Consider the following 72,089-nt stretch of genomic DNA (forward strand, 5'->3'; position numbering starts at 1 on the left):
AAAGATATTTCCCTGCCAATTTTAGCATTAAAATCTCCTAGAACAATTCTGAGGTCATGACCACGGCAGCGGACAAATACTCACTCTAGGCGCACTGAAATTGCACAGATGAATTAAATGTAAGTCCTGTTTGGGTACGATAAAGGTTCTTACCTTATCACCGTTGTAGAAAGCAATAACCGCTACTATTGCTAAGTCCAGCAACACTGTTGTTATACAAATAGGGTTCCTGGACTAGAGTAACGTCGAATTCAGAACGGGGAAAGCAAAAGTTCGGCAGTCGCATTGCAGTGATGCGGATTGATCTGTGCCACGAAAAGTTTGGCCGGCCGGACCTCTACATCAGCCATTTTAATTTGTGTTGCCGGGGTGTTTTGGAGCCTTTGGGTCATTATCTCGGGAAGTATGGTGGCTTTTAAGAATTTTATAGGAATTTGAGAGAAATATTTCTCATCAGAAAGCTGTGAACCAAACTCGCTAAGATGAGAAATCTTGGTAAAATCTAATTTAAATACATAACCTTTCACGGTACACACAGGAAGGGAAGGCAAAAGCTTTACGAGTAATTGAGAACCCAAGTGAAACAGGTCACCATTCTATTATAGCCACGTAAGTAACACTGTGCGACAACAAGCAAAAAATGACAAGGAAAACTGAGTAGATTATGGAAGTATAGTTAAAAATATGAGACACGTGTATCGGCGTTTTTAAAGAGTACATCGAAAAGTAACCAAAGTAGGCGAGGCAAGTTCCGCTTATTTCTAGTTTTTTTTTTTTTCGAAATATTCTAGTTCAAATATTATGGAATCCTTGCATTTAAGGTATATAGTGTCTTTGGCAACTTTACAGAGAAGGATGTGGGCAATATTTTTTTTGTTAAAAATTTTAACCCTCCTGCGGTTCATCAAAGGGGTCTTTTTTGTCCTTTTTTCGAAAATCTTTCAAAAACTCTATTAAAATGTGATCATATCAAACCCAAATGTACTACAAAACTGTTCGTCATAAAATTTTACTATAGGTCTCAGAATACACCAAATCTTTAAATCTTATCTAACCGCCAGAAATCTCTAAAAATTGAAAACACGTTTTAGGGTTAAAGTCGAACTTCATCTGAATTTATTCAAAATTGTACCACAAAACATAATTTTAGAGAGATGGCTGTCAAAGACAAAAATATTCTTCGTCAAATTTCACTAGGGGTCACTAAAGAAAGGAAATGTCTCTTTACATTATATATCATAAAAATAGCAGTATCAAATTTGCTGAAAAAAACATGAAAATATTTCCCATTTTTTAATGAAATTTTTTTGTCTTTTTTTTCGAGTTAAAAATACGCAATTTTTGCAGCTTCGATCTGGATTTTCTATATTTTGTAGATTATTTGGATTTGATATGATCACATGTTAAAGGAGTTTTTGAAAGATTTTCGAAAAGGACCAAAAAGACGACTTTGATGAGCCGCAGGAGGGTTAAAATTTATGACAAAAATACTGCCTCCTGCTATCCTCCTCTGTAAAGTTGCCAAAGATACTAAAATGCAAGGATTCCATAATATCTTTACTAGAATATTTCAAAAACTAGAAATGGGCGGAATTTGCCCCGCCTACTTTGGTTACTTTTCGATGTAAACTATAAAAACGCCGATACACGTGTCTCATATTTTTAACCATACTTTCATAACCTAATCAGTTTTTCCCATCATTTTGAAAAAAATTGAATGTTGTTGCACAGAGTACCGAGAGAATTTCCTCCTTGTCCCTACTGTGGTGTTCGTGGGAAATACGTTGTTTTTTAGTAATTTAACAACTTACTAATAGCCGCAATGGAAAGCCCCATATGCTGCGGCTTGTGGCTTAAACCATTAAAAAGCCATTATTTTTTATCCAACACGTTTTCATAAATCCACATAAATTTATCTTCACCTACAATTGTAAATTAATGTTTATTTTTTAAAATCAAAACTCAAATTTTTAGTTTAATTATATAAAATAAAGACATTAAACTTCACATTTGTACTACAACCATCAGCTATAGATCAGTACGAGTATTTCCTGCTGCATTTCTGAAAAGTGGAACATCATGGGACAATTTTTAATATTTACATATTTTATAACAAAATAATGTGGTAAGTTCTTTTTTAAATTTTGTTATTAATTTTCAAAATTAATAAAGAGACCTTTGGGAAATGTTAACGGCACGTAACTTTAATGTTGAATTTCATAGACAAGCTGTGCCTGTTGCCACCTATCCAATAAAATTTTTGAATTGCAGTCTGACAAAATTGGATACCAATCGTTATTCTTGGAATGTATCTTTTATCCCGGAGAGTCAATAAATAAAAAAAAAAAAGCTAATGCAGACGTTCAGGTTCAAAGTACCTATAAATATCCCAAGCAGTGTTTGAATTTGCTACTACAGTCGAAATCGCTTATAACGTCGTCGTTTATAACGTCATATCGCTTATAACGACGAAATCCGAAAGTCCAGAATTTCTGTCCTTTATATTCCACACAAATAAATATCGCTTATAACGTCATCGATTATAACGTCATATCGGTTGTAACGTCGATTTTTTGTGAAATATTTGAATTTTGCTATCGGTTATAACGTCGAACCATACAAAGAAAAAAAATTTTTCTAAATATTTTGTTGTGTGTTTTATTTTCAAACTCAAACAACAAGAAAATACTAAACATATGCACAACATATTCGAAGATGGAATTGGACAGCTGAATTACGACTCACATGTAGGCGGTCTCAACTCAATTAAGTTTGAATTTTTGCCACCCAATGACACATCTGGTTTACAACCCACGGGCCAAGATGTAATAAAATCATTAAAATCGTATTGCCGGAAACCATCAGTGCCAGAGGCGTGTTTAGCTGTAGAAACTCTTCAAAAATGTATTTTCTCAGAAGATGTTACAAGCAAAGAATGTGTTTTGGAAACCCTTTCAGAACTGAGATCTGTGTTAAATTTAAAACTTATGTTGGAATTCAAAAGCCCAAACTAAAATAACAGACCATTTTATATAGAACCATAAATTAACGTAATATATTTGCTGCAGAATTAATTTAACAGTCCATTTTTAACAGACCATATTATATAGAACCATATCCTATATTAACGTAATATATATGCTACGTCTCAGTAATGCTGGCGACATTTCCTGAGTATTTCAGCCATGAAAAACTTCTCTACAAGTTCTGTCGTAAGACACGCCGTTCGGACTCGGCGATAAAAAGTAGGTCCCATATCATTGAGCCAATATGAATCGGCGTGCACTCATTGATATGAGAGAAGTCTCCCTTGTCCCTTCGGGGATGTTGTGGGAACATATGTATGTATCTGCTGCAGAATTGATTTAATATCTTTATTTTTATTATTTTGTTTTTAAGACATTCGAATTGAATTTTATACTTACTTAATAAAACAACGTATTTATACCCAAAAGTCACCATACATAATATAATTTCACCACTTTTATAAATATCGTTTATAACGACTATCGCATATAGCGTCCGATTTTGGTCGGTCCCTTGACCGACGCTATAAGCGATTTCGACTGTAGTTTTTCACAGCACAACACAAGGTCTATGCTGGTGCTGTGAAAGTGGCGCAGCATAGCACATAGCCATAACATCAAAACCAAAAACGAGCGCTATTGCTATGCTGTGCTGTTTTCAAAAACAAAATCGAAAACTGTTGCTGTGCTATGCTGCGAACATGAAAGTAGCATAGCACATGGTATATGCTGTGCTTCTGAAATCTTCGCAGCAGATAGCATAGCATAGTCATCCAAAACAAAAACGAATGCTATTGCTATGCTGTGCTGTTTTCAAACACAAAAACGAAAGCTGTTGCGAACATAAAAGTAGCATAGCACATAGCAATAGTCATGAATTCAAAAAACGATTGCTGTGCTCTGCTATGCTGTAAGCATTTCTACATAGCATAGCATCATTATTGTTAACCAGCAAACTCCTAACCCCCATTATTATAAACCTTTTTTGTTATGGTTTGGATTTATCGATCAAATTTTTTAGCGTTTCGGTTAAAATAATGTTAAAAGGGATCATTCAATTTCAAGGATAACTTTTTTGGCATTGCCTTTAATGTGAAAATTATATTTTTAATGTCTTTAAATTCGTTTATTTTGCGTTTTAAAATACATCCAATAGTAAACGAAAACTTATAATCATCGCCCTATGAGTTGTTCAGTGGTGTTTGTTGCATTCAGGGTACATATCGCACCTGTTCAACAAAATGGTAGTAACTCAAAATTTTGAAATTGTCACTTTTTAATAAAAAACGATTGATAATGATCAACTCAATCCACTGTAAAAATCTCTCATTGTTTTGTCTACTCCTTCATCAAAAAATACAATTATTCCACTTTTCATGTCCTCAGAGTTAGTAGTAATGTATGAACAGGTTTTTGTCTCTACTGAAAAGTAAGAAATTTTGAGTTGCTTCCTTTTGCACGGTGCTCTTGAAACAATTTTAAATGGAAGGTGCTTACACCTTGGAAGTTTTTGCGGATTCTGAAACTACAATGTTCATAGATGAGACAAGTCAAAAAACAAAAAAATCGCCGGAGCGCTTTTTAAATAAATCGCGATTTAAGTTGACATATTTAGGGATTGTTTAGGTTTTCACGATTTTGCTTAGAAACCTCAAGTCCTATCAAAATGGGACTAAAGAAAATGTTGTAGCTATGAAAATTCTTTACAAGATCGACCTTTATGATATTTTTCAGATATTGAAGTTCAAATTGTGATAATGCATTGACTGTATCGCCCCCTTATAAAACAATGTCATGAATGCAAATTCCCAACTTAAACTTATATATCTAAAAAAATGGTACAACTCAGGAAAAGTTACTTAAGCCCGTTTTGTAGAGATACAGAATTGAATTGAATTTGAATTGTCCCAATTTGAACTTCAATATCTCAAATACGGTAAAACCGACGATAATACCATAAATGCCAATCTTGTAGAGAATTTTCATAGCTACAACATTTTCTTTAGTCCTATTTTGATAGGACTTGCGGTTTCTAAGCAAAATCGTGAAAACCTAAACAGCCCCTAAAAATGTCAACTTAAATCGCGATTTATTTAAAAAGCGCTCCGTCGATTTTTTTTTGTTTTTTGATTTTTCTCATCTATGAACATTGTAGTTTCAGAATCCGCAAAAACTTCCAAGGTGTAAGCACCTTCCATTTAAAATTGTTTCAAGAGCACCGTGTTTGTTGATCAGGTGCGATATATTAAAAAAGGTACAAGTGGCGATAACCTGCATTTAGAAGCTCGAAATTCGCTTCCATAAGCCGTGGACCAATCTTGCGAGAATTTCATTAAAAGTTTCATGAATTTAGGCGTTCTTATTTCGAATTCTCCACTACAGCAATTTTACTCTACTGTGGATCTTGATCTAGAAACTTGATCATAAAGGAAAAGTGTCAACATGTCAAAAATAGTAGACTGTAGCAGGTTCTGGTACAGAGCAATAGTTGCGGTCAAAATAATAGTAGTGTGTTAAAAAAATATCGAAATGTACAATTAGTTATGGTTTCACAGCTCTATAGCAAATTCTGTTATATTTCAAATACATACTTCTTTTCAATCAAACATTTTTCTGGGTTATGTTTGATGCTATGCTGTTGAATTTGTTCATAGCACAGTACAGCAATAGCTTTCGTTTTTGTTTTCATGACTGCGGCTGTTTACTATGCTGTTAAAATGTCTGCAGCACAGCATAGCAATAGCACTATGCTATGCTATGGGCTTCGCAGATTTCAGAAGCACAGCATAGACCATGTGCTATGCTACTTTTATGTTCGTAGCATAGCACAGCAACAGTTTTCGTTTTTGTTTTGGATGACTATGCTATGCTATGTGCTGTGAAGATTTCAGAAGCACAGCATAGACCATGTGCTATGCTACTTTTATGTTCGCAGTATAGCACAGCAACAGTTTTCCATTTTGTTTTTGAAAACAGCACAGCATAGCAATAGCATATTTTTGTTGTTTTCAGTGCTGTGCTGGTAGCAAATTCAAACACTGATCCCAAGGATATAAAAATAAATAAACTTCTTGATTCGAAATGGAATATTTGTGAGGCATTTGAAAGCATGACTGGCTTAGCTGTGTCGGTGTGATGGCCAGCCAACCAACTGGTATAAAAGGAGGCTGCAAACAGACAATCTGGACAGTCGTCTGTTGATGGCAGTTGTGTCATGCGGGGGATTTCCGTACCAGTGACCAAAGTGGAAGTAGTGTAGCATTAGTCGGTTGAGTTGAGTGGGGGATTGCCGTACCCTCAGCGAAGCAGAAATTAGTTTGTGTTGTTCGTTTATAGTCAGGAGGGGGATTGCCCTCAGCATTTATGCTAACGAGGGTATATACACTTTCATACGGGCAAAATGTGTCTCATCGAAATAATGGTTTTAGACCCCAAGTATGTTTGGACGAAACGTGTTTCAGACAATTTGGAGTCGATTGAGCAATATCCGTCCGTCTGTCTGGCTGGCTGGAGCGCACGATAACTATCGAACGGATCAATCGATTCGATCCAAAATTTGGCTTTCGTAATATTTTACCCAAACTTAGTTTAAGTTCGAAGATGGGTTATATCGGTCCACTCCTTCCGGTACCGATTTGGTCCATACTTTGCAAATCGTGAAATGTCGACCAGACTTAGATGAGTTTCCAATATGGACTCAATCGGTCCACTCCTTCGGGTACCTCCCACACAAAATTTGGGATAAGTTCTGTTTAGGACCTGCTCTCGAATCGCTTTGATTTTTGTTTTAGCAGCTTGTATTAACTGCCCCCTATACGACGGTACAAGTTTCATCAGGGGCAAGCCCACACTTCCTGAGAAAATAGCCCCAAAGTTGCAAAAACAACACCTAAGACACCGCGTGAGGTGGTTGCAGCGCAAGATAACTCTCGAACGGATCCGCCGATTCGGTCCAAAATTTGGCCTTAGTAATTATATGTCCAAAAATAGTTTAAGTTCGAAGATAAGCTATATCGGTCCACTCCTTCAGGTACCTCCCCCACAAAAGTACAAAAATGTTCGGAAAAATTGTTCGTACGGTAACTTTTGAAGGGAGTGGCCGAATTGGTTCATACTTTACACATCCTAATATATCTACCAGATATAGATCAGGTTCAAATATGGACTATATTTGTCCACTCCATCCGGTACCTCCCACACAAAATTTCGGATAAGTTCTCTTTAAGACCTGCAATCGAATCACTTAGATTTTTGTTGAAGCAACAAAAGCATTCGCTGCCTCAATTACGATTTTTTCAGGGGCAAGTCCATACTTCTTGAACAAACAGCCCGAAGGGTGTAAAAACCCCCTATGGCAGTATATATTGTGTCTGGAGATCCACTTCCATAATGGTCAATGTCGATCCATTCCTTTAAGTATATCCTCCGTAAAACTTTTGATCTTTAATCCTAATCAACATTTTAGTCGGTTCATACATCCAAATTTTTTGAAACCCCCTAAATACATACGTTTTTTGGGAAAACAATTTTTTCAATATACACAGGGTGAGGGTATATGGCAAATAACAAAATTCCTTCGCAATTCCATTTGAAGAAAATTAAAAAAAAATTTCGCGAGCACATCTACGATTTTTGGTATAGAGTTAAAGGAAACAAATCTGGTTTCAAATCTGCTCGCGTTCACGAAATTGGCCGATGCGCGCAAAAGTTATAGCGGTTTTTATCCTCTTATAAAAAAAATAATTCTGTTTTTTGTTTATTGTTGACCTTTGATCTTTAATATTTCTTATTGTGATTTTAGTTCGGCTGTAGGTCCTTGTAATAAAACAACGAAATTTTGTTTTATTTTTAATTATTTATTTCCAATATTTCGGCCGTCTTCGACGGTCATCATCAGGGATTTTTGGTGTTATTTTAACAGGTAGCAGGTGTCAGTTCTCCATCACTGTGGAACAGCGACAGTGATGGAGAACTGACACCTGCTACCTGTTAAAATAACACCAAAAATCCCTGATGATGACCGTCGAAGACGGCCGAAATATTGGAAATAAATAATTAAAAATAAAACAAAATTTCGTTGTTTTATTACAAGGACCTACAGCCGAACTAAAATCACAATAAGAAATAAAAAAAATAATTTTAAAATTTCTTATTTTTTGTATTGAGAACATGTAAGCATATATCAGTAACAGCATTTGATATCCATCCGTAGATGCACCAAATTTTCCAAAATGTGTTTTTATTTTCGCGGAAAATCAAAAAAATTAAAAAAATCTGGCAATAAATTCAAATTATACTAACTCAGAGTCCGTATAAACCTCTAAAAACTAAATTAAAAATACGTACAGAAACTAGACAACGCGTAAAAAAATGTGAAACCAAAATTATAAACATTGGCTTTATAAATTGCATATTATAACAACAACAAAAGAGAAACAACGAAGATATCACAATAGTAGCAAATAAAACCCCAATTTTCATTTTTGCCATTTTAATTATATTGATGAATATCACAGCTATGGTTGAAAATTTTCCAAAAGCAAAGCCTGACTATGAAACTAAGAGATCCCGTCTTTACAATAATGCAAACTAGGTCGGCGTAGGTAACCAAAAAACGGAGATATCGCAATAGTCGGTAATGCATCCCATTTTTCTATTTTTTTTGGAAATCACGCTACAGGTCGCAATTCTGATCGGATCGTCACGAAAATTTGAGGGTTAATGGGGATCTCACAGATGAAGAAGCCTATTGATTTTGGTGATGGTCGGATAATATTTAGGGGTCGGAATGGGCAAACACTTATTTGGAGAAAAGTCAACATTTTATTTCAAAGCCAATATCTCTGTTTCTTTAAGAGGTATATCAAAAGCAAAACCTGACAAGGAAAGTAGAAAATATCACCCTTACAGCGATGTAAATAAGGTTGCCGTAGGTGGTCAAATAGCAGAGATATGGCAATAGTCGATAATGCATCCCATTTTCCGATTTTTTTGTAATCACGCTACAGGTCGCAATTTTGATCGGATCGTCACGAAATTTTGGGGGTTAATGGGGGTCCCAAAGAAAAAGAAGCCTATTGATTTTGATGATGGTCGGATAATATTCAGGGGTCGGAATGGGCAAACACTTATTTGGAGAAAGGTCAACGTTTTATTTCAAAGCCAATATCTCTGTTTCTTTAAGAGGTATATCAAAAGCAAAACCTGGCAAGGAAAGTAGAAAATATCACCCTTCCAGCGATGTAAATTAGGTTGTCGTAGGTGGTCAAATAGCAGAGATATCGCAATAGTCGGTAATGCATCCCATTTTCCGATTTGTTTGTAATCACGCTACAGGTCGCAATTTTGATCGGATCGTCACGAATTTTTTGGGAGTTGATGCGGGTCCCACAGAGGAAGAAGCCTATTAATTTTGGTGATAGTTGCATAATATTTAGGGGTCGGAATGGGGAAAAACTCAATTGGAGACAAATTCAAAGTTTTATTCTTTGTGAATATATTGGCTTCTAGTAGGGGTATTCCAACGGCAAAACCTGTCAATGGAAGAAGAAAATATTACCTTTACATTGGTGTAAAGCAGGTTGGCGAAGGTGGTCAAACAAGGGAGATACCACAATAGTCGGTAATGCATCCAATTCTTCTATTTTTTGCAATCAAGGTACAGGTCGTAATTTTGATCGGATGGTCACGAAAGTTTCGTTGCTTATGGGGGTCCCAGAGAGAAAGAGGCATATTATTTTTGGAGGTAGTCGTATTATATTCCCTAAAAGAAATGTTTACCAGTGAAAAGCTTATGCACAGGGGTAGTGGTGTAGGGTATCACATGGTCGGCCCCGTCCCGACTATAGCCTTTGCTCACTTGTTTATAGCATATTGTATTCTGCTTGTTGAGCCCTTTCATTTGATACCCATATTGATGGGATTGATAAAACCTACGTTATCCGCCATTTTGTAGCGGCCGCCATCTTGGATTTCAATTTTTTATAGTATATTGTTGTTGAGCTTGTTGAGCCCTTTCATTTGATACCCATATTGATGGGATTGATAAAACCTACGTTATCCGCCATTTTGTAGCGGCCGCCATCTTGAATTTATAATGATAATGAATAAATATAATTGTATTGTCACCAAAATCCAAAGTGTATACAAAATTTCAGATTAATCGGTTGACAGGAAGAGGGTGTGTCTCCTCCGGTTTTGAACAGCTCGGCTGGCAAGCCATCGGCTCCTGCTGCCTTATTATTCTTCAGCCGGTTTATTGCTGTCTTTACCTCATCCTGGCTGGGCAGTATACATTCAATACCATCTTCTGGGATTGGATCTGTGGTATCTTCGCAGTCATCGCTACTATCAGATACCCACAGTTTGGAAAAATGTTCTTTCCATATCCTGAGTACACTATCTGTATCAGTTACCAAATAACCTTGGTGGTCTCTACAAGAGGATGCGCCTGTACCAAAGCCATCAGTTTGATGTTTTACTCTTTGGTAGAACTTTCGGACTTCATTCTGGCTCCTGAACATTTCGAATTCTTCACACTCCCGCCTTTCCCTGTCTCTCTTTTTCCTGCGGAAAAGACGTTTCTCCTCTCTCCTTTTCTCCCGATATCTGTCTCGTGCGCTATTCGTTGCTACTGATTGTAAATTAGCTCTATATGCCGCATTTTTCTCTTCGGTAGCAGCACGACACTCCTGGTCATACCATGGATTCCTTGGTGGAGGTCTCTGTTATCCAAGTATGGATTTTGCGGCTGTTTGCATGGAGTGGGCAATATTTTGTCATTGTGCTGATATGTTATCGGGTCGAGGAGTGCTTTCATTAAACAATTGGGCCAGTTTAGTGGAATAAGCTGTGGCTATCTGTTGTGTTTGCAGCTTACCGATGTCCGCGAACATTCCAGGTGCAGATTCGCAGATCATGGTCCTTAAAACGTTTGCGGTGTTCGTCAACTTTAGAGAGGTTTGTTTTTCTTTTCTTTCGTTTGGCTGCTTTTTCTTGGGGAGGGTTACTAACCCGACGCCCAGATCCAAGTTTTTAACGTTCTTATGGGAGAACGCGCGGCACATGTTAGCGCACTACTTTTAATGTTAGCTCACTACCTTTAACCTGTAACGTTGAGCTTTGTTTTCTGGATCACGCGACCAGATATTTCTCCGCTTCACAAAGTCTACAATTTCGCTGACATTGTTATGGAAACCATTGCAATTGAATGACAGGAATGATGCATTTTCGGGGGCGCTGAACTATAACATGGTGCGTAGATGTTGCGTTTGTTGTTGTTTGGCAGAAGTCAGAGTCACACTGGGATATGATCTGGTGCAGCAATCAGCAACATAACTCCTTTCGGAGTAGTCTTGGAGGCGTCTTAGGCCAGAGCAGCCTCGGAAGTGGAACCATTCCCTACATCCATCTCACATTTCATCGAAGTTTATATTTGGTGGACGAGGATCTTACAAATTAAACACATTCATGGCCCGGGGTTCTTTTCTACCCTAGTGCGAAAAAAAGAAGAAGAACTCGGAGAAGGCATTCCGGGATATATTGCAGCTGCCATGGTGAAAAAATATACCTGTGACCCCGGTAAATTGAGGCTATACCAAAACATGGACCTATATTGACAGTTTTTGTGGATATGTTTTGTGACCACTGGAAACCTCAAATGTCAAATTCAGGTAGTTCGGGCGCAAAATGTAAAATCTTCAAACTACCGAAAATTGGGAGGTGCCGCTAAGTGGAGGCTATACCAAAACATCGACCTATTTTGGCAGTTAAATGGAGATGTTTCTTGATCACTAGGAACCTCAACTGTCGAATTACAGGCAGTTTGCTCAAAAATATAGTTAAAATCCACAAAATACCGAAAATCGGGTGGTACCGTTATATGGGTGCTATACAAAAATATAGACCTATTTTGACGGTTTTTAGCGGATATATTTTGTGACTATTCCCAAAATACCGAAAATCGGGAGGTATTGTTATATGGGTTCTATCCCAAAACATAGACCTATGTTCACTGTTTTTGGTGAAGATATTTTGTGACCACTGGGAACCTCAAATGTTCAATTGCAGGAAGTTTTCCGTTATATGGGGTCTATACCTCCATACTATGGTGGAAAGTATAAAAATATGAAAGCTCAAACAATCACAGAAGGACATAAGAATGTGTTAGATGAGTTCAATCTGTGGGGAACAATTGTGATGATTGATATAAAAACCGACAAAGTTAGTCTGAGATTGTAATCGTAAAACTGAGATTTACGATAAAGTCGGCTGCAGAGACGACCTAAAGTTTCTCTTCACTCCCTTCACTGAGAGGAGTGACATCTCTTATGTAAACTTTAAGCTGATCTGAAACATCAGTAGTGCTACACTCAGAATGGGATAACTTTCCATTTATCCACACTGTGATTTTCGTCGGAAAAACGTGTTTTTAGACATTTATAACAATTTATCAATAGCCACCATGGACAACCCCATTACACTGTGGCTTGTCATTGAAACTAATGCAACTAATGAATTGGGTTAAACCATTAAAAAGCGATTATTTTATTTTCTCCAACACGTTTCCATAAAAGTATATATAAGTTTTGCCTACCTTTACCTACAAATCTAAATTAATGACCAATTGTTTTTATATCAAAAACCATTTTTAGTTGTAATTATATAAAATAAAGACATTAAATCTCACATTTGTAATACATCCATCAGCTATATATCAGCACTTTCTATTTTTCCGGAAATGTTTAAAATCATAGCAATATTTTCATTTTTAATATCATTTATGGTAAATAATGTGGTAAGTTCTAAATAAAATATATTAATTATTTTCAAATTTAATAAATAGACCATTGCGAAAAGTTAGCAAAACGTAACTTTGACGTTGAATATCATAGACAAGCTGTAGTTGTTGCCAACTATCCGATAAAATTTTTCAATTGCAGTCTGATAAAGTTGGCCACCAGTCGTTATTCTTCGAATTTAGCTTTTATTCTGGAGCGTCAATTGCATACTACTGCTGAGATTGAAGTTCAAATTACCTATAAATATGCCAAGGATACCAAGATACATAAATTTCTTGATTTGAAATTGAATATTTGTGAGGCATTTGAGCGCATGAATGCAGTGCCCATGATACGAAAGTTATACCTGCAGCTAATGTCGTCAAGTAATTTGCCATGCAACTGTCCCATAAAAGGTGTAAGTACTAATTTTATTTTTTTTATTAATAATTATTTTCTTTATTTTTTATTTTCAGAAAATATTGTATAGCATGAGAGATTTTATTTTAACAGAAGACTACCTACCTCCCTATACACCAATACTAAGTTTCAATTATACCGTTGGTTTCTATGAAAGTAAGGCATTATTTGGCCAAATGGTGTCACTGGGTTCCACCGTGCCAAAGAAAACATCATCTGTTCGGAAGGTTAATCGTAAATCAAATACAAACGTATAACTTATGGTGAAGTTAAAAAAAAAAATTAAAAAATAAATAAATATTACCATTGCGCAAACTAAGATCAAGTTCCTAGGGTTCACAACGTTTCAACTTATACAAAATAGCCCTATCATTCGCTTCCAGATTAGAGGGCTGGAAGCCAAGTAACACCTGCAGTGTTTAACATGCTAATATGACTGTGTAGCCAAGTTAATATCATGCAGGTGCACCATATGTTGCACAGGCACCCTATTTGTTGGAACATAGATTGTCAGTTCAGGTCCCAGTCAGTCCGCAAGACCATACGAATGGAAACTGTCAACTTAGCCTTTAAGCGATCAATATGTGGCAAAAAAATCTTCCTCTAAGTCATAGCTATGTTCACGTGCTTGACTTGACTGAGGTGCCCTACGCCAAGTTCATCAGATCGGATGTGGAGAGGACGTTCATGGGCGTATGTGCCTTTCAGCAGTGTCTTGTCTGTAGCCACCTCAAAACACAGGGAAAACCTTAGAAATATCTTAAAATTTTAAAAATAATGTTTTTTGTTTTCAAATATATATTTATTTCAGCCACAGAGAATATAGCCAAAGCGCGTTGGATATTACTTACTTACTTAGCTGGCCCATTAACGAACATTTGTGCCATAGACCGAACTAAGAAAATATCTCCAATTCCCAATGTTTTTCGCTTCGCTTTCTGGAATACCGCGCCTTGTCATCTCTTCATCAACTTGTTTGCGCCATCTATTCTTTGGCCTGCCAATTCTGCGTGCACCGCCATATGGCGTGTATTCATACGTCTTTTTAGCGGGTTTATCATCGCTCATTCTTATGATATGGCCTAGCCAACGCAATCGGTGCATCTCGATACGCTTAACTATATTCATGTCTTTATATAGCTGATATAGCTCGTGGTTCATACGACGTCGATATTCACCGTCAACGCAAATCGGCCCGTAGATCTTACGAAGAATTTTCCTCTCAAACACACCAAGTACTGCCTTATCTGCTTGCGCAAGTACCCAGGCGTCGGAGCCATACATTAGCACGGGAAGTATCAGCGTTTTGTATAGTGTTATTTTTGTTTGACCAGATGTGGCTTTGTTTCTAAATTGCTTACTTAAACCATAGTAGCATCTGTTGGCCAATACAATTCTTCTTCTTATTTCACAACTGACGTTGTTTGTTGTGTTTATGGCAGTGCCGAGGTAGACGAAGTCTTTAACTACCTCAAAATTATAGTTACCAACTTCCACAGTTGGTCCGACCTCTATGGACGCTTTGCGCGTCGACACCATCAATTTGGTCTTTTCGCTGTTTACCGCCAGGCCCACTTTCGCAGATTCTGCTTCGACCTTCCTAAAGGTATCAGTTACTTCCTTTACTGATCGTCCCATGATGTCTATGTCATCAGCATAAGCAAGTAACATGTGGCTATTGGTGCAAATTGTGCCATTTCTTTTGACATTTGGATCTCGTATTACCTTTTCCAGCAAAATGTTGAATAGGCCACACGAAAGGCTGTCTCTTTGTCTGAAACCTCTTTTGGTACTGAACTGTTCGGAGAGGTTCTTTCCAACTTTAACCGAGAACCTAGTATCAGTTAGTGATCTTACAAAGCCGGATGAGCTTTGCGGGGATACCAAATTCAGACATTGCATGGAATACTTTTATCGGAGGGGACTGTCGAATGCTGCTTTGTAATCGACAAAAAGGTGATATGTGTCGATCTGCATCTCTTGGGTCTTCTCCAGGATTTGCCGCAGGGTAAATATCTGGTCAATGGTGGACTTGCCAGGTCTAAAGCCACATTGGTATGGTCCAATTATTTCGTTGACCATTGGCTTTAGTCGTTCGCACAATACCCCTGACACAATCTTATAGGCAATAGGGAGAAGACTTATGCCCCTATAGTTGGAGCTTACAGTCTTATCTCCTTTCTTGTGGACGGGACACAGGATGGTCAGGTTCCAATCGTCGGGTACTCGTTCTTCCTGCCAGATGGTGCTAACTAGCTGATGCCTACACCTTATCAGCGTGTCGCCTCCGGTTTTGAACAGCTCGGCTGGTAAGCCATTGGCTCCTGCTGCCTTATTATTCTTCAGCCGATTTATTGCTGTCTTTACCTCATCATGGCTGGGCGGTATACATTCAATAACATCTTCTGGGATTGGGACTGTGGTATCTTCGTCTTCTTCGCTGTGTATCCAACAGTTTTGAAAAATGTTCTTTCCATATCCTGAGCACGTTATCTGTATCTGTTACCAGATTACCTTGCTGGTCTCTACAGGAGGATGTGCCTGTACCAAAGCCATCTGTTTGATGTTTCACTCTTTGGTAGAATTTTCGGACTTAATTCTGGCTCCTGTACATCGTGATTTTTTCACACTTCCGCTTTTCCATTTCTCTCTTTTTCTTGTGGAAAAGACGTTTCTCTTATCTCCTTTTCTCCCGATATCTTTCTCGTGCGCTACGCGTTGCTACTGATTGTAACGGAGCTCTATATGCCGCATTTTTCTCTTCGGTAGCAGCACGACACTCCTGGTCATACCATGAATTCCTTGGTGGAGGTCTCTGGTATCCAAGTATGGATTTTGCGGATGTTTGCATGGAGTGGGCAATATCTTTCCATTGTGATGGTATGTTATCGGGACAAGGAGTGCTCTCATTAAGCAATTGGGCTAGTTGAGTGGAATATGCTGTGGCTATCTGTTGTATTTGCAGCCTATCGATGTCCAACTTCCGCGTTGTGTCTGTTCGTGCTTTATTTGCAACGTTTAGACGGGTACGTACCTTTGCTGCAACAAGGTAGTGCTCCAAATCAATGTTTGCGCCTCGGAACGATCGTACATCCAACACGCTCGATAAATGTCTTCCATCTATCACAACATGATCAATTTGATTACTGGTTCTTTGATCTGGATAGAGCCAGCTGCCCTTATGAATATCAAGATGAAAAAATCCATTATGTTATCATGGCAGGGTGATCCCGCTGCTGAAGCCTAGCAAGGATGTCCGCAAAGATGGATCATGCACTTCATGGCACCGGCGATTAGTTTTGTTGCCACTCTTTGGCCGTTGTTTAACTTGTGAAGATACGATGTCGTGCTTAAAGCATTCCACCATACCAAAGAACCATAGGTAGGTATTGGGCTGACTATGGTCGTGAAGATTAAATGGATGTAGTCTCAGTCCCCAGATATTGGCAATAGAATTCTTGCTTGAATATAGGGCTATTAGATGTCTCTTGACACATTCTTCGACATTAAATTTTCACGTGGTCCAGAATAATGCCGAGGAACTTGGCATTAATAGGTTGAGTGATTCGACTTCTAAGGCTTCTTTTTTTTGGCAACAGATGACAATGTATCTGGCCGATTTCAGTCAGTTTGTGACCAAAGTAGCTATAATTTGGTAATTGGTATTCCCAGTTGTCAAAAAAAAAAAACTTCTCCATCTAAAATTGTGGACATAGGATCATACATAACAATAATGTCCGATTTCAATTTTTATACCCTCCACCATATGGAGGGTAATAATTAAATTTGTCATTCCGTTTGTAACACATCGAAATGTTCGTCGGAGACCCTATAAAGTATATATATATATATATTAATTCTATGTCGATATGACCATGTCCGTCTGTCCGTCCGTCTGTCTGTTGAAATCAAGATACAGCTCGCAATTTTAAAGATAGAGAGTAAAAATTTAGTACAGAAGTTTTTATTACTTGCAGGATGGTTGGTATTGAAAATGGGATATATCGGTCTACGTTTTGATATAGCCCCCATAGAACGGTACCTCCCGATTTTCGATATTTTTAAGGTTTGAGCTTCATTATCCTACCAAAATGGCTGAAATTTGGTACGTAGCCTTCTTTAGGGGTATAAAACTTTCCCCCAGAATTTTGTCGGTATCGGTCTACACCTTCATATAGTCCCCATAGAACGGTACCTCCCGATTTTCGATATTTTTAAGGTTTGAGCTTCATTATCCTACCAAAATGGCTGAAATTTGGTACGTAGTCTTCTTTAGGGGTATAAAACTTTCTCCCAGAATTTTGTCGGTATCGGTCCACACCTTCATATAGCCCCCATTGAACGGTACCTCCCGATTTTCGGTATTTTGAAGGTTGTGGCCTCAATATTCCACCGAAATGGCTGAAATTTGGTATTTAGACTTCGTTTGGGGTACTCAAACTTCCCCTTTGAATTTGTCGGTATAGGTCAACGCCTTCTTATAGCCCCCATGGAAAAGTACCTCCCGATTTTTCGTATTTTGAAGGTTGTGTCTTCAATATTCCACCAAAATGGCTGAAATTTGGTATTTAGTCATCAATGTGATATAAAACTGTTCGCCAGAAATATGTCTGTACAGGTCCACGCTTTCATATTGCCCCATTTCTGACTAAAATTCGTTGGTATAGGTCCACGTTTCGATATAGCCCCCATAGAACGGTACCTCCGGATTTTCGTAATACTGAAGATTGTGACGTCAATATGCAACCGAAATGGCTGAAATTCGTTATTTCGTCTTCCAAGAGTTATAAAATATTCCAGAAGAGTATTATCAGTATAGGTCCACGTCTTCCTATATCCCCATAGAAGCTTACTTCTTGATTTTCGGTATTTTTTTAGTTTTAGAAACATTCTCTTACCGAAATATAGGAAATTTGGTATTTAGTCTTCTTTGAGCCTAAACACTTTCCGTCAGAAATTTATCGGTATAGATCGACGTTTTGAATTAGCCCCCATAGAATGGTGCCTCACATTGTTTTACCGAAATTGCTGAAATTTAGTATAAAGTCTTCTTCATACACGAAAGGAAACTAATTATTCCATTTTACTTCAATACAACTTGTGGTGGAGGGTATAACAAGTTCGGCCCGGCCAAACTTAACGACGTTCTTACTTGTATTGCTTATAACTTCATCGTGTGCCACCGTGGTGCAATGGTATGCACGCCCGCCTTGCACGCAGAAGGTCGGGGGTTCGATTCCCCGGCCAGGCTACATCAAACATTTTTCAACGGTGGCAAAATACCCCTCAGTAATGTTGGCGACATTTCCAGAGTATTTCAGCCTTGAAAAACTTCTCCAAAAGTGGTGTCTTAAGACACGCCGTTCGGACTCGGCGATAAACAGTAGGTCCCATATCATTGAGCTAAATATGAATCGGGGTGCACTCATTGATATGAGAGAAGTCTCCCTTGTCCCGTATGGGATGTTGTGGAACAATGTGGAATATACAAATTTGGCCCGGGCGAAATTAAAACTTTTTACTAGTTTTAATCAAACTTTTGTTTATTTTAATTATTTTATTTTATTACGATTTTTTTCTATTATTTGTCCTGGACTCGGTTGAACCTTCCACAATAAAACCGCCAAATGGTTTTCCAAATTCATGCAAATTCACCGAGTAATTGAAATAAAGGATTGGTGTATAGAGTGGCAGAATTTCATCGGTTAGCAAAAAGTCCGTCATATTGTACCAAATGTTCTAAAAAGAAGAAAAGCATACAATTATTTTAGGACTTACAAGCAATATATTAATTACTCTGTCTCTCTCTCTCTCTCTCTCTCTTACCCCTTTAATGGGACACGAATAAGGTAGATTACTCGATCGCATTAATTCGATGAATAACTTGTTGAGCATTGGGGTCGTTTTGAAATTATTCAAAGCATCGCATATATTCAATTTTATATTGAAGAACGTTTTTATTTGCATTTGTTGTTTCAATCGATAGGTTATTGTTATTTGAATTTCCGCATTTTCCTGTAAATCTCTTTCCAATATACACCACAAATTCTGTGAAAAACGATTCTGGGTTAATTTGTTTAAACTGCATTGGGCTTGAGCGACTGGTGAGCTGAGATTTGTCATTGTCATCTTGTGAAATTCCACATTGAAGGAACGTTTTGCTGCCTACGAAAGAGAACAAAAGAAATTCGATATTAAAGTATGCCAAAAATTATACCAAGCTGTACTTACCAATAGCGCTGGGGTATGAAGAAAAATTATAAAAATTATTAATTTTCCCTTACACATTGCCGCCATCGCCACCAACTAATGTTATTTATTATGCTGCCACGCCAGATTGAATATTAAATTTTTTTATTCATTAGTTTGGGTTTTTATTAAATATTTTTTAATGAATGCGTTTTAATTATCAAAATTAAAGATGAACTTGAATCAAATGATAGCATGATTTACATTAGGGGTGAGTGAATTCATACATAAATGGAACAGGTAAGAAAGGCGTTAAGTTCGGCCAGTCCGAACTTGTTATACACCACGAGTTGTATTGAAGTAAATGGAACAATTGGTTTCCTTTTGTTTATGAAGAAGACTATATACCAAATTTCAGCAAGTTCGGTAAACAAATGGTTTACCTTCAAAATACCGAAATTCGAGAGGTACCGTTCCACGGGGCTATATAAAAAGGTCGATCTATACCGACAAATGTCTGGCTGAAAGTTTTTAGGCTCAAAGAAGACTAAATAACAAATTTCCGATATTTCGGTAAAACCTTCAATATACCGAAAATCAAGAGGTACGCTTTTATGGGAGATATAGAAACCCACGGACCTATACTAATAATTCTCCTCTGGGATATTTTATAACCCCTTGGAAGACTAAATAACAAATTTCAGTCTTCAGGTGGGATATTGACGTTACAACCTTCAGAGTTACGAAAATCGGGAGGTACCGTTCTATTGGGTCTGTATCGAAACGTGGACCTATACCGACGAATTTCAGTCAGTACCAGATTTCAGTACCAAATTTCAGCCATTTCGGTGGGTTGCTGTATACCGAAAAATTTATTGCAGAATGATCTATACTCCCAACGAAAACTAAATCCTTCAAAATACCGGAAATCGGGTAGTTCCGTTCTATGGGTTCTTTATGAAGGCGTGGACCTATGCCGAAAAATTTCATATGGAACGTTTAATGCCCCAAATGAAGACCAAATACCAAATTTCAGATATTTCAGTGGAATATTGAGGCCACAACCTCCAAAATACCGGTGGTAGGGAGGTACCGCTCTATGGGGGCTACACTAGGACATGGACCTGTACCGACAAGTTTCTGGGGGAAAGTTTTATACGCCCAACAAAGGCTAAACAAATTTCAGCCATTTCTGAGGAATATTGTGGCCACAACCTTCAAAATACTGAAAATCGGGAGGTACCTTTGTATTTCAGATGGACTAAATAACAAATTTCAGCCATTTCTGAGAAATATTGAGGCCACAATCTTCAAAACGCCGAAAATCGGTAAGGTGCGTTCTATGGGGGTTATATGAAGGCGTGGACCTATACCGAAAAATTTCATATGGAACGTTTAATACCCCAAATGTCAGCCATTTCGGTGGAATATTGAGGCCACATCCTCCGAAGACGTGGATCTGCACCGACAAGTTTCTGGGGGGAAAGTTTTATACCCCCCACAAAGACTAAATAACAAATTTCAGCCATTTCTGAGGAAAATTGAGACCACAATCTTCAAACACGGAAAATCGGGAAGGTACGTTCTATGTGGGTTATATGAAGGTGTGGACCTATACCGAAAAATTTCATATGGAACATTTAATACCGCAAATGAAGACCAAATACCAAATTTCAGCCATTTCGGAGGAATATTGAGGCCACAGTCTTCAAAATACCGCAAATAGTGGGGTACCGTTCTATGGGGGCTATGCTAAGACGTGGACCTGTACCGACAAGTTTCTGGGGGAAAGTTGTATGCCCCAACCAAGACTAAATAACAAATGTCTGCCATTTCTGAGGAAAATTGAGACCACAATCGTCAAAACACCGAACATCGGGAAGGTACGTTCTATGGGGGTTATATGAAGGTGTGGACCTATACCGAAAATTTTCATATGGAATATTTAATACAGCAAATGAAGACCAAATACCAAATTTCAGCCATTTCGGAGGAATATTGGGGCCACAGTCTTCAAAATACCGGAAATAGGGAGGTACCGTTTTATGGGGGGCTATGCTAAGACGTGGACCTGTACCGAGAAATTTCTGGCGGAATGTTTTATGCCCCCAACGAAGACTAAGTACGAAAATTCAGCAATTTCTGAGGAATATTGTGGCCACAAACTTCAAAATACCGAAAATCGAGAGGTACCGTCAAATTTCTGGGGGGAAATATTAATACCCCAACGAAGAATTAGTACCAAATTTCAGCCATTTCGGTGTGATAATGAGGCTAAAACCTTCAAAATACCGAAAATCGGGTGGTACTGTTCTATGGAGGCTATATCAAAACGTGGACCGATATAGCCCATTTCCAATACCAAACATCCTAGGAGTAATAGAAACTTCTATACCAAATTACAAACCAAATTACTGAGGTCTTCTAACCATTGAATAACAAAGGGGTTTTCGGTAGCCTGAAGCCTAAGACATCTTGTAATGGTAGGAACCCATTGGGGTTTTCTCTAAACAAAAACTCCCTTAGGGTCTTATATAGACGGGTATTTTGTGTGTCCTGAGGTCTTTTAAAATATAAGACTATTGGGGTTTTCTGTAGACAGAATTGAGGTGTTTTAAAGAAAGAAAAATACTGGGATCTTCTGTAGGCAGACGACTATTGAGATCTTCTGGAGATAGAAGGTCATTTGTGTCTTCTAAAGATAGGTGATTTCTTAAAATAAAATACCCTTAGGGTCTTCTGTAGACCAAAAACCATAATCACGCTCATTTCCTAATCCCGCCGTCCCAGCTCGGTGTTATTTCGGGAATTCGACCAGCAGGTATATCGCTAGCGGCTTCAGCTGTGATGAGGTCCAGGCATATCCTATTTGCTGTCTGAATATGAGAATAATTGGGCAGTTTTGTGAAGCGGGTGAATACAATGTGTCTACCATCGCTCTCACAGAAGTATGAGTACCACTTTGTTCACACGTTTGGACGAGGTTGTTGTTGTAGCAGTATTGGTTTGATGCTGAGTGAATAGCCGCTGGCTGAAACACTTTTGGTTTTGGGTCAAGCCGGTACAAACAACCCACTGCCGTGGGATTAGGTGGACGTGGTTGTGGTTATGAGCGGGTCAGGCACCCTATTTATAAAGCAATTGGAGCCAAATGCCCTACCCGCGGTTTGGATGGAAACCACAGCCTCCGTTATACTCCCACGAGGGGTTCAATACCAATTGCCAGGCTATATTCGAAGATATAGGGGCACCTAGCACCCGCTTCACGAGAAAAACTACTTAAGCAAATAATGTCTCCAAATATCCTACTGAAATATCATCCGTCCCTTCATATGTTACACCCATATTTGCTAAATCTCTAATGTCATCAAAGTAAGAAGTAAGAACAGTCAGTAGAAATCTCAGACATCGCAGATTAAGCTAAAGTACGAACATAGCGTCACGAATTAATTCGCCATCCGCGCACCCCGGAAGTCGTCCACTGCGCAAACCACGGTCCAACTTATACAAAATAGCCTTACATTTCGCTTCCAGGATGGCAGTGCAACCGTTTAAAAAGTCCGACATGCTAATACGATTACACGTTGACACTGGCCCACCATTATACGGTTGGTACAGAGCGCCTGCTTAAACCCCAATCAGTTTCGAAAATCTGTAATTTTTCCTTCAAACGATCAAAATATGGCAGGAATTTCATTCTCTCAGCCATAGCAATGCCCAGGTACTTGACTAACGCACTGCATTCCATATTGACAAATTCGAATGTTGAAAGTACGACTATGGGTTATTTTACTTTTCAGCAGCATTAGTACCGTATTTTCACTCACTACTCCAACGCCTAGCTGGTCACTCCAGACCGCCGACCATACCCAATCATGATTAACAGGCCATCACCATACACACCGATTTAACAAATGATCACTAACTTCCGCACCAGAGAATCCATTATAAGGCTCCAAATAAATCGACCACAGATGGATACATGAGAGTAGCCCCGCTCCACATATACCCAGATTATCTCACTGGATCCCTTGACACAAGCTCTTCTTCCACTAAAATAACTTGACCAGAGAACAAATTTCTTACACCTAATCTCTAGACAACTTAGGGACCACGTTATCCCAAGAAAGCAAGTCAAATGCGCCCTTAACGTCCACAAAAATGCCAAGACCATATTTGCCGCTTGACCCCCTCGAATTATTCTGCACATACACGCTACCTCTACTGCGTCCACTCTACCCTCGATAAAACCCAACTGATGCGGAGACAATCATTCGCTGTAGCACTTCTTAAGCCTTGCCACCATCAGCATTTCCAGCACTTTTCCAAGCACTGGGAAAGTATCTCAGCAACGTCCCGTGGGCTGGGTGTCCCTCTACTAATTTTGGTCACCAATAATAGCAGATTATTCCGTCGTTTGCGATCTCTTCTAGCCGAGGAGGCAAAATTATCTAAAGCGCTTAGTACTAGCGGAATTTCAATGGCAATAGCCTTTACTTATCGTTAGACACCCTGATTGCTACCAAAGTCTGGAAAAATAGGCAGGATGGTACCGCTACTGAAGCCTGATAAGTATGCCAGCAAAGGTGAGTCATACAATCCCAGGGCATGGCCCTGTTTCGGACTTTTTCTGTGCAACATAAATCGGAATGCCTGTTCGGGATTCTATTAGTCCGTGTCGGGACGGAGGAAACTTAGTAACAAATTATATGGGCTCAGTTTGTCACATCCGCATTCACCACACTCAAACTCCGGTGAGATGCAACAGATGTCGGAACTGCATGGGAAACGTCCATGCGAGGGATTACAACAGGGACAATGGTGCGACATGCTGAGTGAACACAGCCCCAGTGAGTCCTGGTTGTCATCAGCAGAATACACGACTTCCCCGCAGTATTGCACACGCAGCATTTAACACTAACCGTTGTTGCTTCAGTCTCTAAAAATGTATCCGTTTTGCAATGTAATTACAATTGTCTTCGAGGTATGATCGAGCAAATAAATTTTATGAGTTGGACGAATTTCATAGTAGCGGGGGTGCAGAAAACTCAGATAAGCAACTGCCTGGCTGAGCAGATTGGTAACTCTACTATTTGCACGGCCAATGAGGACTCCCCTACCAGAATAAGCCAATATTGTCACAGTTCGTCAGGCATATACAGTATCGGCCAAAACTAAAGCACCCCCTCAGTACATTTTTTTGAAATGATAATTTTTTTATGAAAACTAAATTACAAATTTATTTTTTATTTTTCTTTTTATTTATTTATATCTTCATAATTGAAAAATACAAAAATAAGGAGATCAGAATTTAATAAACAAAAGTTAAAATTCAAAAAAAAAAATTAGGTCGCAAATATAAGCGGACAAAACTAAAGCACCCCCCCATTTGAGGTACAGCAAAAACTATTGAAATCAATATTTCGTTGCGTATCCTCTATTCTGAATGACACAATCACATCTGTTTGGTATAGAAGATACTAAATTATTAATTACTGCAGACGAAATAATTGATTTTCGGAAAATTTTGCTTAAATCCTCAAAATATTCAAAATCGGAAGGTACCGTTATATGGAGGCTACACCCAAACGTGGACCCAGGTCCTCGATTTTTGGTGGATATGTTTTGTGACCACTAAGAACCCTAAGTACCAAATTACAGCTAATTTAGTAGGAAAATGCGGCTTAAATATCCGAAATACCGAAGATCGGAAGGTACCGCTATAAGGGGGCTATACCAAAACATTAGCCGATATTGTTCATATTCATCCAAAAATGATGCTACAGCATCCACTAGTCAAATACAATACGCTAACGTTTAAAAATTAGCAAAAGAACGAATTGCAGAAGAACGGTAGACGCCGGCTTATTCAGTCGACGACCAGCAAAAAAAAAAAACCTTTCATATCGACTAAAAATGAAGGAGCCAGACTGGCATTCGCCAAGACCCATTTGAACTGTTTTCCGATGAATCTATGTTTAATTTAAAGTATTCAGATGGTAAAATGCTTGGACCAAATGGGCAACCGTTAAATCCTAAATATTGCAAAGACGCTGTAAAACATGGAGGCGGAAGGTTTTTTGCTGGTCGTCGACTGAATAAGCCGGCGTCTACCATTCTTTTGCAATTCGTTCTTTTGCTAATTTTTAATCCTAAGGGATTTAGTATTTGACCAGAGAATGCTGTAGCATCATTTTTGGATGAATATGAACAATATCGGCTAATGTTTTGGTATAGCCCCCTTATAGCGGTACCTTTCGATCTTCGGTATTTCGGATATTTAAGCCACATTTTCCTACTAAATTAGCTGTAATTTGGTACTTAGGGTTCTTAGTGGTCACAAAACATATCCACCAAAAATCGTGGACCTGGGTCCACGTTTGGGTATAGCCTCCATATAACGGTACCTTCCGATTTTGAGTATTTTGAGGATTTAAGCTAAATTTTCCGAAAATCAATTATTTCGCCTGCAGTAATTAATAATTTAGTATCTTCTATACCAAACAGATGTGATTGTGTCATTCAGAATAGAGGATACGCAACGAAATATTGATTTCAATAGTTTTTGTTGTACCTCGAATTGGGGGGTGCTTTAGTTTTGTCCGCTTATATTTGCGACCTAAAATATTTTTTGAATTTTAAATTTTGTTTATTAAATTCTGAATTCCTTATTTTTGTATTTTCCAATTATAAAGATATAAATAAATAAAAGGAAAAATAAAATATAAATTTATAATTTAGTTTTCATAAAAAAATTATCATTTCAAAAAAATTCACTGAGGGGGTGCTTTAGTTTTGGCCGATACTGTATAACGAGTAGTTTTGTCTAAGGCTGAGGTAAGCTCAATCGTCTCCAGTATTTAAGTGGAATAGTATTTAAGTGGAATTTCGGATATAGATGATTGTGTAGGTATGCTTGTTTATCGGCCCTCGGTGTCTTTGCTTCGGTATACGTCATTTACTCGAGTGCTGTGAAATATTCAGGTTCTGGTGTGGGAAGCTTGCGTTTAGCTGGATGCAAGCGGTATGATGGCTACGAGCCAGTAGCTGACTAGGAGCGTTGAGCTTTGCTGAGCGGTGAGCTTGATGCGAGCTGCTTACGAGCGAGTGGCTGGATACGAGCGGTAGGCTGCCACGATCTTGCTGGCTAGGAGCGCTGAGCTATAAGTTGACTACGAGCGAGTATCTGGCTACGAGCGTTACTCAGCGGTGAGCTTTATGCGAGCTGTGAACTGTTTACGAGCGCGTAACTGGATACGAACGGTAGGCTGCCACGAGCTTGCTGGCTATTAGCGCTGAGCTGTCGACTGCCGCTCGGTGTACTGGTTGCGAGTAGCAGAGCTGAGTGGTAAACTGGTTACGAGCGAGTGGCAGACTACGGGCGTTGACTGGTGAGCGAGTAGCTGGCCACAAGCGTTTACGGTGCTGAGCGGTGGACTGGATGCGAGCGAGTGGTGAGCTACGAGCATTGACTTGTGAGCGAGTAGCTGGCCGCAAGCGGTGACGGTGAAGAGCGGTGAATTGGGCGAGCAGGAGGCTACGAGCGTTGACTGGTGAGCGAGTAGTTGGCCGCAAGCGTTGACGTTGAAGAGCGGTGAATTGGGCGAGCAGCGGGCTACGAGCGTTGACTGGTGGGCGAGTAGCTGGCCGCAAGCCTTGACGGTGCAGAGCGGTGAATTGGGCGTGCCCCGGCCTACGTGCGTTGACTGGTGAGCGATTAGCTGGCCACAAGCGTTGACGATGCTGAGCGGTGAACTGGACTCGAGCGAGTCGTGGGCTACGAGCGTTGACTGGTGAGCGAGTATCTGTCCAGATTCGAGCGAGTGGTGGAATACGAGCGTTGTACGGCTACAAGCGTTGACGGGGCGAAGCGGTGAGCTGGATGTGGGCGAGTAGCGGACTACGAGCGTTGAACGGCGGGTAGCTAGCTACAAGCGTTGACAGGACGAAGCGGTGAACTGGATGCGGGCGTGTAGCCTTGAACAGCGAGCGGGTAGCTGGCAAAGAGCGGGTGAGCTGGCAAAGAGTGGTTGAGCTGGCAAAGAACGGTTTAGTTGTATTTATTCGTATAAATACATTCTTCAATTACACGGATAAGCTAATAATTAGCATAAACATTCATTATTTTCAAGAGAATCAAGTTTCGTTTCTTCTCCAGTGCCTGCACAAGAATTTATAATTCAAATATGATGTTTTCTTCGAGAAAAGTTGGTTTGTTGGGTTGTCTTTTGAAATGGAAAAAATTGTCTATTGAAAATTTTCATTTCAAAAACAAAAGCTCTCTTTTTTAATTGTGTAAGTGAGCAAATTGACACACACCGACAGCAAAAGAGCGCCCTTTGAGCAGCCTTGCTATAAATAGCCGACTACGATTATAGAGCTGGCAAGGAGTGGGGCAGCTGGAAAAAAGCAGGTAGCCGACTACAAATAGCTGGCTACGGTTATGCAGCTGGCAAAGAGGAGGTCAAGTACACTCGTTACTTACGTAGACTGAGGGTATATCTATGTCGGCAGAGTCGACTGATCCTAAGTTCTTGTTTTCAATGTCAATAATATCTTTTTATACCCTCAGCATTTATGCTAACGAGGGTATATGTATACACTTTCATACGGACAAAATGTGCCTCATCGTTTTAGACCCCAAGTATGTTTGGACGAAATGTGTTTCAGACAATTTGGAGTCGATTTAGCAATGTCCGTACGTCTGTCTGTCTGGATGGTACGCACGATAACTCCCGAACGGATGCACCAATGTGGTCCAAAATTTGGCTTTCGCAATATTTTGTCCAAGTTCAAAGATGGGTTATATCGATCCACTCCTTCCGATACCTCCTCCACAAAAGTTCGGAAATGTTCGGAAAATTTGCGTGCACGATAAATCTTGAAGGGAGTAACCTATAGGGTCCATACATTGCATATCGCGAAACTTCTGCCAGACTTAGATGAGGTTCCAATATGGACTCAATCGGTCCACTCCTTCGGCTACTCCCACACAAAATTTCGGAAAAGTTCAGTTTAGGACCTGTTCATGAATCGCTTTGAGTTTTGTTGTAACAACTTGCATTCACTGCCCCCATATAACGGTATAAGCTTCATCAGGGGCAAGTCCATACTTCCCCTATGGCACCATATGTAGTAGCTGGAGGGCTCGAACTGAATATAGCTATATTATGTTTTTCGCAGGCTAGTGTGATAAAAGCCCTATCTATCGATATCCCCGCAAATTTTTGAGCTTTAATCCTATCCATACTTTTGTCGGTGCATTCGGCCACAATTTTGAAAACCCCCCGAAATACATAAGTTTTTTTTTTTGGAAACAAGTAATTCAATCCGCACAGGCTGAGGGTATATCTCTGCCGACAAAGCCGACTGATACTTTTTTACTTGTTAAAGAATATTTTACCAATATTGTCTTGGCAATAGCCGTGGATTTTTAAAGAATATTTAAAAGTCTAATTGCCTTCAGTGATGGAATATACGGCGTATGAATATTTGAAGGAATATTGTGCGAATGCAATATTCATTCTTATACGCACCCGATTTTTTGAGTGTATTGAAAAGTAATTGATTCAGTAAACTGACACATAGCACAAAGTGGCCAAAATAATTTCCAAGAAGAAGACCTTCATTGAAGACAGAAGGTCTTTGAAAAGGTTTCCTCTCCTTTTTATACTTGAATAGAAAATCGGCTATAGGTCTTCTGTCTTTGGAAGACTTTAAATGGGTATTTATTCTGTTAAAAAATAAAAGTGTATTTTTGTGTTTTTATACCCTCCACCATAGTATGGAGGGTATATTAAGTTTGTCATTCTGTTTGTAACACATCGAACTAATCATTTGCGACCCTATAAAGTATATATATTCTTGATCAGGATAAAATTCTAAGATGATTTAGCCATGTCCGTCTGTCCGTCTGTCTGTCCGTCTGTTGTAATCACTCTAGCGTCCGCAATAATTGAGATAGAGTGCCGAGGGTCTTTTTTCCATAGGCAGGTCAGGTTCGAAGATGGGCTATATCGGTCCACTTTTTGGTATAGCCCCCATATAACGGTACCTCCGGATTTGAGGTATTTTGACGTTCTTCGCCACATTTGCAGACCGAATTAGCTATAATTTGGCACTTAGGGTTCCTAGTGATCAACAAACTTATATCCCAAAGGATATGGGCATAGGTCCATGTTTTGGTATAGTCCCCATATAACAGTACCTCCCGATTTTCGGTATTTTGAGAATTTTAGCCACAATTTTAAACCGAACTATCTGCAATTTGACATTTGAGGTTCTCAGTGGTCATGAAACATCTCCACGAAACATCGTCAACATAGGTCCATGTTTTGGAATAGCTCCCATATAACGGTACCTCCCGATTTTAGGTATTTTGAGAATTTTATCCACAATTTGTAACCGAACTCTCCGCAATTTGACATTTGAGGTTCACAGTGGTCATTAAACATCTCCACGAAACATCGTCAACAGGGGTGCATGTTTTGGTATGGCCCCCTTATAACCGTACCTCCCGATTTTTGGTATTTTGAGCATTTTAGTTACAATTTTTAACGGAACTAGCTGTAATTTGACATTTTAGGTTCTCAGTGGTCATGAAACATCTCCACGAAACATCGTCAACATAGGTCCATGTTTTGGTATAGCCCCCATATATCGGTACCTCCCGAGTTTCGGTATTTTGAGAATTTTAGCTACAATTTGTAACCGAACTAGCTGTAATTTGCAATTTGAGTTTCTCAGTGGTCATGAAACATCTCCACCAAATATCGTCAACATAGGTGCATGTTTTGGTATAGCCCCCCATATAACGGTACCTTACGATTTTCGGTATTTTGAGAATTTTTGCTACAGTTTTTAACCAAAATAGCTGTAATTGGAATTTTGAAGTTCTCAGCGGTCATATAATATCTCCAATGAAACATCGTCAACATAGGTCCATGTTTTGGTATAGCCCCCATATAACGGTATCTCCCGATTTTCGGTATTTTGAGAATTTTAGCTGCAATTTTTAACCGAACTAGCTATAATGATCGGTATTTTGAGAATTTTAGCTAAAATTTTGTCTATTTAAAAATAATCGTCAATATAGGTCCATGTTTTGGTATATCCCCCCATATAACTTTACCTCCCGAATTCGGGAATTTTCAGTGGTCACGAAATTTCTTCACTAAAGTTCGTTAACATGGGCCCATTTTTGAGGGTCTACATTGTTTTGATGAAACTACCCTCAATTTGACTCTTGAAGTTCCCTGCAGCTATAAAACTTTTCCGCCAAAAAATTTAAAGATAGGTTGACTCTTTGATACAGCCCCGTAGGTGGTACCTTTCACCTAGCTGAACACATTTTTTTAATTAGATTAAATAACACTGTGCATCAAAATGGAGGTGAAAGTCTGGGGCACGGAAAATTCCTCTTGTGGAAGAAAGGCCTTGGTGAGTATATTATGAACACCGAAGGACAGATCCACCGTGAGTCGAACTTCCGCGTTATGGCGTGATGAAATTTTTGTTCGAGACCCTGTGGGCCATCAGGAATTAGCATTTTCGAAAAGTTGTTACACCTTAAATTGTAAAAGGACCCTAATAATTCCATTTTAATTAAGACTTTTTTATGGTGGAGGGTATAAAAAGTTCGGCCCGGCCGAACTTAACGACTTTTTACTTGTTTTAAATTATATTAGATAATTTAGGCATTTGGATTATCCGTGGTCGAACCATTTATTCCAAATTGGTTAACAATAGTTTATGGTCGATGGTATAAAAAATTCGGCCCGGCTGAACTTAACGATTTTTTTTGTAATTTATAATATCTTATGTTATGGAATGTCTCACATGTTTGTGGTTTTTATTAAAACTAATGCTACTAATAAATTGTGCTAAACTATTAAAAATCAATTAGTTTCTCCAAAACACATCCAAAAAGCATATCAATGTTTAACTATCTTTATCTGGAAATGGATATTTATTTCAAAACGATATTGAAAAACATTTTTAGTTGTAATTATAAATTCAAGAAATTCAACTTCACATTTATTATATACCTCAGCGATAGATCAGTATTTCCTGTAATTTTTCTGAAATGTTTAAAACCGTGGCACAATTTTTATTATTAATATTTGTTGTGACAAATAATGTGGTAAGTGTTGTCTATAAAATTTATTTTCAATTTTCAAATTTAATAAAGATACCATTATGAAAAGTTAGCAAAACGTAACTTCAACGTTGAATATCACAGCCAACCTGTACTTGCTCCCGCCTATCCGATAAAATTTATGAATTCCAGTGTTTCACAATTAGGCACCAATCGTTTTTCATCGAACATGGCTTTTATACTGGAGCGTCAGTTGCTGGACAATGCAGAGATTGGTATTAAAATTACCTATAAATATGCCAATGATCCCAAGATATATACATTTCTTGATATTAAATTGATTGTTTGTGAGGCACTGGATAGCATACAAGCAATGCCCATGATACGAAAGCTATTCCTGGAGCTAATGTCGTCAAGTAATTTGCCATGCAACTGCCCCATAAAGGGTGTAAGTAATCAGCGAGAAGTTATGTATTTACCAAAAAAAGAGAGTAATTCCGTTTTGTTTTTATTTTCAGAATATTTTATATAGCATGTCGGATTTTATTTTAACCGAAGACACCCTACCTGCCTATACACCAATAATAAGTTTCAATTATACCGTTGGTTTTTATGAAAGTAAGGCATTAATTGGCCGAATGGTGGTACAAGGCTCTACCTTGCCAAAGAAACAACCACCTCTACGGAAGGTTAATCGTAAATCCAATACAAAAGAATAACTTATAGTGGAGTTTTGTATATTTTAAATTATATTAAAATAAGGCAGTTCCATTGCCATTATTCCTTTTCACTTAATAACTATTTTTCAATATGTTGCCGTCAATATGCCTCATGAAAATATTTCCAAATCCAATTAACTTTAAATTAACTCAAAATGAAAATAAACACCTTATAGCATATTGTCCGAAATAATAAGATTTAGTTTACACAATTCTTCAAATTTCTTACAAGGGTCATCGGTCATCTTGAAAGGGTCATCCTTTTTAAGCAGCCAATCAAACACACCGACACACATATACATTTGCCAGACACTTAAGGTTATTTATGTTTGAAATTTTGTCAAGCATAAAATTAAATTTTGTGGTTAATTTATCAGTAGACAATTAACAAAAATTACCGGATTACGGTTCACTGACATGCGAAACCGAAATTATATCCAAGGATTTTAGGACAATAAAATATTTTAACAAACTTTGGCTGTCATGCGAAACAAATGACGGATACTGTGTGTGTTAAATCTTTAGGACATGATGGTTTGTGACAGTTTGAACAATAAGAAATTTAAACTACTGTGGTTAACCAAATCCGGATGACAATGAACACCTGAGTACCCTTTTACTATTGTTAACAGGCAAGTGGCGACCTTGGCAGACAATAATGAAGGCATTTTTCATAAGGAAGTTCATACGCCCTCAATGTAAAGTAAATGTAAAGAATAAATAAACAATTTCTGTTAAGTTCTTCTTCGAAGTGATTTGGAAAAATGAAAAGTTGGATATATAACATTTAAGGCTTGCGTACATAAGCTGCCTTGCCTGCTTACCTTGCTTGCTTCTGATAAAAGAATAAAAAAGAAAAGGGCAACCCAGTTCGAAATTTGCTTGGCCTTCTTTATTCTTTTATTTTTATTATGTCAGAAAGGCAATCAGGCAAGGCAGCTTATGTACGCAGGCCTTTAAGAAGTCACAGATAACAACCAAAGCTTTACGATCGGTTTCGCTTTTACTTGAGAAGTTCATCGGGTTGTTTCTCTGGGCATCGCATTTGCTTCGTTCCCGTACTATTTTTATACCCTCCACCATAGTATGAAGGGTATATTAAGTTTATTTTGCTGTTTGTAACACATAGAACTAATCATTTGAGACCATATAAATTATATATATTCATGATCGCGATAAAATTCTAAGACGATCTAGAAATTTCCGACTGTTGTAATCACTCTAGCGTCCGCAATAATTGTGATATAACGCTGAATTTTTTGCAAGCGAGTGTCTTTTTTATATGGGTAGGTCAAGTTCGAAGATGGGTTGTATATATACATTTCCGCCTAAATTAGCTCCAATTTGGCACTTGGAGTTTCAAGAGTTCAATAAACTTCCGCACCACGTTTTGTTATAGATCACAATTTAATGTAATTTAGCTAAATTTTTTGACCGAATTAAGTGAATTTTGGTCATAGTGGATGATAAGACGTCGTGTGAATAACTTTCGATCCAATTACCATAGCTAACTCTAGAAATAATTGGGATTCAAATTGCCGTCCTTAATCCGTTGGAACACCAAATCTAGCCACCAATCCTTGTAGAAATGCAGAAGCCACAGTTTCAGATGTGATGTCGCCCATCTTGTGAAACGGTCAATGCAGGTGAGGCAATATCTACAACCTTACGAAGATGGTAAAGGTGCAACGATGTCGATGCTGATATTTGCAAAGGACGTGAACCTACAACGCTTTTGGTATGTCTTTTGACATTTGGCAAGTAACACATGTTTTTTCCCAAGATAATATATCAGCTTTCATCGATGGCCACACAAAACGATCAGCTACAAGTTTGAGAGTGGATCGAGTTCCTGGATGTGATAAACTGTGGACTACATTAAATATTTCCCTTCGGAATCTCTTCGTGACAAAAGGTCGAATATTCTTTGTTGAACAATCGCAATATAATTCCTGTTCTGATTCGGTCGTTTTGATTTTCTTGAGAGAATGACTGTGTTCCGTAGATGATAACATTGAAATTAGTTCTTCATAAGTTTCTTGAACCTTTGCTAAGTCGTTGAAATTAAATGAATTAGGCATTTCAATCGTATTCAATCTGGACAAGAAATCAGCTGTCACATTATCTTTTCCTCGAATATATCGGGTATCCGTGGTATGCTGACCAATGTAGTCTAGTTGGCGCAATTGTCTCGGTGATGCTTTTTCTGATTTTTGTAGAAATGCAAACGAAAGAGGTTTATGGTCGGTGTAAATCGAAAATGATTGCCCTTTAAGAAAATATTGCAAATGTTTCAGACCGGAATATGACTCTTGTAGTTCGCTATCATACGTGCTATATCTGCGTTGCGCTTCTGAAAACTTTTTGAAATAGAATCCAAGAGGTACACATTTATCATTGACATACTGCTGAAGAACCGCACCCATGGCAAAGTCAGATGCATCGACCCAAAGAGATATAGGCGCACCCTGAACAGGATAAGAAAGAAGTGTAGCATTTGCAAGTTGATTTTTGCACTCTTCAAATGTATTTCTGAGATCTTGAGTCCATTCAATTTTCCGTTTGTCGTTATTTTTCTGACCCTTTTTAACTTCACGAAGAGCGGCTTGTGCTTCGGCAGCGTTTTGTATAAATTGACGTTATAAATTGATAACACCAAGAAATCGGTTTAACTCCAAAACAGTTTCGGGTAACGTATAATTTTTGATCACTTCTATGCGTTCTGGGTTTGGAAGTAGACCTTCCGGTGTTAAGAAATATCCAAGAAATCTTAATTCTGACTTACCGAATTCACACTTGGAGATATTAATGGTAAGTCCATAAGTTCTTAATCGCTCAAATAACAAACGTAGATGTTTCTTCTTCCAAATTTGCTGAAGCAATTAGTAAGTCATCGATATACATATACGTAGCAAAAATCAAGACCTCTAAGTACCTCGTTCATGAAACGCTGAAATGTTTGTGTAGCATTGCGCAAACCAAATATTAAGTGAAACAAAACATATTTACATATTTACACAAAGTTAATATTTCACAAACTTCAAGTTCATACTTTTAACTTCTTCAATTTTAAATTCAAATAATTATTGTAACTTCTAAAACTTCTAAGTGATTAGCTTCTAATACTTCGCTGAGGAGAGCAACTGCAGTGAATGTGATTTTCCTTAGTTTGTCGCTAGGCATTTAACTTTTTGTGAAGTTCTCTTTCCTCAATGAGCTGTGTTCACTAATTTGTTTCTTCTGTTGCGCTGTGTTCAGTGTGTGTCTTTAATTAAGTCGTGTGTCGTACGTCTGCTGTGTTCATTTAGTACATTTAGCAAGAAAGTGGGGCGCGCAGTTGTAGTGGCTGCGTTACCCATTCCTACATATATCTGGAACGGTTACTTATTTAATGATCTATAGTCCCTACATGGATGCCATTCATTGTTCTGTTTTGGTACTACAAATTCCACGACAAATTCCAAATTCCATCATATATTCAAATTCCTTCTTTACAATGTTCAGCTTTTCAAGAGACAATCTTCTGGGCTTGCTATGGACGGACAATCCTTTTGTTTCAATGAGATGTTTCACGGAATGTTTGACTGGACACAATTTATTAGACGGTTTAGTGATATCCTTGGATTCTTCTAAAAGAGAGTGGAAAGGAGAATCTTTTGGAGTCGTATTGCTTGTTACAGATGTTCGTTATATATTGAGCATACAATTGTCATATTTGTTTTCTTGTCAATTAGGCAGTGTCTTCTAACATCAACTAGCAAATCGAAATGCTTCCGAAAATCGGACCCGATAATTGATTGTGGTACGTCAGCAATTTTAAATGGCCAAACAAAATTTCTTCGCAAACCAAGATTCAGCTCATAGATTTGTTCACCATAAGTTCTTACAGTAGTGCTATTGGCGGCTTGGAGCCAATGAGGCGTTGAACGTTTTGCAAAATTGAAGCGGGTATCACAGACACATCCGCGCCGGTATCCACGAGGAACTGCTGATTAATATGTATGTCTCTTTAAATTAGGCGACATAACTTCAAACCCCCTTCATCCGTCACCATAGACGAAGGAGTTTTTAGTTTTCCGTCTTATATGTACACGGTGGGCGACACTTGGATGCCTTACTTCCAAATTTGAAATGATACCAGCATAGACGTTTAGAAGTATCACGAGATTGACAGGAATTTCGATTTCTGGTCTTACTTCTTGCACGATGTCCATCGTTAATTGACAGCTTATTGATTCGTTTCAAAATTTCACTCAACAACACGAATTCTCCTTACTAACTTGTGATATCGATGAATTGCCGAGTTGATCATTAATTTTATCCGCCATGACTCCAAGTTTGTCCAGGCTGTCGGTACATACGGATAAGACTGTTTTTATCATGGTTGGTAAACGTTGAAACCACAAAGATTTGAGCATGTCGTCTGATACTTTCCCTGATGATAGCTGGCGCATCTCCCTTCGTATGGCAGATGGTTTTCTATCGCCCATTTCGACATTCTCCAACAATTTCTGCAATCTTCTTTCTTCAGAATCTTGAAGTTCAGCTAGCATTGCCATCTTAATGCTTCATACTTATTGCTGGATGGAGGATTCTCGATGATATGACTTACAGTGTTGAGAATATTCGTCTCAATTGATCCAGCCAATGTATGGTATTTCGTTTCATCCTGCATAATTTCAGCATTAAAAAATTGGCTTTAAATTTGCCGGAACCAAAGCTAAGAATTTTGTCTTCCAAAATGGTGGGATTTTTACACCAACACGAGATATTTCAATAGGTGGAGATGAAGAGGCAGAGGAAAATTTTTCATCGTCGCAATTCGCCATTCGCGGGTCACCAATGTAGAAAACGAGGGTTTAATATTTTCTAACAAAATTTTATTTGATTTAAATTCCAAATTACATGAACGAATGTTTCTAACTGAATAAAAATTATTCTGGAAAATTTTCATAACATTGACAAACAAAAAATAAATATCAATGCCAACGTGATTGAAAATATTTTTTAAACCTAAAGTGGAAAATTGAAAAGTTATATTCCGCACACGTCATCTTCCGATTTTCGGTATTTTGGGGAATTTAGCTACAATTTTTAACTTTAAAATGAAATAAATTGATCAAGCTCGAGGTCTATCTAGACCTCGAGCTTGATCAATTTATTTCATTTCAAACAATTATAAAGGTCGAATAAAAAAACCAAAATTTACAATTTTTAACCGAACGAAAGTTTTCCACAAAAAATCATCGACATAGGTCAATGTTTTGGTATAGCCCCCATATAACGGTACCTCCAGATTTTCGGTATTTTGAGGATTTTAGCTGCAATTTTTAACCGAACTAGCTGTAATTTGACATTAAAGATTCTCAATGGTCACAAAAATCGTCAACATAGGTTCATGTTTTGCTATAGCCCCCATACAACGATACCTCCCGATTTTCGGAGTTTTGAGGATTTTAATGACATCTTTAGACCGAACTACCTGTAATTACACATTTGTGGTTCCTAGTGGTCTTAAACATTCCCACCAAAAATCGTCAACATAGGTCAGTCATTTCAACAAATTGTCGATTAAAATAACTTGTGCCCCTCTTTGGATCAGTCAGCGTAACGTTGCGTAGCTTGGAAGGACCCAGGGTTCGTGAGTGACATAACCATTGTCCAAAAGTCAATTAATCCGTTTTCAATGTGGCAACTATTTAGATGATGTATCACTTGTTCCGCTTATGCTCACCGAACAACCTATTGATTTTCAGAGTCAGCTCCCTAACTCTGGGGTCACTGGGTTTGGCGCGATCAAGTTCATCACACTCATTAGCAAGTCCCACTCACTTCTTAGGCAGGGAAATTAAGACTTAATTCAATATAGCGAGCGGCTGCGTGTTAGATGATGTCGCGGAACATCCTTTCTGGTATCCGAAAATACGAAGGGTTGGAAGTTCTGTGAAGCGGGGATTGTTAATAACAATGTTCCCATGATTGATCAAAGTAAAGCGTTCAGAGTTGACGAAACCGGGTGGTATGCTGATGGAGACGATCATTGGGAGATGGTTCGATCCAAGAGACACGACAGGCTGTTAAACCACGTGACGTCATTTGTCAGGCCAGGTATCGTCATTTGTCAGACACGGTGACGTCATTTGTCAGACCAGTTGACGTTATTTGCCAGACCACATAACACGATAGTTATGTCTGACGAACTATGACACTCTCCGCGAATTCTTGTAGGGACATTCTCATTGACCGTGCAAAACGTAGAGCTATCAATATGCTCAGCCAGCACTATACCCTTCTGGTCATTACCAAGGACTGAATGCCACAAGCCATGATTGTGATTTAATAATCTTAGAAAAGTTGGTTATGACCTTCAAAAGGGGCTAATGTTGGGTCTATAATCTGGAGTACAGCTGTTCATATGCTCAATATATAACGAACGGCGGTATGTGTACGTAAAACAACTCTACCACGACAGATCCACATCTGACTGCATGTACGGGTCAGTAGAGGTAGGCTCAAGCGAGATATGTAAGTAGGTATAGATAAGGCTGGTGATCCTTTCGACCATGATATTATTTTGGGACATAAAGTCCACTATTTCCTCGATCATACCTCTGAGTTCATTGCATTTAAATGGCAAAAAATGTGTATTGCCAGGGATTGGTACAGAAACGGCTGGAGTTAAGTCTCGTATTCTGGTGACGATGACTAATTTTTTTTGTACAGAAGGCCTTTTAGAAAGACTTATGTCTACCGAAGATTTGTCGCCTATAGAAGACCCATTGGAATGTATTCTTCATGTTGGTGGTCCTCTGACCTTCGAAAACCTTTGGAAGATATTCTCTCCATATAAGACCTATGGAAAATCTTGTGGTTTATAGAATGTCCATAGAAAAATTTTAGGAGGTGTTCTTTCCAAACAAGACCTTAAAAGTGCTTCGGTACTTAGATGACCCCCAATAAAGTCTTCTATTCGTCGGTCCATCGAAGACCTTTAGAAGTTCTTACGTAATAGAATGGCCTTCTAAAGGGTCATCTGTTATATAGAGGCCATAGAGACTTTTAAAGTGTCCTCTGTCCGCAGACGACTTTTAGAAGGACTTCTGTCCAGAGAGTACTCTATGAAGATATTTGGTCTATGTAATGAGGGCCTTCTATACTTGGAAAACCATTAAGAAGCCTTCTGTCGTTAGAAGACCTTTAGAAGGTCTTCAGTCTTTAGAAGATCTTCAGGCTATAGAAGACCCTTAAAAGGTCTTCCGAACTTAAAAGACTTTTGAAAAGTCTTCTGTCCACTGAATACTTTCACAAAATCATAGACAAACTTTACAAGGCCTTCTGTCCACGATGGTCGTTTAGAAGGTCTTTTTTCCTATAGAAGTCGTTTAGAAGGTCTTTTTATAAGGCCTGTTAGAGGTCCTGGGGTCCATGCAAGATTTTAAGAAGGTCTGTCGAACTTAGAAGACTTAAAATAAGTTAAAGGTCTTACTTGCGTAGAAGACCATTAAAGGTCTTGCATTCATACAAAATATTAAAAAGATCTTCCATACTTAGAAAACCATAATGAGGACACCTTTGTATGGAATTTTGTTCATAGAAGACCATTAGAAGGTATTCTGTCTGTAGAAGTCCTTTAAAAGCCTACCTTCCGTATTTAAAAGGTCGTTGGAAAGTTTTTTGTCAATAGAAGACCTTGAAAATGCTTTCATCCTTAGAGTTAGAAGGTCATCTGTCTATAGGGGACCTTTTGAAAGTCTCCTATGTTCAGAAGGCTCGCAGAAGATCTTTTGTCCATTAAAAGGTCTTCTGAACTTAAAAGACTTTTGAAAAGTCTTTTGTCCACTGAAAACTTTCACAAAATCTACTATTCATAGACAAACTTTACGAGGCCTTCTGTCCATGAAGGTTGGTTAGAAGGTTTTTTTCCTATAGAAGTCCTTTAGAAGGTTTTTTGTATAAGGTTTGTTAGAGGTCCTGGCGTCCATACAAGAGGTGAACAATGTCTGACTTAAAAGAAGTTGAAGTTCTTCCTTCCGTAGAAGACCATTGGAGGTCTTCTATCTATACAAAATCTTAGAAAGATCTTCCACACTTAGAAGACCATAATGAGGAGACCTTTGTATGGCATTTTGTTCATAGAAGGCCATTAGAAGGTATTCTGTCTTTAGAGGTCCTTTAAAAGGTCTCCCTTGCGTATTTAGAATACCGTTGGAAAATTTTCTGTCTATGAAAAACCTTGCGAATGTCTTTGTACTTAGACTATAATTAGAAGATCTTCTGTCTATAGAGGACCTTTTGAAGGTCTCCTATGTACTGAAGGCTTGTAGACGATTTTTTGTCTATAGAAGGTCTTAAGTTCTTCCATGGATAGAAGACCTTCTAAAGGTTTTGTATGAACATAAGTCATGGCAAAGTTCTTTAATGGACAGAGGACTTTCGAAAGGTCATGTACATATATCTACAGATGCCTTTCTATAGGTCTTCCTTGGGCAAAATCTTCTAAACAGGTAAATATTTTTCACGGACAAACGTCCTTCCAAAGCACATCTATATAAGGTAGAAGTTACAATCAGCTGTATTTTTAATTTTTTTTTTGTAAATTTTGTTTTACAAAATGTAATAGGGTCTACTCATGAAATTTGGAACTTCGAAATTTGCTACCATGAAATAATTCTTTTCATCCTAAACGTATAATAAAAATGACCTACGACGGCTCTGAATGATTTATATTTACATTTTGATTCATATTTGTTATATTTTAGAGGATTTTAAAAATGTATTTATGTTTTTTCGTGCGAAAATTTTTAGAACGACCCCATTATTGAAGGTTTTCTTTGACATTTAATTTTCCAATAACAACAATGTTGTTTATGTAAATGTGTTAGTTGTTGTACCTACCTTATACTACCTTATATAATTATGCCTTGCGTCCTTCTGAAGAAAAAGCTTTTAGAAACTGCTTTCAGTGCGAGAACATCTTTCGACGAATCGATTGAAAAACGCGTTTCTCTAATCAAAAAAATTCTCCACATGATACTGGTGTGGATATTTTTGCTTATATCCCTAATGGTTAGGTCTTCTATGGATATTAGACCTTCTGCAGATATTCCATGGGCAGAGGGTGTTTTATAGTTATTCTATGAAGATTTTGACTCTTGGAGGTTCTTTATCCATAGAATATATATAAAGTGTATATAGAACAAAAGTTTAGTCTTCATTCGTTTTATTCTTTTTGTGTCTTTACATCCCCAAATGTTTCTTCTCTTCCTAAATATCTCCCAAATAAAATACAAATTCCATTCATTTAACCAAGCATATTCTCGGCATCGCTTTCCTTATTGCATCGTATACATTTCGCGACCATTAACACTATCAAAAAATACTTATCACAAGTTCGCAACTATTTATGCAAAAGAATTCTTTTCACCGAAATTGCTTTTGCCGTAGGTTTTCTCTCTTCTTTTCTGACAAAACAATATCTTTATGGCCTAAATGGCTGGCAATTATTGTCCACAAGGCTGCTAATGGTGATAATGCAATTGGACAATGGCAAAAAGGAAACAAAGAAATGTGGCGAAAAATACGATATATGGATAATTTAAATAATAAATTGTACGAAGGTCCTATGGTACGTATACATGTTGTCGCTACGTATACGCCATTGTTTAGCATTGATGATATTTGTGTTTCTTCTTGTTCTGTTTTTTTTTTTAACTCTCGTTTGTTGCCTTCAACCGTGGATTGGAGGGTAAATTAATTTGTTGTTATATTCCAGACCATAATAGCCATGAAGTATTGAGTCAAAATAACGTTATGGGACCTACCAGGTTTTGCTACGTTACTTCAGAATATTTTTAAAAGGATGAATTGGTATTTATTTTTTATTGCAATGGAACAAATTTTATTTCAAATACGCATTGTCCCTAGACGACTTTTAGAAGAACTTCTGTCCAGAGAATACTCTATGAAGATATTTGGTCTATGGAATGAGGGCCTTCTGTATGTGGAAAACCTTTAAAAAGCCTTCTGTCGTTAGAAGACATTTAGAAGATCTTCAGTCTTTAGAAGAATTTCCGAAGAGGACCATTAAATGTCTTCTGAAATTTAAGGACTTTTGAAAATTCTTCCGTCCAGTGAAGATTTTCTGCTCATAGACAAACTTTACAAGACCTTCTGTCCATGAAGGCCGTTTAGAAGGTGTTTTCCTATAGAAGTCCTTTAGAAGGTCTTTTGTATAATGTCTGTTAGAGGTCCTGGCATCCATATAATATGTTAAAGAAGTCTGTCGAACTTAGAAGACTTATAAGAAGTTGAAGGTCTTCCGTCCGTAGAAGACCATTAGAGATCTTGCATCCACAAAAGATCTTCCATACTTACAAGACCTTGAGGAGAGGAGATATTTTTTTGCCATTTTGTTCATACAAGGCCATTAGAAGGTATTCGGCCTTTAGAATTCCTTTAAAAGGTCTTCCTTCCGTATTTAGGAGGCATTTGGAAAGTTTTCTGTTAATAGAAAACCCTGCGTTCGTCCTTAGAGTTCAGTTAGAAGGTTTTCTGTATATAATGGACCTTTTGAAGATAGGTGTACATGGCTGCTTTACCTTTAGCATTGGACAATTGCAAAATGGAAACAAAGAAATAGTGCGAAAAATACAATACAGGGATAATTTAAGTAATAAATTGTACGAAGGTCCTATGGTACGTATACATGTTGTCGCTACGTATACGCTATTGTCTGCCACTGATGATATTTATGTCTTCTCTTGCTCTGTCGGTTTTAAAACATTGCCCTAGATCATGGAGTGGAGGGTAAATTAATTTGTTGTTCCTTTCCAGACCATGATCGGCATGAAGTGTTGATTCGAAATAAAAAAAATTATATAAAAAGAATTTTCATATGGATCGACACGGTGCTCTTGAAACAAATTTAAATGGAAGGAGCTTACACCTGGGAAGCTTGCAGATTCTGAAACTACAATGTTCATAGATGAGAAAAATAAAAAAAATCGCCGGAGCGCTTTTTAAATAAACCGCGATTCAAATTGACATTTTCAAGTTTTTTTTGGGTATTCACGATTTTGCTTCGAAACGGCAAGTCCTATCGAAATGGGAGTAAAGAAAATGTTGTAGCTGTGAAAATTCTCTACAAGATTGACTTTTATGATATCTTCGTAGTTTTTAGCGTTATTAAGAAATAGAAATTGAAATTAGGACATGTATCGCCTCCTAATATTACAATGTTATGCACAGTGCGCCTTAACTAACTTTAAATGAACAACGCTTACACCAGCGAAGTTTTTGCGGATTTTGAAACAGCAATGTTTATAGGGTGACGTAGGGGATGAGAGATACCAAGGAACGGTCCTGACCGGCTTTAACATGGCAAAGTCCAATATTAATCTGGGTCCCTCTCTCATCTCTAGTGGACACTGACCTCCCCGTGGTATCACCTGGGGAGCTGCCTTTAACACCCGTTAAAGGTAGTGAGCTAACATGTGCCGCGCGTTCACCCATAAGAACGTTAAAAAATTGGGTTTGGGCGCCGGGTTAGTAACCCTCCCCTAGAAAAAGCAGCCTACTATAAAAAAACAAAAGAAAAGAAAAACAACCCCCTCTAAAGTTGATGACCCCCGCAAACGTTTTAAGGACCATGATCTGCGAATCTGCAAAGGCGTCACAACAACACCTAAAGGTGACGCACTGTATTATAGCTGTCATGACATAAAGCATGAGCTTGGTTGCGGGTTTGTAGTTGGTCGGAGGTTAAAACACCTGGTCTCCAGCTTCACACCTGTGAATGAAAGACTTGCTGCAATTCGAATAAAAGCAAAATTATTCAACATCAGCTTTATCAGCGCTCATGCTCCCACTGAAGACAAGGACGGACTGACCAAAGATATATTTTATGAGCGCTTAGAAGGAACATATGACCGTTGTCCTGCCCATGATATTAAAATTATTCTAAGCGATTTTAATGCCAAAATTGGAAAGGAAAATATCTTTGGCCCAACAGTCGAAAATTCAGACTCCACAATGAAACATCTGACCATGGCATGAGGCTGATAGACTTCGCAGCGGCAAACAACATGTTAATTGCCAGCACCAGATTTAAACGACATCCATAACTGCACCTGGCAGTCTCCAGATCAGAAAACAAGAAATCAAATTGATCACGTTGTGATAGATGGAAGACATTCATCGAGCGTGTTGGATGTGCGTTCGTTCCGAGGAGCAAACATAGACTCGGACAACTACCTAGTTGCAGCAAAGGTACGCACCCGGTTAAACGTAGCAAACAAAGTACGAACAGACACAACACGAAAGTTAGACATCGGTAAGCTGCAATCACAAGAGATAGCCACAGCATATTCCACTCAACTAGCCCAATTGCTTAATCAAAGCACGCCTCATCCCGATAACATATCAGCGCAATGGCAAAGTATTGCCCACTCCATGCAAATAGCCGCAAAATCCATCCATGGTATGATCAGGAGTGTCGTGCTGCTACCGGCATATAGGGTTACTTTACAATCCGTAGCAACGAGTAGCTCACGAGAGAGATATCGGGAGAAAAGGAGAAAGGAGAAACGTCTTTTCCGCAGGAAAAAGAGAGAGATGGAAAAGCGGGAGTGTGAAAAAATTGAGATGTACATGAGCCAGAATGAAGTCCGAAAATTCTACCACAGAGTGAAGCATCAAACTGATGGCTTTGGTACAGGCACTTCATCCTGTAGAGACCTGCAAGGTTATTTGGTAACTGATACCGATAGTGTGCTCAGGATATGAAAAGAGCATTTTTCAAACCTGTTTGTATCCAGCGAAGACGACGAAGATACCACAGATCCAATCCCAGAAGATGGTATTGAATGTATACCGCCCAGCCAAGATGAGGTAAAGACCACAATAAACCGGCAGAAGTCGATGACTTACCAGCCGTGCTATTCAAAACCGGAGGAGACACGCTGATAAGGTGTATTCATCAGCTAGTTAGCACCATCTAGCAGAAAGAACACGTACCCTACGATTGGAACCTTCCATAAGAAAGGAGATAAGATTGTATGCTCTTACTGTAGGGGCATTAGTCTACTTACTATTAGTCTACTCCCGATTTCCTACAAGAATGTGTCATGGATATTGTGCGAACGACTAAAGCCTATGGTCAACGAGATAATTGGGCCATACCAATGCGGCTTTAGAACTGGCAAGTCCACCATTGACCAGATAATTACCCTGCGGCAAATCCAGGAGAAGACCCAAGAGATGCAGATCGACACCTACCACATTTTTGTCGATTATAAAGCAGCCTTCGGCAGCCCACTTTTGTACCAAAAGAGGTTTCAGGCAAGGATACAGCCTCTCGCCTGCTGGAAAAGGTTATTCGAGAGGCAAACGTCAAAAGAAGTGGCACAATCTACACCAATTGCCACATGTTTTTTGCTTATGCTGATGATATAGACATCATGGGACGATCAGTAAAAGAAGTAACAGATACCTTTATGAAAGTCGAAGGAGAATCTGCTAAAATGGGTCTGGCAGTAAGCGGCGGGAAGACTTAGTTGATGGTGTCGACGCGCAATGCGTCCATAGAGATCGGGCCAACTGTTGACGTTGGTTCCTATAATATTGAGGTAGTAAAAGACTTCGTATACCTCGGCACCACCGTAAACACAACTAACGACATCAGTTGTGAAATAAAAAGAAGAATTATTTTGGCTAACAAATGCTACTTTGGCTTAAGTAAGCAGTTTAAAAACCAAGCCACATATCGTCAAACAAAAATAACGCTTTACAAAACACTGATACTACCCGTGCTGATGTATGGTTCCGAAGCCTGGGTACTTGCGCAAGCAGATAAGGCAGTGTTTGGTTGGTTTGAGAGAAAAATTCTTCGAAAGATCTACGGACCAATTTGCGTTGACGGTGAATATCGACGTCGCACGAACGGTGAATATCGACGTCCTAAAACAAGAAAAAATCGCTGGATGGATTTTTTAATAAATCGCGATCAAAGTTCATATTTTTAGGGTTTTTTAGGTTTTCACCGAAATGGGACTAAAGAAAATGTTGTAGCAGTGAAAATTTTGTATAAGATTTGCTGACTGATATTTTCCTAGGTTTTACCATTTTTGAGATGTAGAGGTTCAGATCAAACTTTCAGATTTTTTCTTAGGTGTTCAGGATTTAGCTTGAAAACTGTAAATCCTTTCGAAATGGGACTAATGAATATGTTGTAGCTGTGAAAATTCTCTACAAGATTTCGCTTTCATAATTCTTTCCTAGGTTGTACCTTTTTTGAGATATATACATATCGTCACCTAAAATGCCCAAAGACGTAACCCTCAAAGTTACCTTTTGAGGGTTACGTCTTTGGTCATTTAAGGTGACGATATGTTTAATTTGGGAAATATCAGTCATGACGTTGTTTTATAAGGAGGCGATACCGTCAATCCATTGTGAAACTATGAACGTATCGTGAAAGCTAATCTTGCAGAAAATTTTCATAGCTACAACATTTTCTTTGGTCCTATTTCGATAGGACTTGCGGGTTCCAAGTGAAATCGTGAAAAAACCTTAAAAAAAACCCTTAAAAATGTCAATTTGAATCGCGATTTACTTAAAAATCGCTCCGCCGATTTTTTTGTTTGGTTTTTCCGATTTTTCTCATCTACGAACCTTGTAGTTTAAAAAACCGCAAAAACTCCCAAGGTGTAAGCACATTCCATTTAAATTTGTTTCAAGAGCACCGGGTCGAGTATTGCTACGTTACTTCAATCTACAATCTCATATCCAAAAAAAAAAAAATTGTCAACATCTCTACCTTCAGAATATTTTTAAAAGGATAGATTTTTATTTATTTTTGATTGCAATGGAACATATTTTATTTCAATTACACATTTTAAGCCAGCCAACTAAGAAACTCTCTGAAATTCACTTAGAAAAAAATCCGAAAATATTTAAACTCCCGAATTCTGCTTGATCCAAGAACGTAAGGCACCCACATAGGTGTACATGGCCGGTTTACCTTGAGCACCACAACCAAAGCCCCATGAAACCACACCAAACAGCTTATTGTCCACAGTCAATGGGCCACCACTGTCACCTTGGCAAGAGCTAACCTGTCCACTAGGATGGCCGGCACAAATCATGCGATCCGTAATACCGGGAATATTTTGAGGATTACAGAAATCACGACTCCACAACTGGACACGAGCAAATTTCAACTTATTGGGCAGTTGCAAATTTCCATTGATGGCACCAAAACCACTGATGGTGGCCAAAGTGTCGGCGGCAAAATTAGTATCGGCGTCGGCCATTTCAATTTTATTCACACTGGAGGAACCCAATTTCAAAGGTTCAGCCAATCTAATCAAGGACATATCAAAATCTTGATTTTGTGAATTATAACGAGGATGAATTATAAACTGGGCAACATTCACCACTTTGCCATTGCGAGCCAGCAAATCAGTGGTGCCCACGACAACCTTCATGGCAGCTGGATTTTGTCCGACGGTACAATGGGCGGCGGTTACAATAAAGGTTTCCGATATAATGGAACCACCACAATGATGACGTCCTCTCAGTTGTAGCGACACCTGATATGGGAATTGACCAGGTGTGGCAAATTGTCCACCAATGATACGGCTGGCTGCAGATGCGTAGCCCAGCATTAAAGCCACCATTAAGAATCGGAACATTTTTGTTTTGTTGGTTTACTTGAATTCGAATTTGTTGAGTTTTGATTTCGCACTGATTTCCATTTCACCAAAATTTGCTTTTATAGGCAAAATTCTGAGAAAGTCTTTGCAGTGAGAACTTTGGAAAATTCTAAGTTCGTTATCATTTGTTCTAGTTCACAGCATGGTGTGAAGTGTCAAAATTGTTAACTTTTATGAATATTTCTGGCGTAAAGTTAAACAGAATTCTAATGGTTTTCGCTTGGGTTATCGCTTCTGTTCCCACAACGCTGTCAGCAGGGGGTCTTATTAACTTCCGCAAGTCTCATGGAGTGTCAAAGAAAACAACTAACTGGGTTAGATAAATAAATTTATAATTCGCATGTCTAAATATTCTACTAAAAAAAACAAACATTTGGAAATATTGTAAACAGTTTGTAGAGGTCAGGTCATAAAAGTCGCTCAAATATTTCTCATAAAAAATCACAAAAAATACGGTGTAGTCGACTTTTGCACATGTTCATAAAAGAGAAAATCCCCTCGGCAAACTATATATCGTTGGGGTGACGATAACAAGAACAAGCTATGCTTAAAAAATGTTACACCCTAGACAGACGGCAGCGTTAATTTGCATTAACTGCCTTAATTCAAATTAATTCGTGCATTATCCCCATTCTTAATGCACAAAATCAAAGGAAATTTAAACTGAATTTAGGTATTTCAATGTGGCAATGCTGTAAAAGAGAGCCCATATTAATGTAGGAAAGAGAGCATAGTCATGCTCTGAGACACAATTTGCATTGCAAACAACAACAAAACATTTGTTTACCAACAAACAGCTGTTTTGTAAATACAGAAACTGTCGTCTGTCAGGGTGAAATTAAATACAGTTCTTAATGCAAATTAACGATGCCGTCTGTCTAGGGCAGTGTTCACCAGCGAGCCCTTACTGAGAACAAGTGAGCGTAACTTTCAATGCAAAACACACAGTAAGGTATGCTCACTTCCTCTCAGTAAGGGCTCGCTGGTGAACACTGGTCTAGGGCAGCGTCAGGCGAGAGAGCGCCCATGTGCGCTCATTTAGCGTTGCCCTCTCCACACACAATTCAACCCATTGAAAAAGCATGCACTCACACAGTGACACCCCGTAAAGTATGCAATAGAAAAGTATGGTGCCTGACGCTGGTCTAGGGTATTAATCGATCCGGGGAGTGACCCCTAAACAAAGTGATGGTAATAACTTGAAATATATCCGAAAAGTCGAGACATACATTTCGGGAAGGATGGACTTCCCCAAAAAGATATGCACATACCGTTGTGATGATAATTCAAACCGACCTTGATGATAATTTCCTTGATAATTTCCTTGATAATTTCCTTGATGATAATCAACCTTGATGATAATTTCAAACCTATCCAAGGTATACTCCTAAGCAGCATTCCGGTGTTGTTATAGTACGACATTTCCGAAAAGTCAGGACGCATAGCCCTGATTTCAGGTATTTTAAAGTTTTTACCCGTTCTTTCCTTATATTTTTATTCATTATCACAACTACTAAAAGTTTGGCACGACTCCAGAGGTGGCTTTAAACTGAAATAAAATCACAAAATGTTGAAGTTTTGCTGGGGTGTTGGGTCTGTAGGAATGAACATAAAGGGTTCCCGAAGGAGAGGACTGATGTTACCCATTTTAGAAATTGATGTATGTTTGGACAAATAGACAGACAAGGCTAACTTCAATGCATATAATAGCTTTAGAAGGTATATTATCCTATATCCAACGAATACCTCTGGACCATTTTTAAAACTTAGAGGTCACCTGTCCATTAAATCTCCAATGAAGTCCTTCAGAACGTCTTCTGCCCAAAGAAAGTCTTTAAAAGTTATACTGTTATACTTCCAAAGAAGACTTCTTAGAAATATTTAAAACTTTGGATGTCATATGTCACGGTGCGACTTAACTAATTTAAAATCGAAGGTGCTTACACCTGGGAAGTTTTTGCATATTCTGAAACAACAATGCTCACAGATGAGAAATATTAAGAAACAACAAGTAAAAAGTCATTAAGTTCGGCCGGGCCGAACTTTTTATACCCTCCACCATAAAATCGTCTTAATTAAAATGGAACATTTAGGGTCCTTTCACAATTTTAGGTGGAACAACTTTTCGACAATGGATAGATTCCTACTGCCTCCCACTATTGCTTAAATTACACTGTGAACACAAATGTTGGGGCAGAGATAATTCCTTTTGGAGATGAAAGCCCTTGGTGTGTGTATATTAAAAACCCCGAAGGACAGATGCGCCGTGAGTCGAACTTCCGCGTTATGGCGTGATGAAGTTTTTGCAAGAGACCCGGTAAGACATCATGAATTAGCATTATATCTTTGTTTGTTGTTTTTGTTGAGCACTTACGAGTAAGCAACAGTGAACAAAGATATAACGCTAATTCCTGATGGCCCACAGGGACTCTAACAAAAATTTCATCACGCCATTTCATCACCAAGGCCTTTCTTCCCCAAGAGGAATTTTCCGTGCCCCAGACTTTCACCTCCATTTTGTTGCACAGTGTTATCTAATCTAATCTAAAAAAATTTGTTCAGCTAGGTAAAAGGTACCACCTACGGGGCTATATCAAAGAGTCAACCTATCATTAAATTTTTTGGCGGAAAAGTTTTATAGCTGCAGGGAACTTCAAGAGTCAAATTGAGGGTAGTTTCATCAAAACAATGTAGACCCTCAAAAATGGGCCCATGTTGACGAATTTTAGTGAAGAAAATTTCGTGACCACTGAAAATACCCGAAAATCGGGAGGTACAGTTATATGGGGGGATATATCAAAACATGGACCTATGTATATTGACGATGATTTTTGAATAGACAAAATTGTAGCTAAAATTTTCAAAATACCGATCATTCGGTTAAAAATTGCAGCTAAAATTCCCAAAATACCGAAAATCGGGAGATACCGTTATATGGGAGCTATACCAAAAACATGGACCTATGTTGACGATGATTCGTTGGAGATGTTTTATGACCACTGAGAACTTCAAAGGTCAAATTACAGCTAGTTCGGTTAAAAATTGTAGCTAAAATTCTCAAAATACCGAAAATCGGGAGGTACCGTTATATGGCGCTATACCAAAACATGGACCTGTGTTGACGATGCTTGGTGGACATGTTTAATGACCACTGAGAACCTCGAATGGCAAATTACAGCTAGTTCGGTTAAAAATTGTAGCTAAAATTCTCAAAATACCGAAAATCGGGAGGTACCGATATATGGGGGCTATACCGCAACATTGACCTATGTTGACGATGTTTCGTGGAGATGTTTCATGACCACTGAGAACCTCAAATGTCAAATTGCAGATAGTTCTGTTACAAATTATGGCTATAATTCTCAAAATGCCGAAAATCAGGAGGTACCGTTATATGGGGGCTATACCAAAACATGGACCTATGTTGACGATGTTTGGTGTAGATATTTCATGACCACTGAGAACCTCAAATGGCAAATTACAGCTAGTTCGGTTAAAAATTGTAGCTAAAATTCTCAAAATACCGAAAATCGGGAGGTACCGTTATATGGGGACTATACCAAAACATGGACCTATGCCCATATCCTTTGGGATATAAGCTTGTTGATCACTAGGAACCCTAAATGCCAAATTATAGCTAATTCGGTCTGCAAATGTGGCGAATAACGTCAAAATACCTCAAATCCAGGGGTATCGTTATATGGTGGCTTTACCAAAGAGTGGACCGATATAGCCCATCTTCGAACTTGACCTGCCTATGGAAAAAAGAACCTCAATTATTGTGGACGTTAGAGTGATTACAACAGACGGACATGGCTAGATCGTCTTAGAATTCTATCCTGATCAAGAATATATATACTTTATAGGGTCGCAAATGATTAGTTCGATGTGTTACAAACGGAATGACAAACTTAATATACCCTCCATACTATGGTGGAGGGTATAAAAAATCGCCAGCGGGATTTTCAAATAAATCGCGATTTAAGTTCGGTTTTTTATGGGTTCTTTAGGTTTTTACGACTTTGCTTGGAAACCGCTTGTTCTATCGAATTGGGGCTAAAGAAAAATTTGTAGCTGTGAAAATTCTCTACCAGATTGAACTCTACGATATTTTCGTAGGTTTTAGCGTTTTTGAGATATAGAAGTTCAAATTGACTGTATAAAACAATGTCATTACTGCAATTTCCCAAACTAAACTTAAATATCTTGAAAATGGTACAACCTAGGAAAAAATAAATCATCCAATCTTGTAAAGAATTTTCACAGCTTCAACATTTTCTTTAGTCCCATTTTGATATGACTTGCGGTTTCCAAGCACAATCTTGAAGACTTAAGATAAAAACCTAATAATTTGAACTGAACCTCTATATCTCGAAAAATGGTGAAACCTACGATAACCCTAAAGGTCAGTCTTGTAGAGAATTTTCACAGCTACAACATTTTTTTAGACTCATTTCGATACGACTTGCGGTTTCCAAGCAAAATCGTGAAAACATAAAAAAAACCTAAAATTGTGAATTTTGATAGCGATTTATTTAAAAATTCCTCCGGCGATTTTTTCTGTTTTTAAACCCTCAGCATTTATGCTAACGAGGGTATATACACTTTCATACGGGCAAAATGTGCATCATCGAAATAATGGTTTTAGACCCCAAGTATATTTGGACGAAATTCGTTTCAAATAATTTGGAGTTGATTTGGCAATGTCCGTCCGTCTGTCTGTCTGGCTGGTTGGAGCGCACGATAACTCTCGAACGGATAAACCGATTCTTTTCAAATTTTGGCTTTCGTAATATTTTACCCAAACTTAGTTTAAGTTCGAAGATGGGCTATATCGATCCACTCCTTCCGGTACCTCTCACACAAAAGTTCGAAAATGTTCGGAAAATTTGTGCGCACGATAACTCTTGAAGGGAGTAACCGATTTAGTCCATACTTTGCCCATCGTGTACCAGACTTAAATAAGGTTTCAATATGGACTCAATCGGTCCACTCATTATGGTACCTCCCACACAAAATTTCGGAAAAGTTCAGTTTAGGACCTACTCTCGAATCGCCTTGGTTTTGGTTGTACCATCTTGTATTCACTGTCCCCTATACGAGGGTACAAGTTTCCTCAGGGGCAAAAAATAGCCTGAAAGTTGAAAAACAAACCATATGACACCATGTTTATGGGTGGAAGCGCAAGATAATTCTCGAATGGAAATGCCGGTTCCGGCCAAATTTTGGCTTTCGTAATATTGTTTCCAAACTTAGTTTATGTTCGTAGATAAGCCATATCGGTCCACTCCTTCAGGTACCTACCCCACAAAAGTTCAAAAATATTCGAAAAAATTGTGGGCACGATAACTCTTGATGTGAGTGACCGATTTGGTCCATACTTTACACATTCTCATAATATCTACCAGATATAGATCAGGTTCGAATATGGACTATATTTGTCCACTCCATCCCGTACCTCCCACACAACATTTTGGATAAGTTCACTTTAAGACCTGCTATTGAATCACTTTGATTTTCAGTTGAAGCAACTTACATTCGCTGCCTCAATTACAATGGTAAAAGTTGTTTCAGGGGCAAGTCCATACTTCTTGAGAAAACAGCCCGAAGGGTGTAAAAACCCCCTGTGGCACCCCCATGGTCTATGTCGGTCCATTCCTTTAAGTACCTTTTCAGCAAAATTTGTTAACTTTAATCCTAATCAACATTTTTGTCGGTTCATACGACCAAAATTTACATAAGTTGTTTGTGAAAAACGTGTTTCAATTTGCACAGGCTGAGGGTATATCTCTGTCGGCAAAGCCGACTGATACTTTTTTACTTGTTTTTATTATCATTTAATCAAAATTGACCAAAAAGCCCATCAACAACAACACAACATACAAAAAAAAACCTTTTCCGATAAACAGCTTTATCAAAATTTGTATGTATTTTGCGAATTCGCAGGTAATAAGCTTTTAGACAAATGTAGATGCGCGTCCGGATTAGAGAAAAAATTCCAAAACCACCCATTTTTTTGCTTCAAAATGTCAGCATTCTTTTCACGCGTTTAAAGTGAAAATTCGACAAAATGATACGTAGGAAGCTTAATGTATTCTTTAACTTTCTCTTTGAGCATTAAGCTGTGCCTTGTAATCTAAAGCTAATAATTGGACAATAACAAACAAAAACGTGTTTGCTTCAACACATTTTTCCCTATTTTTTATACCCTCCACCATAGTATGGAGGGTATATTAAGTTTGTCATTCTGTTTGTAACACATCGAACTAATCATTTGCGACCCTATAAAGTATATATATTCTTGATCAGGATAAAATTCCAAGACGATCTAGCCATGTCCGTCTGTCCGTCTGTTGTAATCACTCTAGCGTCCGCAATAATTGAGATAGAGTGCTGAAATTTTGCACCCGAGGGTCTTTTTTCCATAGGCTGGTCAAGTTCGATGATGGGCTATATCGGTCCACTTTTTGGTATAGCCCCCATATAACGGTACCTCCGGATTTGAGGTATTTTGACGTTATTCGCCACATTTGCAGACCGAATTAGCTATAATTTGGCACTTAGGGTTCCTAGTGATCAACAAACTTATATCCCAAAGTATATGGGCATAGGTCCATGTTTTGGTATAGCTCCCATATAACGGTACCTCCCGATTTTCGGTATTTTGAGAATTTTAGCCACAATTTTTAACCGAACTATCTGAAATTTGACATTTGAGGTCCATGTTTTGGTATAGTTCCCATATATCGGTACCTCCCGATTTTCGGTATTTTGAGCATTTTAGTTACAATTTTTAACCGAACTATCTGCAATTTGACATTTGAGGTTCTCAGTGGCCATGAAACATCTCCACGAAACATCGTCAACATAGGTCCATGTTTTGGTATAGCCCCCATATATAGGTAACCCCCGATTTTCGGTATTTTGACAATGTTAGCTACAATTTTAACCGAACTAGCTGTAATTTGCCAGTTGAGGTTCTCAGTGGTCATATAATATCTCCACCAAACATCGTCAACATAGGTCCATGTTTTGGTGTAGCCCCCATATAACGGTACTTCCCGATTTTCGGTATTTTGAGAATTTTAGCTACAGTTTTTAACCGAAATAGCTGTAATTTGACATTTGAAGTTCTCAGTGGTCATAAAACATATCCAACGAAACATCGTCAACATAGGTCCATGTTTCCGTATAGTCCCCATATAGCGGTATCTCCCGATTTTCGGTATTTTGAGAATTTTAGCTGCAATTTTTAACCGAACTAGCTGTAATGATCGGTAATTTGAGAATTTTAGCTACAATTTTGTCTATTCAAAAATAATCTTCAATATAGGTCCATGTTTTGGTGTATCCCCCCATATAACTGTACCTCCCGATTTTCGGGAATTTTCAGTGGTCACGAAATTTCCTCACTAAAATTCGTCAACATGTGTCCATTTTTGAGGGTCTACATTGTTTTGATGAAACTACCCTCAATTTGACTCTTGAAGTTCCCTGCAGCTTTAAAACTTTTCCGCCAAAAAATTTAAAGATAGGTTGACTCTTTGATATAGTCCCGTAGGTGGTACCTTTCACCTAGTTGAACACATGTTTTTTAGATTAGATTAGATAACACTGTGCAACAAAATGGAGGTGAAAGTCTGGGGCACGGAAAATTTCTCTTGGGGAAGAAAGGCCTTGGTGAGTATATTATGAACCCCGAAGGACAGATCCGCCGTGAGTCGAACTTCCGCGTTATAGCGAGATGAAATTTTTGTTAGAGACCCTGTGGGCCATCAGGAATTAGCTTTATATCTTTGTTCACTGTTGCTTAAGGGCTCTACAAAAACAACAAACAAAGATATAATGCTAATTCATGATGGCTTACGGGGTCTCTTGCAAAGACTGCATCACGCCATAACGCGGAAGTTCGACTCACGGCGCATCTGTCCTTCGGGGTTTTTAATATACACACACCAAGGGATTTCATCTTCAAAAGAAATTATCTCTGCCCCAACATTTGTGTTCACAGTGTAATTTAAGCAATAGTGGGAGACAGTAGGAGTCTATCCATTGTCGAAAAGTTGTTCCACCTAAAATTGTTAAAGGACCCTAATTATTCCATTTTAATTAAGACGATTTTATGGTGGAGGGTATAAAAAGTTCGGCCCGACCGAACTTAACGACTTTTTACTTGTTTTACATTAATGTGGACACAGCTTCAGCACAAATAATTATTTTACAAAATCCCTCGGTGAATCGTGTGTTGATGTACAACAATTCGCTTGTTACAATACACCAAACATGCGCTTAAGTTAAATTTCTACAAATATGCCCATATAAAGTCTTAACATGAAAGAAGACCTTTAAAAGGTCTTTTGGCTAGAGTCGATATTTATGATGTAATTGCCACTTAGAAGACTTATAGAAGTTCGTCTTCGCAGTGAAGACCTATAAAAAGTGTTTTGCCCTTTGCAGACCTTTATACTGTCTTTAGCACAAAGAAGGCCTTTACAATGTTGGTAAAAGGCTTTAGAAGGCCTACAAATTCAAATTCTTCCGAACTACTCGTACTATCAAACAAAAAAATTCTGTAACAACATAAGTCTTAGTGAAACAGCCATATGCACACAAAACGATTTCAAACGCATCATAACGTTTATTTGCGTGCGCTGATATTTTCTATGCAATTTTTTTTTGTGAAAAATTTTGGGTTTTGAGTTAATACATTAATGTTTTCACTTGTAAACCTAATGGATTTGTTCATCATTACGCAAATAATTACTCTTTACGTCAGGTTGAAAAACAAATTTAAAATAAATTATTAACAATGTGGGGGTTAATTTTTATTTAATTTTAATCTCATCCTTACAAATTATATGTATATTATTTTTCTATTCACTTAAATATTCATTAAGATTTTTTTTAAACAAATCTCTGAGTAATTTTAACAAATGAGGCGTTACACAAAATAATAAAAAAATAATGAAAATTTTTTGAAGTAAGGCCAAGAAATCTGTCGACATTATCAGTTGGTGGCTGGCATTGCACAACACCACGCCACACACAAAATGTTCAACAAATTATTAATATTTTGTTTGCTAGTGCATCATTCTTTTGTTGCTGTAAAGGTAAATGGAAATCACAAAATTTTCAACAAAAAAAAAAAAAAAAATATTACTACTCCCCCTTTCACTTTTCGCAGTCCGCCAAACGCAACTTTAAATTACAATTTTTCGATTACCAGTGTATAAATCTAACCAAACACATCAAGCAGTTTGAATGTGTGTTTGAACATCAAGTTGGCAATAGCTTTATTTTCAGCGAACTGCTAATGTTGGATCGTAATATGAATAGAAATTTCGAAATACATTTATGGATAAGTCTTAAGCCGGCTAGGGGCAAGAAATCTGTTCAATTCTTAGATCTTCGTATAAATGTTTGTAAGTCTTTGGCCCAACCGTTACAGGTGCAATTGTTGAAGAGCCTGCTGAACGAGCTATTCAGATCCAGTAATATACCGCTGAAGTGTCCCTTTAAGGGGGTGGGTATATGGAATTTTCAAAATAAACTGCAAATAATAATTCTTATGTTATTCTTTTTTTAAGGATTTTTTATATAGCATGAAGAATTTTACCTTTAGCGATTCGTACTTTCCACCCTATACCCCAGCATTGAATTTCACATTTCAAATGGAATTTTTCGATATGCAAAAAATGTTTGCCATAACAAAAATAACTGGCGATATTACACCGTTGCGTTAGATGAATGAAAATTTAAGTAAATAAAATGATAATTATTTAAATAATATTCGGCAATGAAAATGATAAAACAAAAACAATAGCAAAACGCCACTCTAAACTGTAAATTTCCGAACAATTTTGAAGTTTTGGGTGGGAGTTACACGAAGTAGTGGACCGATATAGTCTTTATTCGAAAATGATTTAAGTGTGTATGATACGATGTGCAGGATTGATCAAAAAATACTTCCACCAAAAATTGTCAACATAGGTCAATGTTTTGGTACAGCCCTCATATAACGATACCTCCCGATTTTCGGTATTTTGCGGATTTTAGCTACAATTTTTAACCGAACTAGCTGTAATTTGACATTTGATGTTCACAGTGGTCACAAAACGTCTCCATAAGAAATAGTCAACATAGGTCAATGTTTTGGTACAGCCCTCATATAACGATATCTCCCGATTTTCGGTATTTTGCGGATTTTAGCTACACTTTTAGACCGAAGTACATGTAAATTCACATTGGAGATTCCCAGTGATCACAAAACTTCTCCACCAAAAATTGTTAACATAGGTCCATGTTTTTGTATAGCCCTCATATAACGGTACCTCCCGATTATCGGTATTTTGAGGATTTTAGCTACAATTTTTAACCGAACTAGCTGTAATTTGACATTTGATGTTCACAGTGGTCACAAAACTTCTCCATAAGAAATAGTCAACATAGATCCATGTTTTGGTATAGCCCTCATATAACGGAACCTCCCGATTTTCGGCATTTTGGGAATTTTAGTTTTAGACCGAAGTACCTATAAACACATTGAAGATTCCCAGTGATCACAAATCTTCTCCACCAAAAATTTTCAACATAGGTCCATGTTTTTGTATAGCCCCCATATGACGGTGCCTCCCGATTTTCGGTATTTTGAAGATTTTAACGACAAACTACCTGTATTTTCAAATTTGAGGTTCCCAGTGGTCACAAAACATCTCCACAAAAAATGTTTAACATAGGTTCTTGTATTGGTATAGCTCCTTTATAAGGGTACCTCCCTATTTCCGGTATTTTGCGGATTTTAGCAAAACATCTCCACCAAAAATTGTCAGCACATGTTTATGTTTTGGTATAGCTCCTAGATAACGATAACTCCCGTTTTTTGGTTTTATGAGGATTTTAGCTACATTATTTTGTCCGAACTACTTGCAATTTAGCATTTGAGGTTACTAGTGGTCACGAAACTTTTCCACAACAAAATTGTCAACATGTTTTGGTATAGCCCCCAAATAACGAAACCTCACGATTTGAGGTATTTTGCGGATTTTGGCTGCATTTTTTTACCGTACTAGCTGTAACATGGTATCTGAGGTAACCAGTTTCAACAAAACTTCTGCGCCAAAAATTGTCAACATAAGTCCATGTTTTGGTATTGGTCCCCTATAACTTTAGCTTCAGATTTTTGGTATTTTAACTACATTTTTTGCCCGAACTATTTGTAATTTTAGATTTGAGGTTTCCAGCGGTCACGAAACTTCTCCACCAAAAATTGTCAACATAGGACCATTTTTGGTATAGCCGCCAAATCAAGTTCCTCTGTATCCAGACTCAAGAATTCTGCAACCTGGACTGGTTGCGTCCATAAAGAATGATGGGGTTAGCTGGGCAGTTGAATAAATGCAGAGTATCGTGTGGTCCCAACCCACATGCTGGGTATCGTGGCGTCAATTCTGGCCCAATACGAATTTAGGCGGCTGCATCGTCCGGATCTTGACTGAGCTAAAATCACTCGTGTTTGCCTTGGCAGCTGGCGTTCTTCTTCTGCGATGGATTGGGGATGGACTCCAAGTTCGGCATCCATACTGTATCTTCGCACTGCTTGCGCAACCATGTTGGTATGAATGCGATTCAGTCCCCCCAACAGCAGCCGCACGCGCAGCATTTAACAGCAGTCGATGTTGTTCCAATCCCAGAAAATGCATCCTTTTTGCAATTTAATTGCAATGGGCTCCGAGGTAAGATCGATGAAATAGTGGAATTTATGAATCGGAAGAAGATCAAGGTCTCGGCGGTGCAGGAAACCATGCTGAACGATCACAGCTCAGTGCGTTGTGATGGTTACAACGTAATAAGGAAGGATCGCACCAGATGTGGAGGTGGGGGATTAGCTTTCCTCTTGCACCTGTCTGTTCAATACAGACCTATCTCGCTTGAGCCTGCCTCTAATGACCCGTACATGTAATGTATGGGGGTAGCAGTCAGGTGTGGAACTGCCGAGATAGAGTTGCTGAACGCGTACATCCCGCCGAGAAATAGCTGTATCTCAGATTATAAGCCTGACATTAGCCCGCTTTTGGAAGGTCATAATCGTCTGGTCCTGGGGGACTTTAATGCTCATCATGAGATATGGCATTCGGCCCTCGGAAACGACCATAGAGGTATAGCGCTGGCTGAGCAGATTGATAGCTCTACGTTTTGCTCGGTCAATGAGGACTCCCCTACCAGAATTAGAGGAGCGTGTCACAGTTCGTGTCACCTGGTCTGACAAATGACGTTACCTGGCAACCCGTCATTTCCCTTGGATCAGACCATCTCCCGATTATTTTCTCCATCAGCAGACCACCCGATTTCATCACCTCTGAACGCCGCACATTCGTCAATCCTGGGAAAGCTGATTGGCCGAGTTTCAGGGAGTTCACCAATCACCGCTTCAGAGAATTGCCCAATCCTTCGGGTAGCGGAAAGGAAGTTGCGAGACATCATCAATGCTGCAGCCGCTCGCCATAGCCTGCTGGTCGAATACCCGAAGTAATTTATGTGACACGGAGTGAGACAAGATTCAAATTTGTCAGAACGCCGCCCTGAGAACAGCAACAGGGTGCCTCCTCAAATCTACAGTGGAATCTACATGGAGAGGCAAAGATTCTTCCAGTACGACAACATAATGAGATGCTATCGTTGCAGTACTTGCTCGGGTGTTACCGTGAGAGCCATCCCAATCACCATATGCTGGCCACCGATACACCCAGACATATCAAGAAGGATATTCTGCTCTAGAGACGACGGTCTAACAATATAGAAGAGAACCTCTAGATCAACAGGCATATCAGGCAGGTTTGAACAGCATTCACACGGACACAGTTGCTTAGACCATAAGCAATTATTGTGTGAATGCAGTCATCGGATCACATCCCCCATATATCGCAGCTGAAGAGCGTCAGCTGCCACAACACAATCAATTACACTCGGGATATTGCAGTCGACTAAATTCCTATTGGGCGAGAATCGATCGCACCGTGCAAGACATCTGCCCAGTATGCGGCATGAGCACGCACGATACTAAGCACCTATTCAACTGCCCCGCCAAGCCTACTTATCTGACTCCAGCGGATCTGTGGTTACATCCCATCGAAGTAGCCAACTTCCTGGAACTAGAGATAGACCCAGAGCCAGATTGTACTGGAGAACGAACATACAAACATAATAATAAAACACTGTTACAACAACAACAACCAAGAATTATTCACATAGGTCCATGTTTCGGTATAGCCCCCATATAGCGGTACCGTCCGATTTTAAGTGTTTTTATACCCTCAGCATTTATGCTATCGAGGGTATATACACTTTCATACGGACAAAATGTGCCTCATCGAAATAATGGTTTTAGACCCCAAGTATGTTTGGACGAAATGTGTTTCAGACAATTTGGAGTCGATTGAGCAATGTCCGTCCGTCTGTCGGTCTGTCTGTCTGGCTGGCTGGAGCGCACGATAACTCTCGAACGGATAAACCGATTCGGTTCAAATTTCGCCTTTCGTAATATTTTACCCAAACTTAGTTTAAGTTCGAAGATAGGCTATATCGGTCCACTCCTTCCGGTACCTCCCCCACAAATGTTCGAAAATGTTCGGAAAATTTGTGCGCACTATAACTCTTGAAGGGAGTAACCGATTTGGTCCACGCTGTGCCCATCGTGAAATGTGTACCAGACTTAGATAAGGTTTCAATATGGACTCAATCGGTCCACTCCGTTAGGTACCTCCCACACAAAATTTCGGAAAAGTCCATCTCTCGAATCGCTTTGATTTTTGTTTTAGCATCTTGTATTCACTGCCCTCCATACGACGGTACAAGTTTCATTAGGGGCAAGTCCATACTTAATGAGAAAATAGCCTGAAAGATGCAAAAAGCCCCTATGACACCGTGTGTAGTGGATGGAGCGCAAGATAACTCTCGAATGGATCTGCCGATTCGGTCCAAAATTTGGCCTTCGTAATATTTTGTCCAAACATAGTTTATGTTCGAAGATGAGCTATATTGGTCCACTCCTTCAGGCACCTCCCCCACAAAAGTTCAAAAATGTTCGGAAAAATTGTGCGCACGATAACTCTTGAAGGGAGTGACCGATTTGGTCCATACTTTGCACATCTTAATATATGTACCAGATATAGATCAGGTTCGAATATGGTCTATATTTGTCTAATCCTTCTGGTACCTCTCACACAAAATTTCGGATAAGTGCACTTTAACACCTGCTCTCGAATCACTTTGATTTTTTTGAAGCGATTTGCATTCGCTACCTCCATTACGACGTTAAAGTTTTTTTTTTCAGGGGCAATTCCATATTTCTTAGGAAAACAGGCCGAAAGGTGTAAAAAAATCCCTATGCCACCATATGTGGCTGTCGGAGGGCACGATAACTCTCGAACTGTTCAACCGATTTGGTCCAACATTTGGTCTTCGTCATATTATATCCAAACTTAGTTTCATGGAGCAATACCGGTCCACAACTTCCGGTACTTCTTCCCAATATTTAAAAAATATCACTACAATGCTAGGACGATGTCACATGAATGGGGTAACAAACTTGGTCCAAACTTTGGATCTCTTAATATTTTGTCAAAATAAAGTTTCACTTCTAAAATGGCCCATATCGGTCCTCCCTAAAGGTACCTCCCCCAAAAAACTTCAACATTTGCGTCTTAGTGCAGCTAATTCCTAATCCACATTTCCAAAAAGGGCCACAAAATTCTGAAGAGGCCTTAAATACATTCGATCTGTCCGTAGGGGAAAGTTTCACTTCACATTAGCTGAGGGTATATATCTGTCGGCAAAGCCGACTGACTCTTTTTTACTTGTTTGTATTTCAGCTGCATTTGTTGACCGAACTAGCCGTAATTTGTTATTTGGTGCTCACATCAGTGATAAAACTTCTCCACTAAAAATTGCCAAAATATGTGAAAATAAGCCGACTGGGTGACGTAGGGGATGAATGATACCAAGCAACGGTCTTGACCGGCTTTAACATGACAAAGCCCAGGATTTATCTTGGTCCCTCTTTCATCTCAAGTGGACACTGACCTCCCCGTGGTGTCACCTGGGGAACTGCCTTTAACACCCGTTAAAGGTAGTGAGCTAACATGTGCCGCGCGTTCACCCATAAGAACGTTAAAAACTTGGGTTTGGGCGTCGGGTTAGTAACCCTCCCCTAGAAAAAACATCCTACTATGAAAAAACGAAAGAAAAGAAAAACAAACCCCTCTAAAGTTGACGAACCCCGCAAACGTTTTAAGGACCATGATCTGCGAATCTGCACCTGGAATGTTCGCACTCTTTATAGAGAAGGTGCAGTCTTCGCATTGGCAGACGTACTTGAAAAGTACAAGGCCGATATTACTGCCATACAGGAAATACGATGGATTGGGAAAGGCGTCACAACAACACTTAAAGGTGACGCACTGTATTATAGCTGCCATGACGTAAAGCATGAGTTTGGTTGCGGATTTGTAGTTAGTCGGAGACTAAAACATCTGTTATCCAGCTTCACCCCAGTGATTGAAAGACTTGCTGCAATTCGAATAAAAGCTAAATTCTTCAACATCAGCTTTATTTGCGCTCATGCTCCCACTGAAGAAAAGGACGAACAGACCAAAGATATATTTTACGAGCGCTTAGAAGAAACATATTGCAGTTGCCCTTCCCATGACATTAAAATCATTCTAGGCGATTTTAATGCCAAAATTGGAAAGGAGAATATCTTTGGCCCAACAGTCGGGAAATTCAGTCTCCACAGTGAAACATCTGACAATGGTATGAGGCTGATAGACTTTGCAGCTGCAAAAAACATGGTAGTTAGCAGTACCAGATTTAATCATCTCGATATTCATAAAGGCACCTGGCTGTCTCCAGATCAGAAAACAAGAAATCAAATTGATCATGTTGTGATAGATGGAAGACATTCATCGAGCGTGTTGGATGTACGATCGTTCCGAGGCGCAAACATACCTTGTTGCAGCAAAGGTACGTACCCGTCTAAACGTTGCAAATAAAGCACGAACAGACTCAACGCGGAAGTTAAACATCGATAGGCTGCAAACACAACAGATAGCCACAGCATATTCCACTCAACTAGCCCAATTGCTTAACGCAAGCACTCCTTGTCCCGATAACATAACAACACAATGGCAACATATTGCCCACTCCATGCAAACAGCCGCAAAATCCATACTTGGATTCCAGAGACCTCCACAAAGGAATTCATGGTATGACCAGGAGTGTCGTGCTGCTACCGAAGAGCAAAATGCGGCATATAGAGCTACTTTGCAATCAGTAGCAACGCGTAGCGCGCGAGAGAGATATCGGGAGAAAAGGAGAGAAGAGAAACGTCTTTTCCGCAAGAAAAAGAGAGAAATGGAAAAGCGGGAGTGTGAAAAAATCGAGATGTACAGGAGCCAGAATGAAGTCCGAAAGTTCTACCAAAGAGTGAAACATCAAACAGATGGCTTTGGTACAGGCACATCCTCCTGTAGAGACCAGCAAGGTAATCTGGTAACAGATACAGATAGCGTGCTCAGGATATGGAAGGAACATTTCTCCAATCTGCTGGTATCCAATAGTAGCGAAGACGACGAAGATACCACAGTCCCAATCCCCGAAGATGGTATAGAATGTATACCGCCCAGCCAAGATGAGGTAAAAACAGCAATCAACCGGCTGAAGAATAATAAAGCAGCAGGAGCCGATGGCTTACCAGCCGAGCTGTTTAAAACCGGAGGCGACGCGCTGATAAGGTGTATGCATCAGCTAGTTAGCACCATCTGGCAGGAAGAACGCGTACCCGACGATTGGAACCTGAGTATCATGTGCCCCGTCCACAAGAAGGGAGATAAGACTGTAAGCTCAAACTATAGGGGCATAAGTCTACTCCCTATTGCCTACAAGATCGTGTCAGGGATATTGTGCGAACGACTAAAGCCTATGGTCAACGAGATAATTGGACCATACCAATGTGGCTTTAGACCTGGCAAGTCCACCATTGACCAGATATTTACCCTGCGGCAAATCCTAGAGAAGACTCAAGAGATGCAGATCGACACCTACCACCTTTTTGTTGATTATAAAGCAGCCTTTGACAGCCCGCTGCGTCCAAAGGTATTCCAAGCCATGTCTGAATTTGGTATCCCCGCAAAGCTCATCCGGCTTTGCAAAATGACTTTGACTGACACGAGGTCCTCAGTCAAAATAGGAAAGAACCTCTCCGAAGAGTTTGGTACCAAAAGAGGTTTCAGACAAGGAGACAGCCTTTCGTGTGATCTCTTTAACATCCTTCTGGAAAAGGTTATACGAGAGGCAAACGTCAAAAGAAGTGGCACAATCTACACCAATAGTCACATGTTACTTGCTTATGCTGATGATATAGACATCATGGGACGATCAGTAAAGGAAGTAACTGATACCTTTAGGAAGGTCGAAGCAGAATCTGCGAAAGTTGGTCTGGCGGTAAACGGCGAATAGACCAAATTGATGGTGTCGACGCGCAAAGCGTCCATAGAGCTCGGGCCAACTGTGGAAGTTGGTACCTACAATTTTGAGGTAGTTAAAGACTTCGTCTACCTCGGCACTGCCATAAACACAACAAACAACATCAGTTGTGAAATAAGAAGAAGAATTGTATTGGCCAACAGATGCTACTATGGTCTAAGTAAGCAATTTAAAAACAAAGCCACATCTCGTCAAACAAAAATAACACTATACAAAACGCTGATACTACCCGTGCTAATGTATGGATCCGAAGCATGGGTACTTGCCCAAGCAGATAAGGCAGTGCTTGGTGTGTTTGAGAGGAAAATTCTTCGAAAGATCTACGGGCCGATTTGCGTTGACGGTGAATATCGGCGTCGTATGAACCACGAGCTCTATCAGCTATACAAAGACATGAATATAGTTAAACGTATCGAGATGCAACGATTGCGTTGGCTAGACCATATCATGAGAATGAGCGATGATGAACCCGCTAAAAAGGCGTATGAATACATGCCACATGGCGGTGGGCGCAGAATCGGCAGGCCTAAGCTTCGATGGAGCATACAAGTGGATGAAGAAATGAAAAGGCGCGGTATTCCAAAAAGTCAAGCGAAAAACAGAGAGGAATGGAGATCTTTTCTTAGTTCGGTCTATGGAACAAATGTTCTGTAATTGGCCAACTAAGTAAGTAAGTAAGCCGACTAAAAACGATTCATAGTGTTTATTTTCGTGTGCTGATATTTCTATGCAATTTGTACTGAAATTTCAATTGGGTTAATACATTAATTCGATTTGTTTGAACTTTTAACCCTGATGGATCTGTTCATCATTATCATATAATTACTTTTTACGCTAGATTTAATAGCCTATGCCTGCATAAACAGTTAAGGGGTTAGTTGAAACAAATTGAAAAATATTGGACTTTTATTGATTTAATAATTCAATTCAAATTCATCGCTGAAAAAAATATCACTCAGCAATATGGATCATAAAAGCTCGATTAAAAAAAAATTAAAAAAAATTAATACTAAAAAAAAATGATCTTCGCCTAAAAAGGCAAAATTTTCAAATAAATATTTTTTTACATTCACTTAAATAGTCATTAAAATGTAATCAAATAATGCATTACAAAAACAAGCAATCGATATTTTTTAGCAATAATAAATTATTAATATAATTTTCTTGAAATAAGGCCAATAGAACAAACTGTTGGCATTATCAATCAGTTGGTGGCTTGTATTTCACAACACAAAACACACAAAATGTTCCAGAAATTATTAATATTTTGTTTGCTAGTACATCATTCTGTTGTTGTTGTAAAGGTAAATTTCACATAAAAAAATTCGAAAAATATTAATCTTTCAATCTTAAAAACTCCTTTTCCCTTTTCACAGTCTGCCAAACGCAACTTCAAATTACAATTTTTCAATTACGAATGCATAAATCTGACTCAACACATAAAGCGTTTTGAATGTGTGTTTGAACATCAAGTTGGCAATAGCTTTATTTTCAGCGAACTGCTAATGTTGGATCGTAATATGAATAGAAATTTCGAAATGCATTTATGGATAAGTATTAAGCCGGCTAGGGGCAAGAAATCTATTCAATTCTTAGATGTTCGTTTTAATGTTTGTGAATTTTTGGAGCAGCCATTACAGGTGCAATTGTTGAAGAGCCTGCTGAACGAGCTATTCAGATCCAGTAATATACCGCTGAAGTGTCCCTTTAAGGGGGTGGGTGTGTGTGGCATTTTCAATTTAAACTAAGATCAAAAATGTTATGACTTTTTAGAATTTTTTATATACCATGAAGAATTTCACCTTTAGCGATGCCTATTTCCCACCCTATACTCCAGCAGTGAATTTCACCTTTCAAATGGAATTTTTCGATATGCGAAAAATGTTTGCCATAACAAAAATAACTGGCGATATTACACCGTTGCGCTAGATGGCTGCAAAATTTTAGTAAATAAAATTATAATTATTTAAATAATATTCTGCAATGAAAATAAAAAACCCGGACAACATTGTAACGCCCTTTTTGCTTTTGTACTAATTATTATAGTTTAGCCTTTAGCTGTTTCAGCAAATTTGTTGTTTGTTGTCAAATACAACATCAGTAATTAACCAGAAAACAACTGAAATGGTCATAAATAATTTTGTAATAATAACTCAAATTACAAATAAATTGTATACAACAACCGCCCAGCATTGCTATTCGTGGAATATTCAAACAAAAATCGATTATTTATACAAAAAATGTAAACGACTTGGCCCCACACTGTCTCTGTCGTGGCCAAAAATATTGAAACCAAACTATTCAGAGTAAATAGTTTTCGGTATATGGTAATTGTTTGTTTTTATCCTCTCAGCCTTTAGGTTACAGATGCTACATACATACATTTTCATACGGCACAATGTGTCTCATCGAAATATTGATTTTAGACCCCAAGTATGTTTGGACGAAATCCGTTTCAAATGAGCGTGATGAGCTTCGTCGAACCAACCCCCACGACCCCAGAGTCAGGGAGCTGACACTGGAAGTTAATAGGCTGGTCGGCGAACGTAAGCGGAACAAGCGGTTTAATCATCTGAAGAGTTGCAACACTGGAGCCGGTATAAGTAAATTGTGGACAACGGTTAAGTCACTCTCTAACCCCGGAAGGAGGGATGACACGTCAGTCACGTTTGGCGACGTTACGTTGACTGACCCGAAGAGGTGTGCAAGTTACTTCAATCGACTGTTTGTCGAGCACCCCGAGAATGACAGGGCGAAGAGAAGAGTGTTACGTCGCATTAAATCTCTTCCTGCCGAGGAAGAACCACCTTTAGTTTAGGTTAGGTTAGGTTTAGGATGCGTAACTGCCGTGCCGGCAGCCACTCCACTCGGAGACCTTGAGGTCCATTGTGATCATCCTGACTATTGAAATGTATGTGTTGTAGAGTTGATGATGATGTAACGGTTATGGATTTGATGGATAGATGATGGATGGTGTTGAAAAGAGGATTCATTGTAGACTATGAATGAGATGATGTTGGATGCAGCTATGTGGTGATATGTGAGTGCAGATGGTGTAAATGTGTAGTGGAAAGTGTGATGCGTTTCATGCTGTGAGCGAGGCTGTATAATGTTGCGTGACTGCGGATTGTGGTGATATGTGTCTGATGGGTATATGGTGATTTGTGCATACGGTGATGATATTCTGAATGATGTTAGATGCAGCTATATGGTGATGTGTGAGTGCAGATGCTGTTGATGTGTAGTGGAGGGTGTGATGTGTTTCTTGATGTGGGCGATGCTGTATGATGTTGTATGACTGCAGATTGTGTTCTGAATGGTGCTGTAAGCCTACAGATGATGATGCAAGGCTGTTTATGATGAGCTATGTGGGAGGAGATTGTGGATTAAGTTGGAAAGATGGGAAGGAGGAAAGGGGAAAGTGGTAAGACAAAAGAGACAAGAATAAGAAGAATGAGTAGTTGTAAAGAAGAGTGGTAGATTGTTTTAAGAAGAAAGAGATTATTTTCCTAGACTGTACTAAGCCTGTTCTGACCCGCCCCAGAGCCACTTTAGACTCTTGCAGTAAACCACCAGGATAGTAGGGTCAATAGAGGAGAAGTAAGAAAGAGAGTCAATCACATGTACACCAAATAGTCTATGCCTTTTGACCATCAGTCTAGGACATCTACATAAAAGGTGCTCGATTGTCTCCGTTTCCTCTTCATCCTCACATAACCTACAGTACTCAATGTTGTTATCATCCCACTTACAAGTCAAAGATCTTATTCTACAGTGGCCAGTTATGACCCCTGTAGCGAATCTGATTTCCGACTTGCAAAGTGAAAGAAGGGACGCAGTCCTACGCCCTGAGATTGCCGGCCAGATTGACTTCGATACCTTGCAACCAGGTACGTCTTGCTAAATTCTTACGGTTTTCTCTGCATAAAACTGGCAGAGTTTGCCGAGGAAGTAGCAGAGCGGTGGCTTGACATAGTTCTCTACCATAAGGTCAGAGGACTGGGAGCCTCGCCTTGCTAGTTCGTCAACAATCTCATTCCCTTCAACATTACAGTGCCCTGGAACCCAACAAAGGTTGACGCTTAAATTGCAAGTTTTTAAGGTGGACCTACAATCTTGAACGATCTTAGATTTAATAATGTAGGATCCTAACGCCTTAAGGGCAGCCTGACTATCTACATAGACCGTAACTATCCTGCCTGCGTTGCCTGTCATTCCTGCTACTAATTCTAAGGCATTCAATACTGCAAAGACTTCAGCCTGAAAAGCACTGCAGTTTGCATTAAGCTTGAACGAGCGTTTAATGTTTAGCTCTTCGCAGTACACCCCCGCTCCAGTACCTTCATCCATCTTTGAACCATCAGTAAAGATGGAAAGGCTATCGGGTAGTGGTCTGCCATACTTCCATTCACTTCTATCAGGGATAGTTATCTTCGCTACATCAAAATCCAGTGAAGGCGAAATGTAGTCGGTTTCACTCCCCCCTCTTAGTCCGATCCGACTGCTTAGCTGTTGTAAAATGCTAGCATGTCCAGACCCTGAAGAGCGCCACTGGTTAAGCTCCTTGAGCCTCAAGGCACTACGCGATGCTTGGTACTGAACAAGAATATCCAGAGGCTGGATGTTCAGTACTGCATTCAGTGCAGCCTGAGGTGTGCTCTTCACTGCTCCTGTAATTAGAATTGAAGCAGATCATTGCACAGTAGCTAATCTAGACAAATTTGACTTACTGTTCAGGGCCTGCCACCAAACAAGACCTCCATAGGTCAAAATTGGGCAGACCACTGTCATAAACAACCAGTGTATCACATGCGGTCTCAAACCCCAACTCTTACCTATGGAGTTCTTAGAGGAGTAGAGTGCAACTAGACCCCTCTTAGAGCGCTCCTCTGTGTTCCTTTTCCATCTGAGACGATGGTCAAGAATCACTCCCAGGTACTTCGCCACCGTAGAGAGATTTAGCCGCACTCCATCTAGTGTTGGCGGTACGAACTCGGCGGTATTTCTTTTTCGGGTAAAGAGCACCAGCTCTGTCTTCGCCGGATTCACACCAAGGCCGTTGATGTGCGCCCAGCGCGAGAGTTTGGCAAGTGATCCCTGCATTAAATCGGACAATGTAGACAAAAATTTCCCACTAATCAGGATAACTACATCATCCGCATAAGCAACTACCTTAGTTCCTAGTTTGTCGAAATCAGTGAGTATCCCATTTATCACCAGTAGCCAGAGTAAGGGAGCCAGAACTCCCCCCTGAGGAGTGCCTCTGGTAACAGATCTCCTGATGGAGCTCTCCCCAATATTAGAATTGATTAGCCTGCTTCTAAGCATGCTATCGATCCAGATTATTAGGATAGAGGGGACACCCAATGATTCTAGAGAAGAATGGATGGATTCGAGTTTCACCACCACCACAGTTTACATTGGATGATGTTGCGAATGCCATCAGGAACGCTAAATCGTCCAAAGCGTTAGGCCCTGACGGAATTTCCATGGTAATGTTGAAACAGGATAAGCCGGGAGTGGAGTATCTCACTAAAGTTCTCAACCTGTCGCTAGCCACCCTTATTGTTCCCGAAGTCTGGAAAATGGGCAGGGTGGTCCCGCTGCTGAAGCCTAGCAAGGATGCCAGCAAAGGTGAATCGTACAGGCCGATTTCGCTTTTGTCACCTGTAGCGAAGACCCTTGAGGCCTTAGTCCTCCCCAGCATTAGAAATAGCTATCAAGTAGCCGATCATTAGCATGGATTCCATAAGCAGCACAGCACGACAACAGCGCTGCACACCATCTCCACACATATTTATCGAGGACTCAACCAGGAGCGGCCGTGTGACAGAACAGTGATGGTGGCGTTTGACTTATCAAAAGCCTTTGATACTGTCAAGCACTCTCCGCCAAGTCTGAAACGTTGGATAATCAACTATGTGTGTGGTCGCCAGTCGTATGTGCAGTTCAGGAACAAGACACCCAAGCCCCGTAGAGTGAAACAGGGAGTTTCCCAAGGAGGGGTGATATCTTCGGAACTGTTTCACTTCTACCTTTCCTGGATTCCGCCCCCTCCAGACGGCATTGTGATCGTAACGTATACAAATGATTGTACGATCCTGGCGTCAGGCAGAGAAAAAATATTGTTGGAACAATCATATTCTAAGAACAAAATAGTTTATTTTAAAATTTTTAAAATATGTATTGTTGGCTCAACAATATATTTTGTGTCATCATGTTCCCAAATAAAAAATATATGGTTGGAACAACAATATATATTTTCAGATTTTTAAAATACACTATTTTTTTCTTAGAATATGATTGTTCCAACAATATCTCTTCTCCGTGTGTGAGAGACTGAACTCCTATTTAACCGATCTTACAACCTTTTTCCACGCGAGGAATATGCAGATATCCACCACTAAAGCGACGGCCACTCTTTTCACCACATTGACGGCGCAGTATAGAAGAGAGTTGAATATCAGGGTCGATTGTAGCAGAATTCCGACAAAGAAGAGAGTTGAATATCAGGGTCGATTGTAGCAGAATTCCACATATTGCCCCAATATTCTAGGGATGCAGATAAAAAAACCTTGTTGACCACGTATAAAGCCATAGGTCGGTCT

The 72,089-nt window shown here is 39.0% G+C and overlaps 3 protein-coding genes across 3 annotated transcripts; 2 read left to right on the forward strand and 1 right to left on the reverse strand.

Moving 5' to 3' along the window:
- The first annotated feature begins 23,960 nt into the window (after positions 1–23,960).
- On the forward strand, positions 23,961–32,230 carry LOC141386858 (uncharacterized). Its single transcript, XM_073955762.1, has 3 exons — positions 23,961–24,000; positions 31,718–31,959; positions 32,030–32,230. Exons 1-3 carry the CDS (start codon positions 23,961–23,963, stop codon positions 32,228–32,230), a joined length of 483 nt encoding a protein of 160 aa, XP_073811863.1.
- A 14,951-nt stretch (positions 32,231–47,181) lies between these two features.
- On the reverse strand, positions 47,182–47,912 carry LOC141406205 (trypsin-1-like). Its single transcript, XM_073991403.1, has one exon. The coding sequence runs from the start codon at positions 47,905–47,907 to the stop codon at positions 47,182–47,184; it is 726 nt and encodes a 241-aa protein (XP_073847504.1). The 5' UTR covers positions 47,908–47,912.
- An 11,831-nt stretch (positions 47,913–59,743) lies between these two features.
- On the forward strand, positions 59,744–67,410 carry LOC141386859 (uncharacterized). Its single transcript, XM_073955763.1, has 3 exons — positions 59,744–59,785; positions 66,858–67,196; positions 67,255–67,410. Exons 1-3 carry the CDS (start codon positions 59,744–59,746, stop codon positions 67,408–67,410), a joined length of 537 nt encoding a protein of 178 aa, XP_073811864.1.
- Positions 67,411–72,089: the final 4,679 nt, after the last annotated feature.

Source organism: Musca autumnalis, unplaced genomic scaffold (assembly GCF_047663935.1).
Source record: "Musca autumnalis isolate F117 unplaced genomic scaffold, ASM4766393v1 scaffold_5, whole genome shotgun sequence".
NCBI lineage: Eukaryota > Metazoa > Arthropoda > Insecta > Diptera > Muscidae > Musca > Musca autumnalis.

What these genes read in the sequence shown, in the direction of transcription:
- LOC141386858 (XM_073955762.1), top strand. Translation starts at nt 23,961, where the DNA reads ATGGTACCGCTACTGAAGCCTGATAAGTATGCCAGCAAAG. An exon ending in TGATAAGTATGCCAGCAAAG is followed by an intron (nt 24,001 to 31,717) that starts GTGAGTCATACA and finishes TTTCACAATTAG; the next exon opens with GCACCAATCGTTTTTCATCG. An exon ending in GCAACTGCCCCATAAAGGGT is followed by an intron (nt 31,960 to 32,029) that starts GTAAGTAATCAG and finishes TTTTATTTTCAG; the next exon opens with AATATTTTATATAGCATGTC.
- LOC141406205 (XM_073991403.1), bottom strand. Translation starts at nt 47,907, where the DNA reads ATGGTGGCTTTAATGCTGGGCTACGCATCTGCAGCCAGCCGTATCATT.
- LOC141386859 (XM_073955763.1), top strand. Translation starts at nt 59,744, where the DNA reads ATGCTGAACGATCACAGCTCAGTGCGTTGTGATGGTTACAAC. An exon ending in TGCGTTGTGATGGTTACAAC is followed by an intron (nt 59,786 to 66,857) that starts GTAATAAGGAAG and finishes CCCTTTTCACAG; the next exon opens with TCTGCCAAACGCAACTTCAA. An exon ending in TGAAGTGTCCCTTTAAGGGG is followed by an intron (nt 67,197 to 67,254) that starts GTGGGTGTGTGT and finishes ATGACTTTTTAG; the next exon opens with AATTTTTTATATACCATGAA.